Raw genomic sequence first — 57840 nt, 5'->3', positions numbered from 1 at the left:
AAAACAAAGTGATAACGTAGTAGTATGCATTTTGCATACTAATCGCCAAAGCATTACAATTAGCCTAAATGTATTGTTCTGCACAGTTTCTCACCAGCTAAAAAAGTAATCTGGATTAAGGTTAAGTTAAGTTTTCACTTTTTAAAGAAAAGTATGCAGGTTGTTTAACTAATATACGTTAGGTTACGTTTTAATTTACAGATCTAAATTGCCTTCTGTAGCCTATACATAAATAATCTTTCACATACTATGTTATCTTGAAAAACCATTATTAAATTTTTTATCAGCACATCAATAAGGTGATCTTCGTATTTTTTTTGTCCATGATAGTTACAACTAGCCAACAACATATTGATAGTTTAATTAACCGCAACAGTGTCAGCGCTTTTATGTTGTTTACTGCCAGTTTAACAAAGAACTGCCGTCTAGTGGATATGACAAGTACTGCAGGGCTATTGTATTGTAAAATGTTTTGCTGTCAAATAAATAATCTGTAATTTTATTTAAATGTATATATTGTCATTATTTTTATTAACAACATTTATTTATTTTATTGTTGGAAGCAAACAATCACATAAATAAAGTACTTTGAAACTGGAAAATAAAACTAATATCTATATAAACAACACGGTCTAAATAGCCTAGATCTAATTCATGATCTATTAACGGGTGACGTACATTGTTACAAAACCAAACCACTACACAACATACAGCATCATCTAGCACTAAGCAAATAGGTGAAATCAGTCCACTGCTGCCCTCACGCAAACACACACCTCTGAAACTATGTTCTCAGACACTCATCACCGGCACCCGATGTGGCCAATGGCCCGTAACGCGCATTACTAATGTCTGCATTAGTGATGTCTGCATTAAGTCACGGAGCCATGGCTCTTTGAGATGTGGGTGTGATGAGGCGCCGGTCATTATTCAGGTAATGTGGGCTGTTTGATCCATCACGCACTCATGCGATGACGCTCGCACCTCTGTTACGGGACGCGCGCGCTCAGTGAACGCGGAACTCGTTAAAGACTCATTTCAACTTGCGTCTCATCTCATTTTTTATCTCATGAGAGAAAGAACTGCATCCGTCAATCGAGAGAGGACATTTTAGTGCATTTGTGCCGAAGTAAAACACTGACATTTCAAACGCCTGCAGTACTTCAAAACACTCTTAAATCCATTATTGTCATGAATTCTGTCCCAAAACGCAAAACTCTAATACAATCACAATTGTTTTAATAATAAACTGTTGGATAACATGACTAAACTGCTGTCCAACTGTTTTGCATTTCATCAGTTAAAAATGCCATAAAATGTTTTCGGTCTATAAGCAAACGTGAGAAAATGCACGAGTCATAATGCAAAACAAGAGCGCTTATTAATCTTATTATGCAAAGACCTAAAACACCGATATTACAAATTTCGTTTCAATGCACGGAGACCAAATCTAGGTGAGTGATCTCGAACCAGCCTCCTCCTGTCCTAAAATAACTCACCCAGACCCAAACACATAAAGAAGGCGGAGAGTCGCCTGTCTGTATCGAATAAATGAGTGTTGTAATAGCTTTGAGCTTTGCTGAAGTGGAGCTGCTATCATACACACACTCTCTCGCTTGCTCTACCTGTGCGAATCCAGCCACCATGTCATCAGGGGATCGGATTACCACGAATTGCCAAACCGCAAAAATCATTTCCATGCGCAAAAACAGAGACAGGATCAAGTTACCAGGGTGATGATACTGACCGCCATAAACTCAAACTGCAAGTCTATGTGTATGTCTGACTTTCGATAGGCCGCTGTCTGACCCTCATAACACACACAAACATATAAGTTATATATCGCCACCTTTTTCTTTAACGCTGAAATAAGCCTATAATGGGTGAGACTTCCGGATCATTATCCGCTATAGGGAAAAAAGAGAAGAATAACAACGTGCAGTAAACAGTAAAACTGTTTGCATTACAAACTAGTGTGCTCATAATTAAGATAATACATTAAAATAATATGGTAAGACACATCAATTTGCAATATCAAGCAGCAAAACAAGCTATTTTGTACAGCTAAAAATAGCTGAGACCAGAAGCCAGACCCATAAAATTTACAAATGGCCGTGCCCACTTACACAGGAAGAAAAAAGTGAATAGCAAAGACTTATAAAGTAAACACTGACGCTATCAAAAAATGTCTGTCTGGGCATTCTGACTAATAACAGTGGCTGAACGAATGGCGCGAGTTTAGGGCGAGGCTATCGGTTTGTGACCATTGGCAGACAGAGGAAGAGCTTGGGGAAACCTGCTTGGAAACGGTACTTATTTTTACGCTCCTGTTCAAAGTCCGTGGTTTTCCAGCAGAATTGGGCTACACAGTTACCACCACAGGCTATAGGTTTGACATATTTCGATAATTATATTTGATATATGTGACCCTGGACCACAAAACCAGTCATAAAGGTCAGTTTTTTGAAATTGAGATTTATACATAATCTTAAAGCAGAATAAATAAGGTAGGATAGGACAATATTTGGCTGAGATACAACTATTTGAAAATATGGAATCTAAGGTTGCAAAAAATCGAAATATTGAGAAAATTAAATTCTTAGCAATGCATATTACTAATCAAAAATAAAGTTCTGATATATTTACCAAATATCTTTATGGAATATGATCTTTACTTAATATCCTGATGATTTTTGGCATAAAAGAAAAAACAATAATTTTAACCCAAAACCTGTATTTTTTTGCTATTGCTACATGCTCCCATGCTCACATTCCCATGCTACTTAAAACTGGTTTTGTGGTCCAGGGCCACATATATCCAAATAGATGTCAATATAGGGTAAGATGATTTCATTTACGAAAACAGACAGTTTATAAATCATCACTACACAGTTAAGTTCAAATGTTCGTGTAATGCATAACATCGGCTGTAAAATATGTATAATATTTTAGGTATGGGAGTGATTTATTTTGTGTTTTGGTACTGGACTAGTTTTTGGCTTGTTTATCATGCAGATTTGGCAGCCCTGCTGGTAAAGTGCAAACTTCACCTTTTTTTATTTATTTATTTTTTAAAACATTTGAGGATTCTGAGAAGTGTCTGCCAGTTCAACAAAAGCACAGCAGTGTTGCCAAGTCTGCTTAAGTTTGGGCTTGTTTGTGATTTTTTTTCCCAGAAGTTGCTTAAAGATTTGGGCAGTCATGGGTTGCGTTTTTTGGGCATATTTGCATAATACAATTGTTTATTTGGGCCTATTAGTGGTTGCCTCTCATAGAACAAAACATATGACAAGTTAATCATTATTTTGTGTGTAGCAAAATATGTGTTTTTTCTGTTTGTTCCCACAAACTGACTGGAACTTTTTGTACCAGTCTGTTTTGACATCTTAAAGGTCCACTGACGTGCTTTGACGTAATTTCAATGGAAACAGAAAGACAGGGCGGCATATCCAGCAGTCCCGCCCCTTTCTTAAATAGCCAATAGCGTTTTGTTTGTATCGCAGCTTTGTTTGTTCGCATCTGTGAAAACTAACCGAGCGTCTTTTTTATATTGTGAAGAAGCGGGACACATCAGATTCTAGAGAGCATTTAATTGGACAGAAAGTTTAACGAGAAGCTGAAGTACAAGGTGATGTCATCAAAATCATTGATCCGTATTGGCGGAATGCTTATAGCTTGTAAATGCGATTTTTTTCATTGTTTTGGAAGACACTAGCTTGTAGATAACCTTTAGGCTAACACATTCATACTAAAAGCTAAAAAACATTTGATTTCAGCATCTTTATGCTATTACTAGCTGCTTTTAGCGCAATATTAAGACTTTTTCTAAATAATAGATACAATAATTATTTTAAAAACCAGGCGTCGTCAGTTTTGGGCTTAGTTTCCCAGACTGGGTCGCTTATTTTGGGCTTGTTTTTCAGGCCAGGTCACTGAAAGACGTGTACAAACTGAGCCAGCACTGATCAACTAACGAAAATGGCCAGAAAATTTAATAACACATTGATTTCCTCCAGTCTGTAAAGTGTTAGCTATGACTGATTAAATGAAGCAAACTTCCATACAACTCATTAAACTGTGATACAAACAACCTCAATGATTGAGATCAAAAGACCTCCCATGACCTTTCGTACTGTTTTTCTACACTTAGTTTGATATTTGGATCTGTGATAAGTAATTCAGATCACAGTGACACTAATAAGAAAGTCTGAACAAACTCTGATCAGAGCAAGACAGCTCAAGAGTTTGCCTCTGACAGGAGGTGTTGTGTCAAGTCCTTTCTGACTTCGTAGGTTTTCACAGGGACTTTTCTCAGGTCCGCTTGAGGCCAAAATGAATTTTTCATGTATGACCAGAGGGCTGTCCCGCTCCTACGGAGCAAACTTAGTGTAATATCCTGCCTACATATCTGAGGCCAGAGAGAGACATGGAAGGAACTTCGAGGTACTGATGTTCCTGCATGCAACTGTCCTTCAAGTGATTCAAGTGTGTGTGTGTTTGTGTGTGTGTGGCCCGGCAGCTGTCGGCGGTGACCGTCACTCCCCTACGCCCCACTTCACACCCTAGTCGTCCCCCCCGTGGTCACCCGGGAAACCGCAGGCTGCCCAGGCTGGCGCCAGTCCTCTCGCTGAGCTGATCAATACTGCAGCATTTCCTGCCCATTCACTCAGGTCACACACTCACCTCATTAATAATTACTGCCAACACTGCTGCTGGAGCACCCCGGGCACCCACAACACACACACACACAAACACACTCACACACTGTCATCGGTTTTTGGACAAACATTTAAGTTAATGCCACCCACTATAATACCAGTATGTTTCTCTGTGCTCACGAATCAACTTACAACGATATCAATAATGTTTGCTTGTCTTCTTTCAAGTGGTGTATAGAAATACTGACCTCCGTTAGGGATTCACATACATTTTACAATAAAGAGAAACAGATTTTGTTTTGTTTTTTTCAAAAAGGCATTTAATTTTAAAAGATAAAGCTGATTTGGTGACTAAATGCATAGTGTGTATAAGTCCAGTAAACTCAACCGTGTGCGACAATCATCCAAACCACAAGCACTCCAAAGTAAGTCCTCTTAAAACAGCACCCCGAAAAAAAAAAAAAATCACGAAACTCCAGGAAGGCTCAGTTTCAGCATTAATCAAACTGAATTTGATTCATATATACATCTGGATTGAACCCATCTTCAGAACTTGGTGACCGCACAGGCCATGTTTTCCAAAGCCGACCGAGCTTCGGAGGGTGGGAAGCACTTCATGGCCTCTAAGGCCTTGTTGCCGTGGTAACTGCACAGGTCAAGCGCCTGGCTCACGCCTCTTTCCGTCTTTATCAGTCCCCGGAGCTGCAGAACATACAAGAATGAGGAGAAATTTGAATATCACTCTATCAAACTGATGAAACTGAAAGGGGAAAGGTAATATTCTTTTAACCAAATTTAGAGGCAATGAACCATTTGAAACAGTCAATTTCTACACATTAGAAGAATTTGCTTGCAAAACAAATTATAACAACATTAGCTAATGTGTTTGGAATCATGAAAAAATATAAAAATTTAAATGAGTTGAAGGATTAGCTCACTTTCAGAATAAACATTTCCTGATAATTTACTCACCCCATGTCATTCAAGGTGTTTATGTCTTTCTTAACCTTAAGAAATTAAGGTTTTGAGGAAAACATTCACTTTTCTCAATATAATCAACTTAAATGGGGGCCAACAGGTTGAAGGTCGAAATTGCAGTTTCAATGCAGCTTCAAAGTGCTCTACACAATCCCAGCTGAGGAATAAGTGCCTTATCTAGCAAAGCAATTGATAATTTTCTAAAAAAAAAAAACATTTATATACTTTTTAACAACAAATGCTCATCTTGCACTAGCTCTGTGACGTTCGTCCGCGCCTTTACGCATTACAGAATCATGCGCGGTTGGTTCTTTGTGTACTTCGGTTCAAAAAGTTAGGCTAGGGTGAAAAATCTAATTTTCTCTTCCAACTTCTAAATCGTCCCACATCATTGTTTTACCTTTTACTTTTTTGTAACGGGTGTTTGACTTTCTTTGCACATTCGCTTTTGTAAACACTGGGTCAGTACTTCTGCCTACGTCACGCATGACCTTTCCAACGTGACTATGTAGTGCAAGATGAGCATTTGAAGTTAAATATAATTTCTTATTTTTAGAAAATGACAGATCATTTTGCTGGATAAAACCCTTATTCCTCTTCTGGGATTGTGTAGAGCCCTTTGAAGCTGCACTGAAACTGCAGTTTGGACATTGAACCTGTTGGCCACCATTGAAGTCCACTATATGGAGAAAAAAATCTGAAATCCTTTCCTCAAAAACCTTAATTTCTTTTCGACTGAAGAAAGAAAGACATGAAGACATAATGGTCACAATGGCAATTTTCACCTGTGATTCAGAGCCAAATTATAGGGGGGTAAAAATAACATCAGAAAACTGGCAGCATCATAATGTTATTTTTACACTGAGATTGGCAGGTCTGTTAGTAAAATCTGTTGACTTTAGCAATCTTTGTTGCATTATGTGCCAATGGTGACCATTCAAAAATGGAGAAAAAAAAAGCACTTTTCAAGTTTTTTTTCTGCAATTTTTGTTTGTCTGTAACTCAAGAAATATTAAATATATCTTAATGCCCTTTAGATACTGGGTCTTAACAAACTTTCCCTTTGGCATCTTCATTTGTAAGGCCCTACATGATTTGGTTCCAGAGATATTGAAATTTCAATATGGCTCCAGGAGTAAATCTTTAAATTGTACACATTTTCAGTGGTCAAAAACCAAATGCGGGTCACCTCGCAAAAATATGATATTTCTTTTCTTTTAAAGAGGAATGTCTGAAGAAATAATGTTGAAACTAGAGATATATCTTGTTTCCTACTGTCAAGACAACTGCATTGAACATACCTGCCTAAGTGCTTTTTCCAAAGTTTGTGAGCCTATAACTCAAGTAGTATTAAAGAGATATCAATATGATTGTAGATTCTAGCTCTTAATAAACTTTTCTTTCAGAATCTTCGTTTTCAAGACCCATCTCTAGTTTCAACATTATTTGTTCTTCACAGGCATGGAAACTTTGGAGTAAAACTTGGAACGTGCCGTTTCCCCATTTTTGAATGTACCAAAGATTGCTAAAGTCAACAGATTTTACTAATAGAACTAACAATCTCTGTGTAAAAGTAACATTATGATGCTGCCGTCTTTCTCAAGTCATTTTTACCCCCTTGAAATTCGGTTTTGAAACTCGATTGAGTGGATTACTCCGTAAATATTCATCCATGACTTTAATAATTTGGCTTTCATCACTTTACATGTTTTTCTTTCTTCAGAGGGAAAAAACAAAAAGAGCAAAATCACAAATTTGAGCCGGGGAAGTTTCTGAAATGTGGTTGATTTGACATGGAATGACCCATAAGTTATATCTTAAAGTCACGTTTGATCATTTTAATGCATGCTTATTGAATAAAAGTGTTAATTTCTTCCGATAAAATTGTATGGCTGTAAACTTTTGTACAGTAGTCTATATTTTTTATATATTATTAAAAATATATGATGAATATGTCATAAATAACATACTAAAATATCACAACAAAAATATACATCATATAATATTAAACATATAAATTACTATTAAATGAAAACCCAGAATATTCTACACTCTCCCTCACTCAAATGGTCTTCTAGTCTAGTCCTCCACTGTCACGTACAAACATGTTTTGCTGGAGGCCATTTTGCCAAATGAATTCTGGGAAGTGTTGTGCTAAGAAGGCCTTGGGGGCCTCGAGTTAAAAACAGCAGAAGAGACCTGCTTTCACTAATGTGAGTGAGAGTAAGCTGAAAAGAGAGGGAGACGAAGCGAGGCATGAATGTGGAAAGGTAGATGAAGACATTAAATGTTTTCTCACTGTTGTTTGTATAGCCAGTTTTCTTTGATTACAACATACTAAAGAGCTAAACTGAATATTTGACCTCCTGATCCTCCCGAGACATATTTACACCAAAAAACAAACCAGACAGTGAATACTGAAGAGATTAATGTCGCATTTATGTGCTGATAACAGAGATATGTGATGTGTGTGTGTGTGTGTGTGGGGGGGGGGGGGGGTGATGTGTCTGTCTGTGCCCTGTTGAAGGAGAATCTTATGTGATGTTGCTGTCAAACCGTCTCTCTGTCTCCTCTACAAATAAACCTGCCACTCTATCCCCTAATATCCTGTTTCTACGGCGACCCGAGCTGCTTGTGCCCTCCTCCTCCTCCTCTTCCTGCCCCCTCCCCACCACCTCTAACTGTCTCCCCTTCTTTCTTTCTGTCTTTCTTCTCCTTCTGACTTTGGAAATCAAATTTCTGAACTTGCTATCAGTTACAGAGAACAAACACCTCCTATCGGCTCACTCAGGGCTGTAACCACCAATATTCACAGCACCGGTCGATCAGTGTGGGTTTTTCAATAACTTTTACTTTAAAATGCCTCAGATTCAAATACTTGATTCAATTGTTGAACTTACTCACAGAAATGTAGTTTTTTGATATATACTGGTGCAGATCTTACATTTCATCTATTGCTTTTTATACTGAGCAGGATTGTAGTTAACTAAAACTAACTGAAAGTGAAACTAAAATAAAAAACTAATATAAAAATGACAAAAACACAGCAAAATGACAAAAACTGTAAATAAATTTAAAATGAAAATAGAAAAATAAGTATTGAATCAAAATAAATAACACTGATACTAAGCTATATATGTATAGCTGAAGTCAAAAGTTTACATACACCTTGCAGAATCTGCAAAATGTTAATTATTTTAACAAAATAAGAGGGATCATACAACAACATGCATGTTATTTTTTTATCTAGTACTGACCTGGATAAGATATTTCACATAAAAGATGTTTACATGTAGTCCACAGGAGAAAATAATACTTGAATAGCTGAAAATGACCACATTCAAAAGTTTTCATACACTTGATTCTTAATACTGTGTTGTTACCTAAATGATTCACAGCTTTTTTTCTTTTTTTTTTTTTTGTGATAGTTGAGTCCCTTGTTTATCATGAACAGTTAAACTGCCCGCTGTCCTTCAGAAAAATCCTTCAGGTCCCACAAATTATTTGGTTTTTCAGTATTTGATTTTGAACCCTTCCCAACAATGACTGTATGATTTTGAGATCCATCTTTTCACACTGAGTGAGGACAACTATTACAGAAGGTTCAAACGCTCACTGATGCTTCAGAAAGAAACACGATGCAAGAGCCGGGGGTGAAAACTTTTGAACAGAATGAATATGTGTACATTTGTCTTATTTTGCCTAAATATCTTTTTTTTTTATTTAGTACTGCCCTTCAAAAGCTACAAAAAATACTTAAATGTTTCCCAGAAGACAAAAGAAGTTAAATTTACCCTGATCTTCAAATTCAAAAACTTTCCCCCCCCCCAGCTCTTAAAGCATCGTGTTTTCTTCTGAAGAATCACCTGAAGATTTTTTCTAAAGAACAGAAGGCAGTTTAACTGTTCAGTAATTTTTTTATTATTTTCTCTTGTAAATGTCCTTTATGTGAAATATCTTATGCAGGTCAGTACTATAAAAAAACATGCATTTTGTAGGATCCCTCTTATTTTGGTAAAATAATGAAAGTTTTGCAGATTCTGCAAGGTGTAAGTAAACTTTTGACTGATTTTTTACTTTTTTATGAATCGTATATTAATTAACCTTTCTTTCTGTTTGTAAACATTCACACACACGCTGGGACCCTGGGAATGATTTCATGAGTGACTCCTGGGGAATCAATGTGTATCATAACTATATGAATGTTTCATCAGAAGGATTGTGGCTGAAATCATTGATTAGTGGTTTGACCAGAAGGATTGATTTCTTTTGAATTCGATAGACAATCTCACTTATTCATTGGCTGAGTGAAAATAATCAATTGATTTAGCCGCTTTCACAGTGAAACACATGAACACAAGTTCTCTGCATAAGAAGACACTAAAATGAGGCGCTTGTTACTTTGTTTTCCTTCTCCTTTAATAAAAAAAAAAAAAAGAGGTCGCTTACCTTTGTGTAATCAATCTGTCTAGCCATATTCTGGACCTGAAATGAAGAGAGAAAAATGTGAATCCAAAGAACGTCATGCTGACACAATGAAATCTGAACCGTAATGGTGTTTGGCCACCAGTCTAGAAGCTAAAATCTTATTGAATTACATCAATTAATGATAAATACTGTCTGCTCAGTTAGAATATTAAACATTATGCAGTAAAACTTGTCTGCTAGCTGCCTTGAGACAACGCATATATATATAGCTCACTTTTTTATCACTGCAATGTGAATAAATAATTTAAAACTGGCAAAATATTTATGCATCATGGTAGTACACTACTGTTCAAAAGTTTAGGTTGGTAAAGTTTTATAATGTATTTGAAAAAAAAAAATCTCATGTTTACCAAGGCTGAAAAATGCAGTAAAATCAGTAATTTTGTGAAATATTGTTCCAATTTAAACTCTTTTCTATTCAACAAATTCTATTCTAATATATTTGATCATGTAATGTATTCTTGTGATGGCAAAGCTGTATTTTCTGCATCAGTTTAATTTGTCCTTTTTAAATAAAATGATTAATTTATTTAAAAACACTTACTGACCATAAACTTTTGACAGGTAGCGTATGTTGTATTGCTTATTAGTGTATGCTGATTTTTTTTTTTTACAATATGTGAGATTTACCAGGTTATTTTACAGAGAGGTTATGACAGTCAGCTGCAAGTGTTCTTATAAGGTTGTCTGGTACCTGTTTTAGCTGGTGCCGCCATCTCTCAGGTCCTAAGATCTGTCTGTGGAAGACTACAGGAGCCGAGTCCAAACTAAACACAGCCGGTTCTGACCCGCTCTTCACGAATGGCTGTAGATCAGAGTTTAGCTACAAAGACACACACATATATCCACAAATGTTATGAAATGAGCTTTCCATACAAAGCAAAAATAGGAGAATGTAACTTGAGCAGACAGCAGACAAACAGTTTGTACCCACAATGCACGTGTGTGACTGTGTGTACACACCTTGTGTCCTAGAGCGAGGTGTTTTCCATACTGAAAAGCCAAATTCTGAGCCTCAGTACCATGTCTGGCCAGTTTCATCGCTGCTTGACAACTTTTGGCAAGCAAAGAACCATGAGAGAGGAATGTTTGGTCTTCCCAGGATGCAACTGTTAGACTGCCCTCCTTGAGAATACAGAAAAACTCAATTAAACAGGCATTAATGTATTATTAATACTGGGATGTACACTACCAGTCAAAAGTTTTTGAACAGTAAGATTTTTAATGTTTTTCATGCTCACCAAGCCTGCATTTTTATACTATTTAAAATAACTGTTTTCTATTTGAATAGATTTTAAAATGTAATTTATTCCTGTGATTTCAAAGCTGAATTTTTAGCATCATTACTCCAGTCACATGATCCTTCAGAAATCATTCTGATATTCTGATTTACTGCTTAAAAAACATTTATTATTATGGTTATGTTCGAAAAAACATCCGAGTAGAATTTTTTCAGGTTCGTTTGATGAATAGAAAGTTTAGAAGAACAGCATTTATCTGAAATACAAAACTTTTGTAACATTAAAAATGTCAATTTAAAGCATCCTTGCTAAATTAAAGTATTCATTTCTATCATTTCTTTCCACAAAATTATACTGACTCCAAGCTTTTGAATATAATGTTCCGAATACTTTTTATTTCAGATAAATGCTGATCTTTGGATCTTTCTATTCATCAAAGAATCCTGAAAAAAAGTACTCAACAGTTTTAAATATTAATAATAATAATAATAATAATAATAATAATAATAATAAATGTTTCTTGCACAGCAATGATTTCTTCAATGAATTTAGCTTTGATTACAGGAATAAAATAAATTTTAAAATATATTCAAATAGAAAGCATCATAAACCTTTGACCGGTAGTGTACACAACTCTTCAAAAACTTTTTTTTTTTTTTTGAAAGAAATAATACTTTAACAGAAAAAGATGTATTCAGTTGATCAAAGGTGACAGTAAAGATGTTTGCAAAAGATTTTTATTCCAAATACATAATTTGGTTTCCACAAAAATAATAAGCAGTACAACTGTTTTTAACATTGATATTAATAAGAGATGTTTTCTGAGTAATGAAAATTCAGCTTTGGCATCAAAGGAATAAATTACATATTAAAATATCTGTTTTAATACATCTTATAATTTAATAATATTACTGTTTTTATCATATTTTTATCAAATAATTGTGGTCTTGGTTAGCGTTGCCAAATTGGGCTACTTTGACACTATTGCCGTAGGTTGTTTTTTGTGTTTTATGTAATAATGTGATATTTAGCCCCTAAAAGCAAAATTTACCAGAGGAACCCACCAACAAAACGTGTATCTTACCCCTCGAACTATGATTAGGCTAGATTTGAGTAGCAATTGGCCAGGTTTTGTTGTCAAAACCTGGCAACCCTGGTCTTGGTGAGCATAAGATACTACTCTTAAAAAAACACACAAAAAAAACAGTCTAACAAACCTCTCTTTTTTACATGGTATTGTTTATCAAGATGATTTGGTGAGCTAAAATAGATTGCAAAACATACCTCAAAAGCAAAAACTTCAAATGGAAAACATTGAATTCAATTCCCAAACAAGCAGAATGTTGCTGGAAACTTTAAAGATGCCACTTTAAACAAACCGAGCAAATAAAAATAAAAAAAATGTTGGTATGGCGGTGGCGGGTTGGTGTAACTCGAGGAGGGAAGGTGATGCAAACTTCTGCTCGGAAACGTCTCCTCTAAAAAGGGTAAAAGAAACTTGAATCGTTCTCTCTCTCCCTCCCTTGTTGCATTTCTCTCACATAAACATGGCCTTCTCCATCACTTTTCCTCCTCCTCGCCTCACACAGGAAACTTTGTCATTCATTATTTACTGCGAGCGGTTTGCAGATGTTTCAAGTCAGTCTGTGTTTCGCTCTGTTTGGAGATGTTTTGCTTGTCCAGTCTTAGCTCTGTTTTGAAAGCTCTGAATATGAAACATTAAACACTAAAAAGATTCCTCTGGTTCTCGATTTTAATTAATTTATGAGGAAAATAAAGCTTAATCTTAGAAATGACACATATTATATCTCACAGACGGCACGTGTTTATTAAAGCAATAAAGCAGAGAAGTCATGCCTAACAGTAATTTACATATGGCTTTGAGTTGTTGCTTTTATAACACTGGGAAAATAAAAAAAGACAAATGTTTTATAAACAAACACAATACTGTCCTCTAATGTTTCTAAAGGAAGTCTGCATTTATTTGAATGAATATATAGTAAATACAGTAATATTGTAAAATATAATTGCAACTTTTGTCGATTTTAATATATTTTAAAATATTAATATTAACTGTTTTTAACATTGATATTAATAAGAGATATTTGCTGAGTAATGAAAATTCAGCTTCGGCATCAAAGAAATAAATTACATATTAAAATATCTGTTTTTAATATGTTGTACAGTTTCATAATATTACTGTTTTTATCATATTTTTATCAAATAATTGTGGTCTTAGTTAGTGTTGCCAAATTGGGCTACTTTGACACTATTGCCGTGGGTTGTTTTTTATGTCCGCGGGTTGAAGTGACCCCAATAATGTGATATTTACCCCCTAAAAGCAAATTTTACCAGAGGAACCCGCAAACAAAACATGTATCTTACCCCCTGGACTATGATTGGGCTAGATTTGAGTAGCAATCGGGCAGGTTTTGTTGTCAAAATCTGGCAACCCTGGTCTCGGTGAGCGTTTAGACTACTCTTTAAAAAAACAAAAACAGTCTTACAAACCTCTATTTTTTATATGGTATTGTTTATCGACATGATTTGGGGAGCTAAAATAGATAGCTTTATTCATTCTTGCTGAATGAAAGTCTTAAATTAGACAATAATAAAAAAATAAAAAAAATGATGTCCCAACTTTTGAACACTGCATATCACTATATGCTTCCTGGTGAAGTGAAATTGACCAAAAAAATGTGTAAAGTGATGTATCATCACTCAAAGACATGTAGGTACAACTTGACTGCCGAAATAGCATTTTGCTGAGCTGTCATTGCAGATTTCAACTATTTTTTATTGTCAATATATGTGATAAGCGCAGTGGGCTGAATGTCGTACCTCTGCAGAACTGGAGCCCTCGTGATAGATTCCTTGCACCACATCTCCGATTGCACTGGAGATCAGCTCCACCACCTAGAACAAACATAACATTATAACACTTCGGCTAGCAAAATATTTTCCACATAAATGAAGACTCCCAGAATAAGAGTGTTGATAACGGATCAGCCCCATCTGTTCTGAAATGAGTATTTATTAGGACATGAGCTATTTGGGAATATGGGAAGACTTTTTTCCAGTCCACTCAGTCTAAAAGAGCATCTGAGGGACAGATAGAATAACCAGGGCTTCAGTTATTAAACAGATGGCCAGTCAAAACAGCGCAATGTCCAGAGGATACAGACCTTAATGAGGACTCTGACATCTGCACACGCTTATTGATTCAGTTCTCTATTTAATACACACAACCACAGAACTCTACTCCCAGCACAAAAAAATAACACCTACAGTAAAGAAACAGCACATACACTGAACACCATCATGCAATAAAGAAATCTAAAGAATAAGAAAACCAATCTTAAATGATCTCAACATAATTAGAGCTGGGCGATATACGGTACGCTGGTTTGAATTACACAAACAGTATGAATTCAAATGGCATATCGGTACAAGAGCCTAAGCAACGTACCCAGCGTCATAGATTGAGAGAAGATCCCTGTTAACTGCATACACTTCTGACTAATGGTTGGAAAACTTTTAGAACTATTAATAACACACAATTCTTTAACTGGGCAAATAAACCAACTGTAATCGGCCATTAACTGAAGACGGACGCAAAGAGGTAAATTCTAAATACTGAACTGGAAATGAGGGGTTTTTATGAATGTATCATTGAGGGGAACTGACTGTCTTCAGAAAAGTTTAGATGGTATTTTCTTTTCATCTTTACTCCGTAAAATGCATATTAATCTATATTTTAAAGTGCAGCGCTGCTTTGTTTACAGCGGTAATCAAGGAAACCGCTGTATTGCTGCTGTTCCATAAGTGCCACCTGCTGTCAGAGAGTGAATATACAAAGATGCTGAAAATATAGCTTTGATCACTGAAATAAATTACATTTTAAAATATATTAAAATAGAAAACAGTTATTTTAAATAGTAAAAAATAGTTTTTGCTGTATTTTCGAAAGATTTGCATCTCACTCAGCCTGTTTGTTGTTTTTGTTCCGTTCAGATGTTTTATGTAGCATAATATCACAAAGCTCGGACCGTTCTCTTTTTGCTATGCATTTTGAAATTATACAATCAATAACTTAAAAAATAAAATGCATTTACCTATTTATACACGACCAGTCAAAAGTTTTTGAACAGTAAGATTTTTAATGTTTTTTGAAGAAGTGGTCTCTTTTGCTCACCAAGCCTGCATTTATTTAATCCAAAGTACAGCTAAAAATATTTAAATATTTTTACTATTTAAAATAACTGTTTTCTATTGGAATACATTTTAAAATGTCATTTATCCCTGTGATTTCAAAGCTGAATTTTTAGCATCTTACTCCAGTCAGATGATCCTTCAGAAATCATTCTAATATTCTGATTTGCTGCTCAAAAACATTACTACTATTATTATTATTATTATTATTATTATTATTATTATGTTAAAAACAGCTGAATAGAATTTGTTTTTAGGTTTCTTTGATAAATAGAAAGTTCCGATATCTTAATCATCACTTTTGATCAATTTAAAGCATCCTTGCAAAACAAAAGTATTAATTTCTATAATTTAATAAAAGAAAAAACGCTTTTGAAAAGTGTAGTCTATTATGTTACAAAAGCCTTTGTATCTCTGGATCTTTCTATTCATCAAAGAATCTTAAAAAAAAATAATGTAATAAAAAAAATATTCTTGAACAGAAAATCAGCATATTAGAATGATTTCTGAAGGATCATGTGACACTGAAGATGGGAGTAATGATGCTTAAAATTTAGCTTTGATCACAGGAATAAATTACATTTTAAAATATGTTCAAATAGAAAACAGTTCAAAGAATAAAACCTGATAAAATCATGCCATTTTATTTTTTTTTTTCATTTTGTAAAAACATGCACTTAGTTTACCATAATGCATTCACTGAAGTTTTATGAGAGAAAGTAGCATTTGAAAATTAATCATTCTTTTGATTCATATCTTTTTAAAATGAATCAGTTAGGATGGTTTAAGAATCACTTTTTTGGTAGTGTTTTTACATCTTTTAAAGCGTATCATTCGTAAGGCGTATCATTCCTCATCAAATATAATTAAAAAGAGACAGTACAAAACTACTTATTTTGTATTCTTTTGTATTTATGAATACATAATTTGTAAATATTCATTTTTGGCTCAATTATTGCTGTGAAGTATTTTCGATCATGTAGTAACTACAGCACACCTGAGGGGGTGTGCTGTACCCCGATACATCTACTCCACAACAGTCAGCTGGACAAAATCACTGACAGCTTCTTCTTTCATTCAATCACATGCTTTCCTATCCCTTCCATCCATCGCCCTAGGCTACATTCTCCACCTCTTTTTCACCCTTCGCCGTTCTTTTTCCTCTTTTCCCGAAAGGCCTGCCTGTTGAATCACAAGACCACAGGCTGAATCTCCAGGGAACTAGAATAGCAGAGGCCTTCCATCCAGACACTCAGCTATTCCTCATATTTAATATTATGTTACTCCTCTCCGTTTCCCAAACTTTCTCTCTCGAACTTTGTTTTTCTCACTCTTTCCTTCTCTCTCTTTTTCTCTCTGCCCTCTGAGTAACCAGATCTTTGAGGAAACAGTGAGGAACTTGACTCCTCTACCCAGAGCCCAGAGAAGACAGAGAGCCCCTATAGCGCAGCCAGATGTGCGGCTTCACACACTCCACACGGAGAAATTAAAGCGTGCACGTGTGAGTGTGTGTGAGAGAGAATGCATGCGTGTTTGAACTGTGTGTTTGTATACGTCTGTGACTTTGCGTGTGTGTGTGTGTGTGTGTGTGTGTGAAGTGGGGGGGCTTTTTTTGGAAAGTATCAGATAAGCTGCCCTCCCTCCGTCTCGTCTCATTCCCAAATCCAGCCGGAGTCGTGTTTCGCCGACAGGTCTGTGAGGAGAAGAAAGAGGAGACAGCCGCTCGCGGATCCCTTTACCGTTTATACTAGTGTTGAGCCAGAATCCCACTCTCTCTCACTCACGCACACACACACACACACACACACACACACACACACAGTCTACTAAGTCAGGATCCCACTCAAGGCCGCGATACATAATACAGATCAATCAGGGGGGAAAAGAGCTTTGCTGCGGAGAGGGAACGTCTGATTTCCACCGCTAATGCTCTCACGCTAACTGACCCGCTAATGCAAGGAGGCCTCGCCCTCATTTACATAGACAGCAGCGTTAAGAGGAAGATGCGTTCGGGTGGTTCCGGCTGGGTGAATGTCAGTTACATCAAGGGACTATTAGAAAACACATTTTTATTTTTTGAATCACTTTTGCTAATTGTAAATACATCTTTTGCTAAAGAGTCTGATCTCTGATTGGATGGACATCCTGTCAGTCAGTCACTACTTCAGTGGGTCAGAACAGACCGTGTGTGGCTTTAATGACGGTTCGCTGCACAACAGGTTCAGTTTCACACAAAAAGGATTTTCCTCACACTCTCTTCAGCATATGTGTGTGTGTTCACTAAAAACGAGGGCTCAAAACGACCTTCTGTCCACAGCTGCTAATGGTGACTGAACTGAGAGAATTCATTAAGCATATACACTACCGGTCAAAAGTTTTTGAACAGTAAGATTTTTAATGTTTTTAATGTTGACTCTTCTGCTTACCAAGCCTGCATTTATTTGATCTAAAGTATAGCAAAAACGGTAATATTTTGAAATAATTTTACTATTTAAAATAACTGTTTTCTATTTGAATAAATATTAAAATGTAATTTATTCCTGTGATTTCAAAGCTGAATTTTTAGCATAATTACTCCGATTCACATCATCCTTCAGAAATAATTATAGTATTCTGATTTGCTGCTCAAAAAAAAAAAAACATTTATTATTGTTATTATTATGTTAAAACAGCTGGGTATAATTTTTTTTTCAAGTTTCTTTGATGAATATAAAAGTTCAGAAGAACAGCATGCATCTATTTATTTCTATCATTTCTTATATAAATACTGACTTCTCTGAAGCTTTTGAATGGTATAGTCTATAATGTTACAAAAGCTTTTTATTTCAGATAGATGCTGATCTTTGGATCTTTCTATTCATCAAAGAATCCTGAAAAAAGTCAACTTATTAAATATAATATAACAGTAATAATAACAAAAATGTTTTTTGAACAGCAAATCAGCATATTAGAATGATTTCTGACGGATCATGTGACACAAGACTGGAGTAATGATGCTGAAAATGTAGCTTTGATCACAGAAATGAATAAGGTTTTAAAATATATTTTAATAGAAAGCAGTTATTTTAAATAGTGAAAATATTTCACAATATTACAGCTTTTGATGTATTTTGGAACAAATAAATGCTGGTTTGGTGAGCAGAAGAGACTTTGAAAACTGTTAAAAATCCTACTGTTCAAAAACTTTTGACTGGTAGTGTATATTTCTAAATGACCATAAAACTACATGTTGCTTTTTGTTGCTTTTTAATTAAAAGTTCAAAAGAACAGCATTTTTTTTTAAATAGAAATATTTTGCTACATAATAAATCCTTTTAATGTCATTATTTTAATCAATTGAATAGATCCTTGTAGAATGAAAGTATTAATTTTGTTTAAAAAAAAAGAACAAACCTTTGAACCGTAGTGTACCTGTCTGTAAAAGACATTTACATTACCAAGGTTCAAACCATCGCTGCAGTGTCCATTTGTGTCAAAAAGGTACAGTTTTAATAAATAAATAAATAAACCTTTCCTTAAATCCTTAAACTAGAGTTGAGGTGGACATCCAGGCCTTAAAAAACACTAAACAGGTGTGAGATTTCCATTTTCTTCCAGCAGGAGGTGCTATAGAACATGCCAATGCACACTTCTAAACCCACTGTATTCCACCACACCGTCTAGCTAAAGAGTCTTTATTAAACACACAGCCAAAAATCAGGTGTGTGTCCCAACAGTAAGATGTCTGGATGTCTGGCTGCTGAGCTTCTCTTGAGAAAAAACAGAATCTGTTTTTTATATTAGTCGCCACAATCTGTTGATCATCTAAATCCCCTGCAGTCATTTCCATGTCCGCTCATGCAGGCATTAAAGTGAGCTCGAGTGTGCGTGCGTGTGTCTGAGGCTACGCAGAAGGGAAAAGAGTTTGTTTTCCTCCACGGGGAGAGCTGCATTCTAGAGCCGCACTTGGTGACAGATCCTGTCAGCGAACTCCCGCTTAGTGCATCTGAGTGTGTCTGTGTGTGTTACACAGACACAGAGAGATGAAATGTTAGGTTTCTAGTGCAAATCCCTTTTTATTTAGTCTGTTAAGATTATGATATGACAAGCAATTTCCTCTAAAACCATGAATCCCAGCTAGTGGCTTACAATGGTGTTCTGAAACGAGAAGGCAAAGTCCTCACATTTTTTTATTTATTATTTTTTAAATTAAATTCATGTCCCAGTCACATTTACACTCACACTGCCAGAATCAAAATCTATATTGTATTTTTACTTTTACAATGTAACGTTAATTAATAGGCTACTCTATGTGTGACCCTGGACCACAAAACCAGTCTTAAAGAAGTAGTTCACTTTCAGAACAAAAATTTACAGATAATGTACTCACTCCCTTGTCATCCAAGATGTTCATGTCTTTCTTTCTTCAGTAAAACATTCCAGGATTTCTCTTCATACAATGGACTTCTATGGTGCCCCCGAGTTTGAACTTCCAAAATGCAGCTTCAAAGGACTCTAAACGATCCCAGCCAAGGAAAGAAGGGTCTTATGTAGCAAAACAATGGGTTATTTAAAAAAAAAAAAAAAAAATTACAATTTATATACTTTTTAACCTCAAATGCTTGTCTTGTCTAGCTCAGCAAGAAAAGTGTTTGAGATTAAAAACTATATAAGTTGTAAATGTTTTTAGAAAATAACCGATAGTTTTGCTAGATAAGACCCTTCTTTCTCGGCTGGGATCATTTAGAGCCCTTAGAAGCTGCATTTAAACTGCTTTTTGGAAGCTCAAACCCGGGGGCACCATAGAAGTCCATGATATGGAGAGAAATCCTGGAATGTTTTCCTCGAAAAACACCATTTCTTTACGACTGAAGAAAGAAAGACATGAACATCTTGGATGACAAGGGGGTGAGTACATTATCTGTAAATTTTTGTTCTGAAAGCGAACTACTCCTTTAAGCAGCATGGGCATATTTGTAGCAATAGCCAAAAATACATCGTATGGGTCAAAATTATCAATTTTTCTTTTATGCCAAAAATCATTAGGATATTAAGATCATGTTAGATGAAGATCATCAATTAAAATAAAACTGACCCTTATGACTGGTTTTGTAGTCCAGGGTCACATTTATTAAAACCAAGAGTAGTCTAAATCTCACAGGTTTAGCGTTTTTAAGCATTTTACATTTATTCCAAAATAACTCAAAAGCAGTAAAGCTCAATGCACAACTGAGTCCGAAATTTCGTATGGGTTTTTTTGTATTTGTCATCCTTTCCCATCAAAATGTATGCTATGGATGCGAAAAAGCAGAAAATTGAACCTTGAAAGTTTCGGAGGCAGTGTGTGTCGTTTTTATTTGTTAACGTGCAATGACCTTAACAATTTAAACAGTATATTTTATTTGTGAACTTATGTTCAGCTATTCTTTTTAATAGTTAACTTTGAACTATATTTGAACATGTCAGATCATTAGTCATCAAAACTTGGCAAGTACTGGTCACTTTAGAGATTTACTTTAAATGTCACCAAGCTGATTACTCACTAAAACTCCCAGCAGATCATCTTTTAAAGTAGTCTTCCTATTAACAAAATTAGATTGTTCATTTAGACTGAACTGCGAAAGCAGAATGCGCTCGAACACGAGGCGGGATTTATCATATGAACCAATCACAGCCAGTCATAACTAGTCATATTGCGATGGAGGCATTACCTCCTCTCACATGACTTCCTCAATTCATTCTCAATTACTTCCCCACCAAACTCACCGTGCGCTTTAGGAAGTCTGTTAAAACTCAACGGGCTCAGGGGAGGCAAGAAAGATGCGGACTCCCGCTGTAACTTTACCTGTTGGTGTCACTGTTGGACAGTTTTACTTGAGAAAACGTGATTTATGCATTTTTTGTCATATTTTGTAATATTTTTAGTTTGGAAAACAGCACATTTCAGTACAGTAACCTATAATAGTCTGTTTCATTTCAAGCCTAAATAGCAAACAACTTGAACAAAACCTTTCAAGTTAAAAGTAAACCTTCATAGCTATTTGACCAAAATCAATAGGAATCTAGCAGCGCATAGCACAAAATAGGTTGGGAAACACTGTTCTAAAATATCCGAATGTATTCCTCCACCACTTTATATCTGTACTGGCCATTCATAACGCTGTAAGATATTCAAAAAGATCCTCTAGTGAGATGCTGTATCCCTGAGCGGAGTGAGGCAGTGGGGCTGCTGGCCGCATGCAGTTAGACGGTGCTTTGACTGCGACTCTAATTAGAGCTGGAGGAGAACACTGACACTTAATGAGGGGTGTAGGAGACATATGCTCACACACTCGCGTGCGCACACACACATATAAAGAGCGCAGGAGAATGAGGGAGAATGCAAGTGTATGGAAATTAGCAAGAGAGGACACACACGGCGTACAGCGCGGAGAACGCGCAGAGAAAAGTCTTTGAAAAGGAAGTCAGAAGCCGTATGATTTTCTTCATGTTTTGCATAAAAATCACAAATGTGATGGAAAAAAAGTGGCTCACACCTACAGCATGAAGAGATGCATTTGTTTATTTAGCTATGGTTTTGGTGCAAAAATACTAGAAGTAAGCTAAATCTGACAAAACCTCTATTTGGGGATTACTGGGATGTTTTTAGTTGCATAAATTATTCATAGTACTGTATTTCTTAATCCTTAAAAATGCAAAAAAAATAATAATAATAATAATTTCTTAAGATTAATGGATACTAGTCCATATTTATAATTGTTTTTATATTGTTAAAAACAACTGAAATATATGTTCTCATTTTCACTACAGTCTGGGATGGTCTGATTTCTAAATGTTTTGTTAAAAAAGAAAAATACTCATGCTTAGCAAGGTTGTATTTACAAAAGTTTTTGAACTGTGAGATTTTTTATGTTTTTAAAAGAATTCTTTTCTGCTCACCAAGCCTGTATTTATTTGATCCAAAATACAGCAAAAAGAGTAATATTGTGAAATATTTTTACTATTTAAAATAACAGCTTTCTATTTGAATATATTTTAAAACACATTTTATTCCTTTGATCAAAGCTAAATTTTCAGCATCATTTCTCCAGTCTTCAGTGTCACCTGCTGATTTGCTGTTCTAAAAACATTATTATCAATATTTAAAACAGCGGAGTACTTTTTTTTTCAGGATTCTTTGATGAATAGAAAGATCCAAAAATCAGCATTTATCTGAAATAAAAAGCTTTTGTAACATTATACATTGTACCATTCTTTTCGGGGTCCGAAATTTTAGAAATTAATTATTGTATTTAGTAAGGATGCTTTACATTGATCAAAAGTAACTTTTTATTTATTTCTTTAATGGCAAAGCTGAATTTTCCTGTCACATGATCCTTCAGAAATCATTCTAAAATGCTTAGATGATAAAAAATGTTTCTTGAGCACCACCTATGTAGAAAACCGATGTGCTGCTTTTTTTCAGAAACCTTGACATTTTTTTTTCTTTCAGGATTCTTTGATGAATTGAAAGTTCAACAGCCCAGCATTTATTTGAAACACAGGTATTTCGTAACATTATAAATGCCTTCAAATGTCACCTTTGATCAATTTAATGCAATCCTACTGAATAAAAAGTGTTAATTTCCTTAAAAAAAAAAAAAAAAAATACTGTTCCCAAACCTTTGAATGGTAGTGTGGATAGCTAGGAAAATGTGTATTTATTATTATTTGTGCAAAATTTTACAACAGCTAACTCAGAGCAGGGTTTCTCTAATTACTGAGCATGGAACAAGTAAAGATCAGGAAATGGAAAAACCTGGAGACTTTTTTACAGAGCTCATTTCATACCTTGGTGTCATTGAGCTGGGCCAGTCCCGTGCAGGCGTTCGCCAACAGGAAATCGCCACTCAGAACAGCCATCTTGTTCCCAAACTGCATGTCTTTGAGGGGGCCGTCTGAATTTGTCAACTCCTTCAGATTAACAATCCCACGATGCACCAGAAAGGCCGTGTGAATCAGCTCTGTGATCTCAGCCAAGTTCCTCTGACTGACAAAGAGAAAGAAAGAGAGAAATATTGTGATTCTGAGAGGGTATTAGATCTATAAACAGTCCCAGATGCTATAGCACACTTTTACGGAAAGGGAGTGATTTTAGCCCAAACGTTCGTCTGCAGAGCAAATAAACCAGAGAGAGTGTCAAGTGTCCTGGTGACCATAATGCACTTCACAAAATACCAACTGCCACTGATTATCAGACGAGCCCGATTATCACAACGCCATCACACAGACGTTATAATCAAATGTTGATTTGCCGGGTTCAGGACCATAATCAGCTTGGACCATTGAGGTCTCAGCGATAACCACCTTCCAGACACAAGAGAGAGACGTTAGCGCTGATGACCACTTACCCCTCCTTCAGAGGGAGAGACATGCAAAGAAAAGAGGATGAGAGAATGAAGAAAAAGCATCTCTGATGAAGGGATTCTCTTCAGTTTGGCGATGTGAGAGAATCGCTGTCGCCGTTTCTGCTCACACACACTCACACACGTGCTAGTCAATGCTTGGGTAATTACAAAGCACTGCAATAATTCTTGTTGTTATTAAATGCTGTTTTTTAATGGACCATCTCCTGGGCTCAATCATCCCTATTGTGCAGGGCTCTCTTGTCCACGCAGCCACCGATCCCGGTCAGTTTCACTTCAGCTGACACGGGCACGCTGGCTGAGGAAATACAGATCTGAGATGTTGATGTGGCTTACAATGGATAAGGATTACTGGGGAAACTCAAACATACTTTAAAGAAGTGTTGTTGTATCTATCTATCATCTCAGGTCAAGAGTTGTTTTTATCTTGGTAAATATGAAATGTCCACTTTTTCTCACCTAACATTTTTCTCAATGAATATCCTGTTTTACTCAGAAATGCATCTGATTGCAGAAGTAAAATGTGTAGTGAATTAAAAAAAATACAACGTGAACTGCCCTAAAATGCTTTAAATGTGACATTTTTTTTTAATTTAAAAATAAACCAAACTTTCACATAAAAAAAAAAATGATACAGGAAAAAATAAGTATTTAAAATACAACATGAACAGTGCAAAATGCAATGAATGTGAAATTTTTTATTCAGTTTTGTAAAATACTGTAAAAAAATAAAATAAATAAAATTACAAATGCAAAAATGAAATTAATATTTTAAAAAATACAGTCTGATATAATGTACGTGCTATCATTCATTCATTTTTTTTTCAAAATTCCATTTTAAATTTTCTAGACTCTACTTGAATGGTTATATTAAATTTTAATAATCAAAAAGCATGTCTAATTATTAGAAATCATGAAACTGACACAATTAACAGCAGTTTATTAAACGTTTAAGAATTACATTTTCAAGGTCCTATGAAATTTGTTATATTTTTTCCCAAATTACATTTTTTTAATCAAATTCAGTTTTTTCATTTGAATTACTTAATTTTTCCCCCATGAATTTAGTTTTATTTTTACCAATTTTCTGTAAATTTTCTGCATTCCATTTTAATGGTTTCCTCCCATTTTACTGATCAAAAGCATCTCTAAATAATTAATTTTATAAAAAATGAATTTATTAATATTTTATTATTATTATTATTTTTTTTTTTTTTTAGAAATACTGGCTGTGTATTCACATTTTCAGTTAAATCAATTCTGGTAAACTATTTTTCTAGTAGATATTCCTTAAAAAATAATGTTTTAATAATACTTTAAGTAGTAGTAGTAGTAGTAGTAGTGGCACTATCATTACATTAAATAAAATATTTCTGTCACAGTTTCTTCAAGTTAAACCAAACTTTTATTTTGACGATTATTTTGCTGTGAAGACCTTTAAGTTTTTGTTTGCAAATGATCGGAAGTTAGTTTTGGTTTTTCTCACAAGAAACTGTAAAATGCTCATAAAGTGACTCTCAGAGCAGTTTTAGACATTTGTTTGTGTGTTCACGTTCTCATATATTTAGGCGGCAGAGACTGAAAACATAACAAGAGTCACGCACATTTTTGTACGTGTGTAACGTGAACAAACGAAACCGTGAGTCTGCGGCATTCATTCACACAGAGACGCGCAGAACATGCAGGATTTATATTTAAATAGTATTTTTGCGGCTTAATATTCACAGACACTAGTTCATATCACGTTTTGATTTAAGTGTACTGACCTACGTTTGATTTACTCATCCAAAATTTTGCAAATTCCATGACATTCTGCATTATACAGTAAATTACATTTTTATGACCGGATTCCGTGAATTCAGAAATCATAGGGCCCTAATTCATAATCATTTACCATCATTGGCATGCTTCAATTCCATTAGTGTGGAAGACAATGAGTCCACAGAATGCCAATAATACAATTTCGTCCCTTTTCCGCCTCCTTGCGCTTGTTCTTAATTGATGTGTAATTTCACAGCAGCCTCCACAGAACATCGAGTTCATAATGATTGCCTCCATTTATTTAATTCAGATTAACATGCTAAGTTTGACTATTTAAAAAAAAAAAAAGAAAAAAGATTGGGCCACATTCAGCTGCAAAAGTGTGCGCGTGTCCTTCTCAACACCTTGTGGCTGCCAGTACTGAGTTGCTGATGTGACCACTTACTAGTAATAGTGATGATATTTGTGACTAGCATTCTTGAATGAATAGTTTTCTATCCTGAAATGATTTTTTTTTTAAGGCTTTGTCTTCTTCATCCTTGAAGTGGCTGCAGTGTTTTGGCTGTGTGCAGACAGACAGAGTTGAATCGAAATCTAATTTTCCCCCAAATCTGCAGCTATGCCGTCTACGGTTTTTTTGAAGTCAGTGGGAGGGGCAGCACAGGGAGTATAAATAGCCTCAGAACTCAGTTGCATAGCAACCGATGCCATGGCGCAGAGGGGTTCCGCCCCCTGACACGCCCCCTTTCTCTGTCTGCTCCATTTTCTCTGCCAATTTATCCCTGAAGTGCAGTGGAGCGTGTGCCTGCAAGCTCACAGCAGATCACCTTAGAGGTCAAGATGTCAGTTGACCAAAAGCATCACTAAAGCTGTCACACAGCTTCTCAGCCACATGATGTTTTAATGAAAGTTCAGAGATGGCTATGCTTCTAAACTCGTTTTGATGGGAGTTCAAATCTTAACACAAGAGACACACACACACACAACACCACAGAAACAACCTATATACATGCCAGCACTAAATAAGACTGTTTCTTCGGTTAGGTTTACTCCATTCAGCATATGGTATGTCATATATATTAAAAATAAATATATGGCAAAATAAAAATAAAAATATGATATTCAAAAAAATAAATAAATATATGGCATTCCATATGTTAGGGTTGGTAAGTCTTTTTTTTTTTAAATGTTAATTAATGAATTCTCTTACACTCACCAATATATGTGACCCTGGACCACAAAACCAGTCTTAAGTCGCTGGGGTATATTTGTAGCAATAGCCAAAAATACATTGTATGGGTCAAAATTATTGATTTTTATTTTATGCCAAAAATCATTAGGAAATTAAGTAAAGATCATGTTCCATGAAGATTTTTTGTAAAATTCATACTATAAATATATCAAAATGTAATTTTTGATTAGTAATATGCATTGTTAAGAAATTAATTTGGAGAACTTTAAAGGTGATTTTCTCAGTATTTTGATTTTTTTGCACCCTTAGATTCCAGATTTTCAAATAGATGTATCTCGACTAAATATTGTCCTATCTTAACAAACAATACAAACAATCAATAGAAAGCTTATTTATTGAGCTTTCATGTGATGTATACATCTCAGTTTTGTAAAATTTAACCTTATGACTGGTTTTTTGGTCCAGGGTCACATATGATATATGATTATAATTTAAAATAACTGTATATTTTAAAATAAAATGTATTCCTGTGAAGCCAAAGCTGAATTTTGTGTCATATGATCCTTCAGAAATCATTTTAATATGCTGATTTGGTGCTCAAGAAACATACCATTTTCAACATTGAAAACTTTTCAGTTTTTTTTCCTTTCTTTTTTTTTGAAACGGTGATACATTTTTATTTAGGATTCTTTGATGAATAGAAAGTTCAAAAGAACAGGATTTATTTGAAATGTAATTTTTGTAACTCTATAAATGTCTTTACTGGCACGTTTGATCAATTTAATGCATCCTTCCTGAATTAAAAAATTAATATCCTGCGGGGAAAAAAAAAAAACCTGACCCCAAACTTTTGAACAGTAGTAAAAAAATTCATTTTCAGTAAAACTTCTGCACTCCTTAAATTTGTCAATCAATTCAATTCTGTAATGTTCATAACAAAAAATAAAAAAATAAAAAATAAATAAACCTTAAACATCAGGTCGCAAAAATCTAAACATTGCAAAAACTATTTGTGAATAACGCAGCAATTGAGGTGTGCGATATTGACATAAAAATAATATCTCGATATTCTCTGGGATTTTATGGATAACGATAATTAGACAATTTTTTTGCTATGTGTGTTTTAGTGCTTAAGGACTACCATGCTGACTCCTAAAGTTTTTGATATTCTTTGTGGTCAGTTCATAGCAGTGATAGAAAATATTCTTTTCAATAAGGATAAAATTTTTTTACCTTTTTGGACTTTTATAAAGCCATTTTTTCTAAAATTGTGCATCATCTTTTGAGTCAAATACTTTTTAATCAGTCATTTATTTAAGCTGTTACCAAACAAATTAAGTCAGTATCAACAAAATTAATCTTTGCAGAAGTTGCATATAAAGTGGCATTTAGATGCATTTACACATGTTAATGCAGATATATTTGAAATTATTTTAAAAGTGGAAAGATACTTTGAATGTGAAATCAAAATCACCAGTAGGTGGCAGCAAGTCGCTGTTAATAAGGGAGTCATTGCGTTTGAACCGAATCATTTAAGCGGTGGATTCATTCAGGAATGAAACACCGTCATGTTGCTCAGAGAACCAAAACAGTGCTGTGGCTGTGTTTGGAATGATTTTTGTTGGCGAAATTGAGCAAAAACAGGAAATATGCTGTCTAAAACTTAAGTCTTTTAATATTAACTTCTTGTTTGTTGAACGGTTGTATAAAATCACATAACATTTGTAGTCATGCTGATTTTTGAAGGAAAATCAGGAAAAAAGTCACTCTTCGTGTGATATTAACTATATGAAATTATATAAATATATACATTTTCTGACCATATCTTGAATTATGGGATCATTCTAAATGCGTACTTTCTAGACTTAATGCAATGTTATGCGTGCACTCTGTCGGTGTGTTTTGTTTTTTGCAATATACTCCATAATGTCAAATCGCACATCGTTAAAACAACAATTGTGCAAAAAAGGGAAATTGGTGCAAAAAAAAATGCAATTATTCAGTGACACAGGGTTCCTATAGATGCTGTAAAATGAAATTCCAGAACTTTTAAGGAGTTTCAAACCCCGAACCGAATCAAATGATTCGCAAACACACACCAAAGTACCAATCTAAATCAAATGATTCACACTCCACGCTCCAAAGTTCGATCTTAAATCAAATCCACACCGAAGTACCAATCTAAATCAAACGATTCGGGATCCATGCTCAGAAGTCCTGATCTGAATTATGATTTGATTTAAATCATTCAATTCGTGAAATGATTGATGAACCCGTTCCAATCCAAATCAAATTATTTTTGATGTACACTCCGAAGTCCCAATCTGAAAATCATTTCAATCATTACATGTTGAAATTCAAAAATGAATGGCTCTTTTAATTTGATCTGGCATTTGCTAAATCGCTTGAAATGAATGATCGAAGTCACGAGTTTGAATCAAAGCAGTTCCAGCGTAAATGACACAACTGATCTGGTTCATCTGTTCCTATTTTCAAGTCTTCAGCATAAGCGTTTTACCTTGGTAAAAACGCGTAAATTATATGATATGTGCTTATTGAAAAAAAATTAAACACTTAGACACATTCAAGTACCTCTTCAGGAATATTGCTAAGGGTAATACCCTTGCTTTTACCCTTGCTAAGGGCTTTACAGGCCTTAAAGTTTCAGTCACATTCAAGTACTTCAAGCACTTTAAACACCTTGTATGAACCCCGGTCACCTGACTTCAGGCACTTCTCTGAAGCAAATCTTCTTAAACAATGTAACCATCTTAAGTGAATGTACACATTTTTCATGCACTTTTGAGAAATTTCATTCACATGCTGGTCTTTCCATTTACCGAAATCCTAAAATTTGCATTAAAACATATGGATGGAAACCCTAGTGACTAAACGGGTAGTATTTGGTATATGGTGGTACAAACCTTAAAAACTAGACAGGCTTTGATGATGCCATAATGCCTAATGATCTAAAACAAATTCAAGAGGACTTTAGGAGATAACCAAGCTAACATTTAGTGACTACAATGCTGATTTTCAGCTTTCGGACACGGCCAAAGTCTGCTGAATGTCACACTCGTGCTCCACACGTCTCTTAAAAGAACTGTCGAGCAATCATTCAAACAGACGTCTCTCTCAGCAAGATGCATGTATGCGATCATACACCCCCCCCAAACCATGAGCATTTCTGTCAGAAGTGAACACACACACGTACCATCCACCTCACATGCACACACAAGCACACAACACTGTGTGTGTGTGAGGCAGAAAGTGACTCGAAGGGACATTTTACAAATGCTGCATGTCAAGGAGGAGGAGAGCAGCACAGCAATTCATCCATCACCACCATCAAACACACCTCTAACCAGGAACGAGAGAGCGAAAGGTGTCATCGGAGGACGGAGGGAGAGGGGGGGAGCTGAAAGGAAAGAAAGACGACCGACAAAGAAAGAGAAAAATACAGACAGGGAGGAAGAAAAAAGCTCTATATGTTAGAAAGAGACACGTTTATTCTTTACTCACCCTCATGTTGTTTCAAACCATATGACTTTCTTTTTTCTTCTGAACACAAATTTACTTTACTTTATGTTTTTACTCAAATACACAAAAATAGTATCATAAAAGGGTTCCAGATAATGTATGCATCATATTTACATTTCTCTCCAGTAAACTTATATTGGGATCATTGAGTTCAGTCCAATAATATTAATTGTGAACCAGATTCAGAAGAAAGTCTGGTTCATGAATGAATCTTCACTACCTTTTACTTTTCACTAAAGTTTCATTTATTTATCATTAATATACAATTAAACAGTTCAATCCGAATGTAAATGAATCATTCAGAATCATTTACTGTAAACCAAATCAACCGATTCGCTGAAAAGATCAGATTCAAATGATATATGATCAAATAGTTGCTATGTTTTGTCTATTCATCATTAAATTAAACAGTTCAATCCACTAAATGAATCATTCAGAATTATTCACTGTGAACCAGATCAACTGATTCGTTGAAAAGATTTGATTCAGAGGAATGATTCAAGAACAAATCCTTGCTACATCTTTCTTAAATGTTGATCTATTCATCAGTGTCTGATTCCTGATTGTCTGATTCCTGATTCATATTTGATTCATGAACAAATCCTTGCTACTTCTCTCTTAAATTTTGATCTATGCCAGTGTGCGGAACAGTTTAGTTAGAATGAAAATGAATCATTCCGAATCGTTCATTTATAAACCAGATCAAGGGATTCATTGAAAAGATCAGATTCAGAAAAATGTCTGATTCATGAATAAATCTTCATTACTTCTCTCTTCTCTACTAAGTTGTCTATTTATCATTAAATTAAACAGTTCAATCAAAATGTGAATGAATCATTCAGAATCATTCACTGTGAACCAGATTAACTGTTTCATTGAAAAGCTTTGATTCAGAAGAATGTCTGATCCAGTTGCTACTTCTGTCCTTAATGTTTGCCTATTCATCAGTGAGCTACACAGAGTTCAATCAGATTGTAAATTAATCATTTAGAATTATTCATTCATAAACCAGATCAAGTGATTCATTAAAAAGATCAGATTCAGAAAAATGTCTGATTTATGAACAAATCCTTGATACTTCTTTCTAAATTTTGACCAATTCATCAGTGAGCTAAATAGTTCAATCACATTGTAAATGAATCATTCAGAATTATTCACTGTGAACCAGATCAACTAATTCATTGAAAAGATTTGATTCAGAAAAATGTCTGATTCCTGATTCATATTTGATTCATGAACAAATCCTTGCTACTTCTTTCTTAAATTTTGATCCATTTGTCAGTGCGCTGTACAGTTTAGTTAGAATGTAAATGAATCATTCAGAATCATTAATTTATAAACCAGATCAAGGGATTCATTAAAAAGCTTTGATTCAGAAGAATGTCTGATTCATGAATAAATAGTTGCTACTTCTCTCCTTAATTTTTGCCTATTCATCAGTGAGCGAAACAGAGTTCAGTCAGATTGAAAATCAATCATTTAGAATTATTCATTTATAAACCAGATCAAGTGATTCGTTGAAAAGATCAGATTCAGAAGAATGTCTGATTCATGACTGAATCATTATTACTTGTCTCTCTTCTCCTAAATTTTTGTCTATTTATAATTAAAATAAACAGTTCAATCCAAATCATTCACTGTGAACCAGATCAACTGATTCATTGAAAATATTTGATTCAGAGGAACGATTCAAGAACAAATCCTTGCTACATCTTTCTTAAATGTTGATCTATTCATCAGTGAGCTGAACAGTTTAGTAAGGTTTTAAATGAATCATTCAGAATCATTCACTGTAAACCAAATCAACAGATTCATTGAAAAGATCTGATTCAAAAGAACGTCTGAATCATGAACAAACAGTTGCTACTTCTCTCTTAAATTCGTATCTATTGTGAGCTGAACAGTTCAGTCAGATTGTAAATTAACCATTCAAAATTATTCAAGCGTTTCAAAGAAAATATCAGATTCAGAAGAATGTCATGATGATCATTCTCTCTTTTGAAATATAGCACACAAGTCATATGGCCCACCTGTTATGGGGGGCTTCTATAGCTTCAAAGCTTCAGTCCTAATTGATTTTAATTATATTTAAACCTACAGCCACAATTTTTGTGTTACACAGAAGAGTAAAGTCATACAGGACAAGAGTAAATAATGACATTTTGTGTAAACTATCCCTTTAAATGTGAGTAATTGTATGTGTGCAAGTGTGTGTGTGTGTGTGTGTGTGTGTGTGTGTGTGTGTGTGTGTGTGTGTGTGTGTGTGTGTGTGTGTGTGTGTGTGTGTGTGTGTGTGTGTGTGTGTGTGTGTGTGTGTGTGTGTGCCTGGTATTCATCACGTTGTGGGGACCAAATGTCCCCACAAGGATAGGAATACCAGTAGATTTTGACCTGGTGGGGACATTTCTTAGGTCCCCATGAGGAAACAGGCTTATAAATCATGCACAATGAGTTTTTTTGGAGGAAGTAAAAGTATGCACAATCTCCTGTGAGGGCTAGGTTTAGGTGTAGGGTAGGTGTAGGGCGATAGAAAGTACGGTTTGTACAGTATAAAAACCATTACACCTATGGAATGTCCCCATAAAACATGTAAACCCAACGTGTGTGTGTGTGTGTGTGTGTGTGTGTGTGTGTGTGTGTGTGTGTGTGTGTGTGCCACCATCACTCACACCTCACCCTTTTTTAACACACACACATACCCACAATGGGTCAGCCTTGAGTCTTACAATTCTCAGGGCAACTACATCACCTAGTTTCCATGACACCCACTTCCCAGCTGTGGAACTATGAGGTCACTTCCTGTTTAGAGGGAAACGTGGGGTTGTAGAAGCAAGAAACCGAAGGAAAAAACAGAGGAGTGTAGCGATGAGTGCCGGTCCCTCCTCACTTGCTTTGACACTCTCTTTCCCCGCTCAGCAAGAGAGAAAGAGTTCATTCAGACGGCTTGTGTGCTCGCACACACACATACACACACTCTGCCAAGTACAACAGCCGCTTCTGGTAACTCCCTGGCACTGCAGCCAAAGGACTCACACACACACACACACCAGCCTGTTTAGAGCAAGAGTCCTTCTGAGGCGCACCAGTGGAAGTGGATGCACAAGTGTGTGTGTGTGTGTGTGTGTGCAGTGTGTGTCGGTTTCTTGTCCTTAACTGGACATAATTTACCCTACACACTTTCATATCCTGTTTCCGATGATCTGTCTATTACACACACGCATGCAACACGGTTACCATAGATCTTGTTTTCCAATAAACCTTGTTCTCTCCGAATTCAATGCTACGTTTTGAAAACAAATGTCATGCTCTTTTTTTCACTTTCGAGTATGGAAAGAGAAACTGGCTACATTTCTAATTGGCCTCAGGTGAAATGTAAACCTCATCGGCTCCGAAATAAAATCCTCAGCAGCCTGTAGCTTTCAAGGTGTCCAAATGAAAAATTTCTCTAAACCTAATGCCCGGGTACCGGCCAAGATTTTTTTTTAAGTTTATATTAATCTCTCTCCACCTTTCCCACCTCTGAACACACATAGGCAAGCACTTATATGCTGACATTGAATACTTTTAGGAAGTTGACATGTCCTGCGGTGTGACATGCTATACTCTTAAAACTGACATGCTATACTATATCTAAAACTACTGACAGCAATCCATAAAACACAATAATTGAGGTATGATATTAAAACGGCTACATCCAGCTACAACTTTAAAAACCACAACTAACGCACTGCGGCTTGAAGATCCTTCATCAGGGTGTGGATTTCAGCAGGCAAACTTTATTTAAAGAGTCGAAGACAACTTTAACAAACAGTGTCCGCTGTAATATAATACCTCGCAAGAGTATTAGATTTGTTTCAACTGCAAAGGCTTCTCCACAGAGCAGCAGAGAAGGTAACAGTATATTTTTTGATTGCTTGAACAATATTTTGCCAGTTCTTTTGTAATTACTAAGACTTTCCATGACCTTGACAGACAGCATGGAATATCTGTACTTCTAAAAATGCATTTGTTACCAGAAAAGATCATTTAACATTATCTACTAAGGGCAAAATTTGTCTAACCCTGTAAAGCCTGAAAGAGTTTACCGAAACTTTAAACAAAATATATTTATTTTTTATATCATATTTAATACATCTGGATTTTATAGTCCATATATTATGATTAGTGCCGTCAATCAATCAAAATGCCTAATTAATCGCAAATTTCTGAAATAATAATGATTAATACCACCTAACATTAAAGTTTTTAATTATACTTTTATAGTGCAATAATTTCACATCCAGTTTTCAAATTAATTTAGAAACAGCATAAGAACAGTGTATCACTAAAACCAATAATACTGATGTCTCTCTGTAATCTTCTGAAGCCTCTGAAGGGCAGTAGTAAATGAAACAAATATGATATTTAGGCAAAATAAGAAAAAGTTACACATCTCCATTCTGTTCAAAAGTTTTCACCCCCGCCTCTTAATGCATTTTTTTTTTCCTTCTGGAGCATCAGTGAGCGTTTGAACCTTCTGTAATAGTTGCATATGAGTCCTTCAGTTGTCCTCAGTGTAAAAAGATGGATCTCAAAATTTACAGTCATTTTTGGAAAGTGTTCAAATACATAAAAATGCTGGAAAACCAAATAGTTTATGGATCTGAAGGATTTTTTCTGAAGAACAGCAGGCAGTTTAACTGTTCAGAGCAAACAAGGGACTCATGAACAACTATCACTAAACAAAAAAACACAGCTGTTGATCATTCAGGTAACAACACAGTATTAAAAATCAAAGGCAAGTAAATCATTTTTATAAATTCAACTATAATTACTATGTAAACATCTTTTATGTAAAATATCTTATTCAGGTCAGTACTAAATAAAAAAATAACATGCCTTTTTGTATGATCCCTCTTACGGCAAAATAATTAACATTTTGAAGATTCTGAAAGGGGGATGTAAACTTTTGACCTAAACTGTATGTGTAAACTAGTGATGTTCATGCATAACACAGTCCTTCCCCTCTCTATATTCTTTCCTCTTGCTGTCTTTCAAACGTCTTTCTGTCTGGTCTTTCTCCCTCTCTCACTTTCTCTAAGCCTCTAAGAGTGTGGTTGCAATCATTTCTCACTAATGGCCAAAGCTAAGCTGTTAGAGCCCCATGACCCTGAGAAAGAGGGAAAAAGCTGTAAAAATAGGAAAGAAAGGTATCTTTACCTGGGGTAGATGCCGCTGACCATACTGTCATGAATCGGGTCACTGGTACCGTGACATGGACCGGCTGCTTTTGACATCAGTAGCACGATGAGACCTCGCATCTGTAGATTATTTCGGCTGTCGTACACGAAACCTCTATTTAAAAAAAATAAATAAAAAAAAAAGATTATCATCACATAACATGTCTTTCTTAAAGGGATAGCTCACCCAAAATTAAAATCCTGTCCTTATTTACTCACCCTCATGTTGTTCCAAACCTGCAAGACCTTTGTTCATCTTTGAAACACAAATTAAGATATTTTTGATGAAATCTGAAAGTTTTCAGACCCTGTATAGACAGCAATGTAACTGAAATGTTCCCAGGTCCAGAAACCGTTGTAAATAATCTATGTGACAAGAGTGGTTCAACCGTAATTTTACGAAGCTACAAGGAAGGTCTTATGGATTTGAAATGACACGAGGGTGAGTAATTAATGACAGAATTTTCATTTAGGGTGAACCATCCCTTTAACTAGCGTTATAGTGTGATTTATTTATTTTTTTATTAAATCTGTGTCACACAACCATTTAGAAATATTTCTAATATGGTAATTTGGTTCTCAGGAACATTTCTTTTTTTCAATGTTGAAAACAGCGATCCAAGATTTTTTTTTTTTTATTCATCCTTGCTGAATAAGAAAGATTTTTTTTAAAAACTTTACTGACCCCCAATTTTTGAACAGTAATGTGTATACAGAAGATATAAAAACTTCCTGTAGTTTTCCCAAAATACACACAAGTGTTCCAAGGCAACAGCATCAACTGAACATTTTCACTGAGTCATATGTGAGATCCATTAATGAGTCAGTCCAACTATTGGTCAGTACTCTGTGCTGATGGCCATGACTCCCCATCAAACCCTTCGGAATGAGAAATAATGGTGCTATGAAGAGCAGAAATGTGATTCATCAGCTAATTAAAAAGCCATAATGATCAAAAGCAGCTAGAGATTGTTGAGTTTCTCCAGGATCCGCTTTAAAAACAGTGCTTTGCTCACTACTAATGGAACACACTAAATTACTGAAATGATACTTGCACTTAAGGCATATAAGAACAGCCACTAGAAAAACAACTATGTAATTCTATAAATCAAGGCCACATATCTCCACTGAACCTCTTGAAAGGAAAAAAAAACAACAACTTAAAAATACTTAAAATACAGTTGAAGTCAAAAGTTTACATACACCTTGCAGAATCTGCAAAATGTTAATTATTTTACCAAACTAAGAGTGATCATGCAAAATGCATGTTATTTAGTACTGATCTGAATAAGATATTTCACACAAAAGACATTTACATATATAGGTGCATCTTAATAAATTAGAATGTCGTGGAAAAGTTCATTTATTTCAGTAATTCAACTGAAATTGTGAAACTCGTGTATTAAATAAATTCAATCCACACAGACTGAAGTAGTTCAAGTCTTTGGTTCTTTTAATTGTGATGATTTGGCTCACATTTAACAAAAAAACACCAATTTATATCTCAACAAATTAGAATATGGTGACATGCCAATCAGCTAATCAACTCAAAACACCTCCAAAGGTTTCCTGAGCCTTTAAAAAATGGTCGCTCAGTTTGGTTCACTAGGCTACACAATCATGGGGAAGACTGCTGATCTGACAGTTGTCCAGTAGACAATCATTGTTACCCTTCACAAGGAGGGTAAGCCACAAACATTCACTGCCAAAGAAGCTGGTTGTTCACAGAGTGCTGCATCCAAGCATGTTAACAGAAAGTTGAGTGGAAGGAAAAAGAGTGGAAGAAAAAGATGCACAACCAACCGAGAGAACCGCAGCCTTGAGAGGCTTGTCAAGCAAAACTGATTCAAGAATTTGGGTGAACTTAACAAGGAATGGACTGAGGCTGGGGTCCAGGCATCAAAAGCCACCACATACAGACGTGTCAAGGAATTTGGCTACAATTGTATTTCTCTTGTTAAGCCACTCCTGAACCACAGACAACGTCAGAGGCGACTTACCTGGGCTAAGGAGAAGAAGAAACGGACTGTTGTTCAGTGGTCCAAATTCATCTTTTCAGATGAGAGCAAGTTTTGTATTTCATTTGGAAACCAAGGTCCTAGAGTCTGGAGGAAGGGTGGAGAAGCTCATAGCCCAAGTTGCTTGAAGTCCAGTGTTAAGTTTCCACAGTCTGATGATTTGGGGTGCAATGTCATCTGCTGGTGTTGGTCCACTGTGTTTTTTGAAAACCCACAAGTCACTGCACTCGTTTACCAAAGAAATTTTAGAGTACTTCATGCTTCCTTCTGCTGACCAGCTTTTTAAAGATGCTGATTTCATTTTCCAGCAGGATCTGCCACCTGCCCACACTACCAAAAGCACCAAACGTTGGTTAAATGAACATGGTGTTGGTGTGCTTGACTGGCCAGCAAACTCATTAGTCCTGAACCCCATAGAGAATCTATGGGGTATTGTCAAGAGGAAAACGAGAAACAAGAGACCAAAAATTGCAGATGAGCTGAAGCCCATTGTCAAAGAAATATGGGCATCCATACCACCTCAACAGTGCCACAGACTGATCTCCATATACAACTGTAAATAGACTTAGCATTAAAGGAGGGACCCAAGATGTATCTAAGAACCAGGGTATATTCACACAGTGTTTGGAATTGACAACAGTATTTACTAGCAGGTGTGGCTCTCAAAATATCCTGTTCCTATAACAGCAGCCAGGAACAGCTTGAATACGGTCTGTGTGAATGAGTCAATAAAGTGCATCCCCATTTCTATTCTCATCGTAGCCATTAATAACACCTGTAACCATAGTGACAGTGATTAAATACATTTTCATAGCCAAATCTTGATGGAATTTGGTTATATGTTAGGTCACTCCAGTTAGCACATAAAGTGTGATTGGATTGACAACTGTATTATGCTGTTACCTGAATGCAGCTACAGAGGATTACATGGACTGCTAAGCAACTACCCAGAAAACCCTAGCAAACACCCTAAAAACACATGGATGGAACTAATATGAGATTGTAAACAGAAACACACAAACAAAAACCCTAAGAACACATTAGCAATCACATGGCAACACCCTAGCAAGCATGTAAAAATTCTAGTTCAATAAGAGGCCATTCACAAAGAACACATTTTTGCAGGTAGTGAAATGTTTTGAAGTTGAACTTTTAACTTGAATGTTGTGTTTTTAAAATGTCATGTTATGCGCAAGCCAAGATTGCAACAAAGACATCCATCTAGCGCATGTTTACATAGAAAAACAACAAAGCAGTGCAGTGGAACGCAAAAACACATTGTGTTTGTACAGCCTCTAAAACTAAAATTTGCCTAATACTGTCATCTGGCAACTTCATGAAAATAAAAGTTTCTAGTATGTGTGTGTGATCGAGTGTGTGACCGTCAGGCCTCGCCATATCCTAATTGTGTTTAAATGAAATGCACAGTGTCATATTAATGAGCCAGCATGTCGTTCCAATACAGTCTCGCCCTCTTTTCACCTCCCATCTCTCCATCTTTCACTGTCTCTTTCTCTCTACGGAGGAGGATACACACACACACACACACACACACACACACACACACACACACACACACACAAAGACACTCGCGGGCTTGTTAATCACAGTTCCACGAGGGGGTCTCGGAGGCAGAGGTCATCGCTGTTATGAGCTAGCCTGCCTTTCAACATCATGATTAATTTGCATCTGTATGACAGTTGGTGGTTGGTTCTGTGCAAAGGCGTCCAACTCCACCGACCTTTTACTGGGCTCTATTATCTGTTTAAAATACACATATAATACAAATAACTTTCTTATAATTGCCTCCAAAGGACACAGTAGCAAAAATGGCCAAAGGCCTCTTTCCTCTGAAACAAATACTTTGCATTTTGATCATTTTAGAGACACTTCAACTGAAAATTTCCTTGCATAAATAACTTGTTTTTTTAAATCCCACTTTAAAAAAAAAAAAAAAAACAGCTGACTATCTTTAATATAAAACATATTTCTTTTTCTTCTAAATGAGTGCCCTGCAATACTATTATATTTCAAACTAAATTAAATTAAAGTAACATTTATGGCAAAAATACAAAACTCTGTTGTCGATATTATGGGCCATTCTACAGAATTGGGGCAAACTGCTGTCCCAAAACCAAAAAACACATTTAAAAAGCATTTAAGCATTCAAATCTTAGATGTTTTATATTAAAATAAAAAACGTGCCCCACATTTTAATGTCACTACCAAAACAGTGCATTGTCTGAGACTGATTTTAACTACACCCCTACATTTATGATTAGGATTCCTGTGTCTCTCGCTCTCTTATAGCTACATGGTGAGTAGATAGGCCCATCATTTTAAGGTAAATGTGTCTGAAGTCAGAAAAATCTGTGTGCAATTCTACAGAATGTCACTACCGAGCACTATTCTATAATTAAACACTTTTTTGATTTATTCTATAACATTTAGTTTTTATATGTGCCGTTCAGAACTGTGCTAGCTAACTATGTGCTGATTAGCATCTTTGAGCTACGTTCAAACATGCCTAAATTGTCACTACCGAAACAGTCACTACCGTAATAGTCACGACTGTAACGTCATCATTGTTCCTATAGTGACAAAAGGGAACACACAATCCTTTATTTGGGGAAAATAAACGAAATTTTAGTACAGTTATGACAATTTTCAGTATTTTAGTATGCTTTAGTGTTTTAGTATGTGGGTTAAAATTCTGTAATGTTATGTGGTCGCTACCAAAACATTACTGTCATTACTGAAACATGGAATGTTTTGTCAGAAATAAAGTATATTGAATTTTCAACTAAGATGTTATGATAATGTATAATCCTTAAGTTTGATATCAGCATGATCATCTTTTTGCCTTTTACAAAGAAAAAATGGATTCAAAATACAACAAATCTCATAAAAATCACACTTGAAATATTGTTCAAATTGTAATTGTTATTGATTTACCACTGAAACGTTTTAATAAAACAGAAAAAAATATATTTACAAGGAAGATGTAAGCAAAATCTTAAATCAATATAACCCTTCTTCCTATTAAGTTTTACATTACTGTGTTTCCGTAGTGACAAAATTGGGGAGAGGACAAATATTACTTACTCAAAATACAATAAGAAAATTAACTGTACAATAACTAGAAACGTGTACCTTGGATATTACACAATTTGCATACATACAAAATTTGTGGAAATTTTTTTTTAAGACGTTTCCAACTTTGAGCCAATTCTGTAGAATGGCCCATATTCATTTTCCAACATGGCGTAATATTAAAACGTACTTTCGTAAACGTAGGTCAATGACTAACATGGAAGAGAAGAAATTGTTGAAAAAAATCATTATTTTTTGTTTACTTTGCGCACAAAAAGTACTCTCGTAGTGTCATAAAATGACGGTTGAATCACTGATGTCACATGGACTATTTTAACAATGTCCTTACTACCTTTCTGGGCCTTAAATGTGGTAGTACTGTTGCTGTCTATGCAGGGTCAAAAAGGTCTCAGATTTCACGAAAATCTCTTAATTTGTGTTTCGAAGATAAACGAAGGTCTTACGGGTTTGGAACGACATTAGGGTGAGTAATTAATGATAGAATTTTCTTTTTTGGGTGAACTATCCTTTTAAAAATGCAAGACGTCTCAGTGAAAAGAAAAAAAACACAAAATTCTTTTAACTTTTTGTACGACACTGAGACGCTGGAAGCATAATCACATCCATCTTGCGCAAATTTACATAGAAAAACAATGGAAAAGCAACACATTTGAACAGCCCCCTAAGGTACCATTCACATAAAACACAGAAAACTCTGGGCAGTGGAATAAAAAAAGAAGTTGCATTTTTCTGACTTGAGTGCCACATTTTTAGAACGTGTGATAAAAACGATGCAACATACACAAGCACAACAGTCAAACACATTCGTCTACTGAATGGAAAAGCACTGCAGTGGAACGCGAAAACGTGTTCTTTGTGAATGACAACCTACTGTTCAGTGATCAAACTAGTCATCTGAGCCGTATCAGTGAGGAAGTGAATTGTCTGAGCGCTCCAGTTGAGAGTTTCACTGGCAAATTGAGCCTAACCTTGTGCTGTATGTTTGTTTTTGTGTGCACTTAGTAAGGGTGAAGCAACAGAAAGTTTCAATTCTGACTGATATGAATCTAAGGTAGTGTGCAGGTCGTGCAGGATGTACATATCACTAGCGTTCCAGGGCTACAATCGTCTCTGGTTGCTGGGCATTGGGCAATGAGGCACAATGCAGTTCCCGTGACGACAAGGCTGTAATCCCGTCTCTAGGCAGAGAGTCACTTGTCATGAATCACAACTGTGGTAATCGAGATGAGATGACACCCAGACACGCCCACTTCCAAACAGCCCAGCACAAGAGAGAGAGGAGAGAGAGCGAGAGCGAGAGAGGTGGGCAGGACATATCATGACAGAATGAAAGAATAAAGGAGAGACTGGAGACATTTAAGATACAAACGAGAAATATATCCAAGAGAGAGATGGAAATACATGGAAATACATAAAAGTGGCTGATAACAGGACAATCAATGAATGCGGTTACACAGATCCTCTTACATACATAGATTATGCTTAATAATAACCCAATACTGTGCAGGTCATGTAAACGCCTTAAACTGTATACTTATCAGGTAAAGGTCATAAATAGTTTAAGCGAAACCTGGTCAGCACACACCCATTACTCTGATTTCAGTGTTTTGCTATTGGCTTGTATTAGTATTTTATATATATATTCAGAGCTGAGTAGATTGATTACAATTTGTAATCCATTACTGATTTCAAATTACATGGCTCTTAGTGTATTGTGTTTCCTTTTGAAGCATCTGTGAGCATTTGAACCTTCTGTAGTTGCATATGAGTCCCTCAGTGTGAAAAGATGGATCTCAAAATCATACAGTCATTGTTGGAAAGGGTTCAAATATGCAAAAATGCTGGAAAACCAAAGAATTTGTGGGACCTGAAGGTTTTTCTGAAGAACAGCGGGCTGTTTAACTGTTCAGGACAAACAAGGGACAACTATCACTAAAAAAAAAACATCTGTGGATCATTCGAGGAACAACACAGTATTAAGAATCAAGGGAATGTAAACTTTTGAACAGAGTCATTTTTATAAATTCAACTATTATTTTCTCTTGTGGACTATATGTAAACATCTTTTATGTGAAATATCTTATTCAGCTCAGTACTAAATAAACAATAAAATGTTGTCAAGCAGTGCTCATATACAGTACACCAAGTCACATCCCAAAATATAAAAGACCATCCCATTGAACAATCAGGATTTTAACATCCTCCTGTCCACCAGCCCAGATGGCTTCAGCCAGCATTTTAAAAACATACTGATGCAAAGGTCAGACTAGAGTGGTCTGAAATAATCTGGTCACATCCACCACCCAGAAACACACACATCATCACTCAATCCGACAGAAACTGCATCTCAAAACATGCACACAAACACACACATCATTAAATCACAAACTCACTCTACTGCAAAGGGAGGAGCAGGGAGTCATTAAAACAAGACGAGTGGTGATAAGAAATGATTGGAAAGCGGGAATGAAAGAGTGATGGAACGTTACAGACCAGCTGGAAAGTGTTTATGACCCTCACGAACAAGGAGCGCGCAGTGAAGTACACTTAATATGTGTGAAACATTCAAAGGGCCTGTTCACACACAACACTGCTTTTTGGTTAGCCAATGAAAACATGCACTAGATGGACGTTTTTGTTCCCTGTAGTGCATCTTTCTTTCTTTTTTTCACATCCTACAGCGTGAGCAGTGCATTTCTAAGACGCTATGTAAGGTTAAAACCATTTTTTGATGATACAGTGGATAAAAGTCAGTGAACCAATCAGATAAATCTGGGGGTGGGATGAGCATATTTGCATATTTACAATGAGGAAAAAAAAATTATTTGTTGCTCTGCTGATTTTTTAAGTTTGCCCACTGTCTAAAGAAATTATCAGTCTATAATTTTAATAGTAGGTTTATTTTAACAGTGAGAGACAGAATAACTAAACAAATCCAGGAAGAAAAATTCTATAAAGTTATAAATTGATTTGCATTTTAATGAGTGAAATAAGTATTTGACCACTTAGCAAAACCCTTGTTGGGAATCAGAGGTTAGATGATTTTTGTAGTTGGCCACCAGGTTTGCACACATCCCAGGAGGGATTATGTCCCACTTGCAGATCCTCTCCAAGTCATTAAGGTTTTGCTTCAGCTCCCTCCACATATTTTCTATGGGATTAAGGTCTGGAGACTGGCAAGGCCACTCCAGGACCTCAATGTGCTTCTTCTTGAGCCACTCCTTTGTTGCCTTGGCTGTGTGTTTTGGGTCATAGCCATGCAGGACCCATTTTAAGAGCTCAATTTTGGTCTCATCTGACCACAACACTTTCACCCAGTTCTCTTCTGAATCATTCAGATGTTCATTGGCAAATTTCAGACAGGCCTGTATATGTGCTTTCTTAAGCAGGGGGACCTTGCAGGTGCTGCAGGATATCAGTCCTTCACGGCGTAGTGTGTTACCAATTGTTTTCTTGGTGACTATGGTCCCAGCTGCCTTGAGATCATTGACAAGATCCTTGTAGTCCTGATTCCTCACCGTTCTCATGATCATTGAAACTCCACAAGGTGAGATCTTGCATGCAGCCACAGACCGAGGGAAACTGACAGTTGTTTTGTGTTTCTTCCATTTGCGAATAATCGCACAAACTGTTGTCACCTTCTCACCAATCTGCTTGGCGATGGTCTTGTAGCCCATTCCAGCCTTGTGTAGGTCTACAATCTACATCAGTTTTATGGTCTTGGGCATGGTGTAGAGTTTGGAATCTGATTGACTGATTGCTTCTGTGGACAGATGTCTTTTATACAGGTAACAAACTGAGATTAGGAGCACTCCCTTTAAAAGAGTGTTCCTAATCCCAGCTCGTGACCTGTATAAAAGACACCTGGGAAAAAAGCCAGAAATCTTGCTGATTGATAGGGGTTCAAATACTTAATTCACGCATTAATATGAAAATCAATTTCTAACTTTTTTGAAATGCTTTTTTCTGGATTTTTATTTTTTATTTTTTTGTTATTCTGTTTCTCACTGTGAAAATAAAGCTGCCAATAAAATTATAGATTTCTTTGTCAGTAGGCAAACGTACAAAAATTAGCAGTGGATCAAATATTTTTTTTCCTCATCGTATAATAAGTTTACAGACAAACATACTGAGGATTTATATTCACAGTAGTGTGTAGAAGATATTTTTTAAATACATTGAACTCTACATCTAGCTGCTTTTACTGCATTAACTACTAAGAGAAAAATGCTGTAAAAATCAATCAAAACGCCACAGCGAATGATGTCAGGGAAAATGTGACATTACATCACTGCACTCTGTTCGTCTGGAATATTATGCGTGTATGCAGCTGGGCTGTCCCTTTATATGTGGACTGGGACAAAATTTTATGGGTGGCCCCAATGAGTACCAAAGAACAGGAGTTTTCAAACTGAGGGTCCATAGAAACATGTTGGTGGAAAAAGTGTAAATAAATAAATAATACTAAAATAAATTAAAATAGATCCAAATAAGTAAATAAATAAATAAATGATAGGGTGTTTTCATGAAGCGTCATCAATCAGCCATATTGGCGGCACTGAACGTAGAGTACTATCAACTGCCAAAAGTAAAAAAATAAATAAAGGAGAAGAGTGCAAAAAACTGAGGAACAAAAAGCGTGGTTGGCCAAACTGAACCAGCATTTCCAGGGTAAGAATCTTGACAACATTTGTTTGTTCTTATCATTTCCAGTCAGGTACGTGAAATAATAGGCTAAAATCGTAATTAATACTGCTTGCACATATTTTTACCACCTATTTACCTTATTTTGTCAAAATCTTGCTCCCTTTTCTGCTTACTAAGTCCTTCTCTATATGATTTAGCAGCTTCCACACGTTTTTTCTATGGTTTAGACAGCATAAAAAAAAAAAAAAAACTACAGAACAACTTATTCTGTAGTACATTAACTTTGGAAACAATGCTGTTGTTTACATCCGAATATTTGTCACAGTATAAGTAAAAAGTGCCTTTTAAATTTAGAATGTTAAATTAAGATGCTAATATTTGGGTTCTGTGTCATATAAAAGATTTAAAACCTCTGCTATAAAGAACCTACGTGAGAGCATCACAGGGCCTTTGTATGTGTGTGGAGCTGTGAAGGTCTTCCCCTGACGTGTCACGGACATCTCCGCAAGCTCTTACCGCAACCGCAAACTGCTCTGAACTTCGCTGAGGTCTGTGTTTTTTTTAAGAATGAACAGAAAGGCGAAGCGGAACGTGAGCTGGCACTGCCCGACTCGCCAGCCTGCAATTGTGCGTATAAATATCTTTGGCGCGTCTTAGGAGACGGCTGAATCTGCACTGACGCTGAGGGGAGAAGACAGGGTCCCCTCCCAAATGGATTGTCATATCAGATTTAGGTGTATAGGTTATTACACCCTTGGGCTACTGTTTCCAGCACTGTCGTCTGGATGGGCCGGATTGGGTTCCCGAACTCTCTCCCTCTCCCTCTAAAACCAAACACACACACACAAACACTCAGTCTTTATTTCCTCGTAAAACTTTCTGCATGTCATTCGGTTGGACAGCACTCAGGTGAATAAAAGTTCAAGGGTTAGTTCACCCGGAAATAAAATTCTGTCATCATTTTCTCACCCTCATGTCAAGCCAGCGGTCACCAAAATATCTTCTTTGTGAGTTTGTGTTCCACAGAAGAAAGAAAGTCATATGGGTTTGGAACGACATAAGCATGACAGAATTTTCATTTTTAGTGAATTATAGGCAGCAGGGGATTTTTTTTTTTTTTTTTTTTTGCTTTTATCTTGTTAATCCTATTTTGTGGTTGTGGTAAATTCTGGTTTAGAATAAAATTCCATTTACACCCCTTGAGTTCTGACTGTTAAAAACTGTAATATCACTGACTGATCAGAATATGATTTGACTTTGAGCCAAGTTACTACACAAAATCACCTAAAGCTAATACCACACACATTATAGGATAAATAAAATAAAGCTCACAGCAGTGTAAAAAAGCAGACAGAGTACTATACTAAAGAAAAGTCCAGGAACAAATCTGATCCACAGTATCACAGAGGGAGCTGTCTGTCTCAAAGTTGCACAAAATCAGACTAGAACTGCAAATGGTAGCCACTGGGGGGAGACAGCTTTAATTTGGCCACTTGAAAGTGACTTTTAAGTACTTTACCTCCAGGGTCAATCTCCTTGAAGTACCCTAGGGGTTAAGTGCCATACTCAAGTGAATTTAATAAATCTCCCATTTCCCAATCACCCCTAACCCAAACTGAACTAGTGACTTCTGGAGTCAAGATGCAAAATCATTAGGTTACACACACCTGTAGACATAGGAGAGGACAAAAGTGTCATTTGTTTAAGGATTAGTTCACTTCCAGAATAAAAAAATCCTGATGATTTACTCACCTGCATGTCATCAAATCTTTTCATATCTTTCTTTTTGTCGAAAAGAAATTAAGTTTTTGAGGAAAACATTCCAGGATTTTTCTCCATATAGTGGACTTCAATGGGAATCAACGGGTTGAAGGTCCAAACTGCAGGTTCAACGCAGCTTCAAAGGGCTCTACACGATCCCAGCCAAAGAACAAGGGTGTTATTTAGCGAAACGTTCGGTCATATTTCATCATTGTTTTACCTTTTTTTGTAAAGGGTACTTCTGCCAACACCACGCGTGACCTTTCCAACATGACTATGTAATGTGTGAAGTCAAGCTGGTGCTAGACAAGAATTTGTGGTTAAAAGTATATACATTTTTATTTGTTTTTGTTTTTTTTTAGAAAATGACTGTTCGTTTTGTTAGATAAGACCCTTACTCTCAGCTAAGATCCTACAGAGCCTTTTGAAGCTGCATTGAAACTGCAATTTGGACCTTCAACCCACTGGCTTCCATTAAAGTCCACTATATGGAGAAAAATCCTGGAATGTTTTTTTTAAAAACCTTAATTTCTTTTCAACTGAAGAAAGAAAGACATGAACATCTTGGATAACATGGAGGTGATTCAATTATCTGGAAATTTTTATTCTGGAAGTGAACTAAGCTTTCCAAGCTCAATGAATGTGCTTTAACTATGCAAGCCTGAAAAATACAATCTGTACAAGAATTGTCATCTTAATTTCATTCTTTTACTATTCATTAACCTACTTAAAAAAGGTGCATGTCACCAAGAAGTGCTGACTTGCAGTAATGATACTTAACAGCTTTACATGTAGGACTACAATGAGGGATTCCAAGTAAACATCAACCATCTTATTGATTTATTGAAATTACTTGACTTGTACTGCTTTGTCAATTAACAAAGGGAACAGGTTGGTACTGGAGATTACCCAGAAATTCATGCAGGATGTAAACTCATATGATGCCTATAAAGCTGTGTGGTCTTAGTTTGTCCTCTGAGGGCCACTTATGTTAAGGACTTACATCATTAACCACTACATGCAGGTAATACTCAGTGTGTGAGTAATGAATATGAATCATGAATATTAATCAGGTTGTATTAGAACTGATTGGCTGAAGTGCAGATGATAGTATAGAGTTTTTTCACAACGCGTCATCAGTCATACTGAACAACAGAATGCAAAAAACTGTCTGAGGAACAAAAGACATTTGTGGTTGGCCAAACTGAACCGGGATTTCCAGGGCAAGAATCTTGACAAAATTTGTGTTTGTTCTGATCATTTCCAGTCAGGTAGGTGAAATATTAGGCTAATATCTTAATTAATACTGCTCAAACGTATCTTTACCACCTATTAACTTTAGTTTGTCAAACTATTGCACTTTTTCCTGCCTACTAAGTCATTCTCTATATGATTTAGCAGCCTCCACATGGTTGTTCCGTGGTTTAGACAGCATAAATTAGCAGAACAAAGTATTCAGTAATACAATAACAGTGCAAACATGATGTTGTTTACATCCGAGTATCTCTAATATGGCTGCTCATTCGAGTACCTGACCAAACCGTGACGTAAACAAACCCTCTATATTGGGAATAGTCAAGAAGTCAGTTAAGCAGTGCTACTATGCTAAAGGCTTGGTTTCATTAACAATAATTTAGTCACATGTCAGACCATTCTAAGGAGGTTACAAAGCAATGTCAGTCTGACCTAATCAATATTCACAAACTAACTCTTGTCCATATAAGTGGGGTTCATAAATTGGCCTCATGAACGCTAGACGTACATAAATGTTGGTTATAAGAAGTCCAATTTATTTCCTTGAAATGGTTCATTCAAACAATACATACCGTTAAGTAAATCATAATTTGTGTGGGTGTGTGTATTTATATTTATGCATTTATTTGAATGCATAAAGTACAGCAGCAACAGTAGAATTTTGAATTATTTTTACTATTTAAAATAACTGATTTCTATTTGAATACATTTTAAAATGTAATTTATTCCTGTGATTTCACTCCAGTGTTACATGATCCTTTAGAAATCATTCTAATATTCTGATTTGCTGTTCAAAAAACATTTATTATAATGCTGAAAACAGCTTTTTCAGGTTACTTTAATGTTCAGAAAAACAGCATTTATCTAAAATAGAAATATTTTGTAAGATTATAAATGTCTTTTATCATAACTTTTGATCAATGTAAAGCATCCTTGCAAAATAAAAGTATTAATTTCTATAACCCCCCCCCCCCACACACACACAAAAAAAATAAAAAATATACTGACTCCAAGCTTTAGAATGGTATAGTGCATAATGTTCCAAAAACTTTTTATTTCAGATAAATGCTGCTCTTTGAATCTTTCTATTCATCAAAGAACCCTGCAAAAAATGTGCTCAACTGTTTTATTGTATATATTTACAACAATAATAATAATAATACATGTTTCTTTAACAGTAAATCAGTATATTAGAATAATTTCTGAATGATCATGTGACACTGAAGACTGGAGTAATGACGCAGAAAATTTTGCTTTGATCACAGAAATAAATTACATTTTAAAATATATTCAAATAGAAAAAAAATTTGTTTATTTGATTTTTTTTTTTTTTTTTTTTGCTCACCAAAGATGCATTTACTTGGTTAAAAATGCTATAAAATATTGTGAAATATCATTTAAATAGTGAATAATATAATGAATAATATTTTGAAATGCAATTTATTCCTGTGATGGTAAAGGTGAATTTTCACCACCCATTACTCCAATCTTCAGTGTCACATGATCCTTCAAAAATCATTCTTTAAAAAAAATCATAATATATGCTGATTTTGTGCTCATTATATATAAATAATCGTACACAACTCTGTTTAATATGTATGTTAATAAAAACTGTCGCAACCATATTTCCAGTATGTTTTTTTTTTTTTTTTTTTTTACATTTATTTGAAATAGTCAGCTATTAAAGTAACTAACGTTTCACACAACCGTCCAAACCCTCGTTCAGTCCAAATTACATTTAGCTCCATTCGGTTGAGTCAAACAACTCAAGAACCACTTGGACTGATTCGTGATCGAATCGTTCAGGGCTGCGTTTCCCAAAAGCATCGTAAGCTTAAGTACATCGTAGACCCATTGAAACCAATGGAGCTACGCTCAATTTAAGCTTACGATGCTTTTGGGAAACGCAGCCCAGACTAGTTTTGTGAACCGGTTCGACAGATTAATGAAAAAATCCAACTAAAACGAGATTCATACTAGAAGCTAGAAGGACGTGAATGCAACACAGTAACTTACCTGGCGGTGTTCAGCAGAGGGTGTTTCGTTCCCACCAGTTTCCTGACATGCATAGCCACATTGCTGAGCTCGTCGCTGAGTAAACAGCGTAAACTCATGAATGAAGTTGGATATCCTACGATCTTCTCAGCATCAGACACCACTTTAGTCCAGTTAGAGGGAGAGGGGTTGGAAAAAATACTCAGATGCCTCCATCCGATATAAGAGAGCCTTGACCTCCAAGCCATTTTAAAAGCAAATAAAACTAATAGACCAGTTATTTCAATGTATAAATGTTCACTGGTACTTCAGAGAAGTTCACATCAGAGATCTTACACGCACTTTCACTTATTTACTGTCAAATCCAGCAGCCTCTGTCCTCTCCAATGTCACCTCCTTAGGGAAGAAAACATCCTTTTCTTCTACACAGAAGTCACCTCCGCTGGTCGAAAGTTGTTTTCTTAATTAATGCAAGTAGATTATTCCAAATAGATAGTCCGTGCTGGTTTCTAAGTATGCATTCCCACAACATTAAACTCTCACGTTTTGACAGCTGCACCGGGTCGCCATCTTTTACGAATCACTTTACGGCCTGTCGTAAAGACTGCGCGGTTAACCCTTTCGTCACCAAAACCCTCTGAAAACTTTTTTATTCCTTAGTCGATTAGAACAACATATGTTTCAGAGTTTATTTTTTCCTGACACAGTGAAAGTTAACCTTTCCATGTTGGTAGGCTACCTGCCAAGGGTTGTTTTGACAGATAAATTTGCACCAAAATACTGCAAAATACTTGGATTAGGTCTACACTCACATCCCTTGAAAACAACAATAAAATCTATGAGGTTTCTTCTCCCTTTTAAAGGTCGATAAGCCATCCTAAACGTGCGATTATATGGTTAGTTGCATGTAATTGTTTGCATTTGCCATTGTTTCTAGTCTGCTGTGCATGACCCTGTTAGAACAGACCTGTGACCCATTTTTTGGGTTGTGACCCACCGGTTGAGAAACACAGCTCTGTATTGCATGTCGTGGTGTGATTATTCCGGATTTGTGATAATCCCCATATTGAGATCACGCCAGTCAAATGAATCCTGTGGGATAACAATGTTAACTTCAGCTGTATCAACTGTTAAAAGCCAGGAGGGAATTTCACTTAAGCGCAAGAACCTTAATGATGTCAAAAGGTTTTTTTTTTTTTTACACAACGTGAGTTGTGTAACTGACATATAATGTTTTTATTTTGACACTGCAGCCTTTGTGACACTCTTGAATGGCCACAATGTTACTACTCAGACAGAAGTTACTTTTCAGGGTTACTGTGTTTGAAGCATAAAAGAGTTGACATTGTTATTCTATTACACATGCTTTTTATTCTATTACACATGTTTTTATTCTTTTAAGATTATCTAGTTTACTTCAGCTGAATTTAACTATGGGCTTGTATATTTCATGCAGTGAGGTTAACAGATTAAGAACATTAGCCCAGTTCTGTCTGTTAAACTGATGCCTTGGGTCAAACTAGTAAATTTGTGCTATCCTATTTCACTCTATTGCAGTGCATCTATTATTTCAATCATCATTTCATCTCTTTAAGCTGATCAAGATTCTGGGTCAAAAAATTACATACACAATACAGAATCTGCTAAATGTTACCAAAGTAAGAGGCATTTAAATGCATGTTATATTTTATTTAGTGCTTACCTGAATAAGATATTTCACATAAAAGATGTTTACATATAGTCCACAGGAGAAAATAATAGTTGAAAATGTTACATGCACTTGATTCTTAATACTGTGTTGTTACCTGAATGATCCACAGATTTTTTAGTGATAGTTGTCCCTTGTTTGTCCTGAACAGTTAAACTGCGTGCTGTTCTTCAGGAAAATCCTTCAGGTTCCACAAATTCTTTGGTGTTTCAGCATTTTTGTGTATTTGAACCCTTTCCAACAATAACTGTATGATTTTGAGATCCATCTTTTCACTCTGAGGACAACTGAGTGACTCATATGCAACTATTACGGAAGGTTGAACGCTCACTAATGCTTCTGAAGGAAAAACGATGCATTAAGAGCCAGGGGTGTAAACTTTTGAACAGCAATGAAGATGTGAACATTTTTCTTATTTTGCCTAAATATCATATTTTTTTCATTTAGTACTGCCCTTCAGACGCAACAGAAGATACTTACATATTTCCCAGAAGACAAAATAAGTTAAATTTACTTCAATCTTCAAATTCAATAAGTTTTTACCCCCTGGCTCTTAATGCGTTGTGTTTCCGTCTGAAGCATCAGTGAGCGTTCAACCTCTGAGTCTCTCAGTTGTCCTCAGTGTGAAAAGTTGGATCTCAAAATCATACAGTCATTGCTGGAAAGGGTTGGAAAGAATTTGTGGGACCTGAAGGATATTTCTGAAGAACAGCAGGCAGTTTAACTGTTCAGGACAAACAAGGGACTCATGAACAACTATCACTAAACAAAAAAACACAGCTGTGGATTATTCAGGTAACAACACAGTATTAAGAGTCAAGTGTGTGTAAACTTCTGAACTATTATTTTCTCTTGTGGACTATGTAAACGTCTTTAATGTAAAATATCTTATTCAAGTCCGTACCAAATAAAAAATAACATGCATTTTGTATATGATCTCTTTTATTTTGGTAAAATAATTAACATTTTGCAGATTCTGCAAGGTGTATGTAAACTTTTGACCTCAACTGTACGCTGTAAAAAAACTGTAATAAATTGAACAGGACATTTTGTTTAATTTTACAATTTTTTGGAAGTGAAAAGAAACAAAACACCTTTTTTTAACAGTGAAAAACCATAAATTGACATACCCAGAAATCCTTGTTAAATGAATGTTTATTGCATTATTTTAATGTCATGAATGTTACCATAATATTGTTTTGTAATTGTCCAAATAAAATATGAAAAATCTAAAATGTTACTTCCATATACATTTTATAGTTAGGTTCTGTTTCCATTAGTTCAGTTAATTTTTTTTTACCATTCATGGTACCATTCATATATATATGAATATAAAACAGAGCTTCTGAGGGGTTAAAGAGATTTTTGGTCTTTTTTAAGGTCTTATTTATGTGTGTATGTATCTGTATTCACAATGTACTGTATATGTTTAACTGTATTTACAATGTATTTTGGTCATTTTTGTATTTTTAACATATCTTTTAAATGAAAAATAATATGGGATTATGAGTATAATTGTAAGATCATGGCTTGCTCATTACATTTAACTGGCAATTTTCCAGCACTGTTAATCATAATGCCACACCACCCCATTCTGTAGACATTAAATGAACCTATAGGTTTGAGAATAATGAGAGAGAAACAAACTGTTGATCACACATTCACACATGCTGCTGTGGGCATAAAGAGCGACTGACAGAAAGGGAAAAAATCAAGGGCCTCTTTGCTCTCCTCTCCCTTTGAAATTCAATAAATTCGACCTTCTATTTAAGACTGGGTTGCATTACTTTAATCAACAACACATGGCACATGAATCTCAGATTCCCCACTCACCTATTTTACAGTCAACTGTCTCAGAAGTTATTTACCAAAAGTCTACATGGTAACTCTGACAGACGCCCTCATCATCACAGATATAATGGCACTGCGAACAACTTTTAATTTCTGAATAGGATCCATGAATCTCTTCCTTCTGTTAAGAGAGTTTCTGGATCATTCCACACCACACCCACTTCATGCTGTCTCTGGGTTTTTGTTATCTCACTAAGCTGAAGCTACTAAACTAGGAACCAAACTAGAAATTGTTCCATCTCTGCCTCTGCCTTATTCTGTTCAAAACCTTCACGTTTAGCATAAAGTTCTGCTCATTTGTCAACAAACACCTCCACAGGTTAAAAAATGGCTGTTTACTGCATCTACAAATCCTCCACTCAGTCTTTCTAATGGCACTCAATGAAATTATACCAACGCCTAAATAATCAACCATCTGCTACATGATTCCTGCAGCAGAGCTCTGCATTTTGGGTATCCACATTCAATTCACCTGTCGTTCTTTATTTGCTGCAGTACAGTGTTTGCTCGCTGCTTCATTTGTCTTTTCGATCCAATCTTTGTCATTCTTTCAATTGTTGTCACTTATGATTAATTAACAAATTAAAGCTGTAATCATCACGTAATTAAGAGGTCTGTTGTGCTCCATGAAGTCATTTAATCAAACCAAAATTTCACAAGCAACATTTGTCTTTCTATAGAGTTGTCTTCGATAAGCCTGGAGGTAACCAAGACAGCAAGCTATTTTGGTACATTTGAAAGTTGCTGTTCAACCATAGTATCTAGTTTGTTGTATAATGGTAAACCTCAGTGCATAAAGAGGAATTCATGGGGAAAAACTGAAATTGAATTGAGTTCGTGTTTGATATGGACAACAGAATTTCTGTCATTGCACCATTTAATTAAAGAGCAGGCATAAAAATCATCCAAGGTAAAATGAAAATTGTCTGGTTACTAAATGACTGAAAGCAATCAGCACTGGAAACCTACTTTTCAAACGGTCATTCTGTACTTTTTGAATTCCTGAAAAGATTGTGCGGAGGCAAGGCTGACCCTCATTTGGCGGCTTCAATGGAGAGCTGTATTTTGCATAGACTCTGTGGGTGATCCAAGTCCCATCTAAAGAGAATACAAGGTGAGTTTCTGCATTAAGTTGTGGTGCATACATGAAACAACCGCATTTCAGAGAGAATATTGCATTTTAAAGCTTCATCTGTCGCTGTGATTGTAAAACGAATGTTTATTTTTCCCGAAGCAGTGACGGATTCGGCATCCAGCTGTTTTACATCTACTTTTAATTCCTTTTGTAATACTTCCCTCTTGTAGAAATCCCATAAGTATCTTTTTGAAATGGAGACACACTAACACACGCATTTTCTCACACACACACACTCCGACGGACACAATACACACACAGTATAAACAAGCAGGGATTACAATGAGAACAGAAAAGGCTGATGTTGTCTCATGACCACACTTTTTCCACCAGGCATTTCCCAAGAGATGTAAATTCCATCCTCTAATCTTATTTGTCATTGCATATTAGAGCCTTACTTGTGTTTACAAACCATATTCCTCTGCACTTGATACACAAGGCTAAGAGCTATGGAATCGAATCGGAGTGAAAGCCAATCCACGCTGGAGAAAACACAGTTTGGCCTGTTAGAGAAACGGACTGAAGCACCTCCTCTAGTATCAAGAGGGGTAACAGTATCCCTGCTAGAATGTAACTGTTTATCATGGGCTAATGTTCGGCAGGGGCTGCCAGAGCTGTGTGTGCTAAACAATGCACTCATTCAGGCCGTCGCGCATCTGCTAGTGATCTGGGACGGGACGTCGATACGCTTTCAAGGACGACGGCCTCTGGTCCGATCCAGAAGAGAGAGGAGGTCTTGTGCCATCCTAACCAACGTGTGCCATGCTTCAGAGCCAATCCACCAGTGGATTGGCGATGGAGAAAACGAGAAGGAGGGAACCGGGAAACGTGATGTTTTTACGGTTAAACCCATTTTTAAAATTTTCGTCTCCATCTTTACACTCCATTAACTCTTTCTGTCCAGACTTTTAGGCTCCATCTTCCTCACAGAAGCTTAAGTTTGATTCACAGAGAGAAAGCCTAACCTTACTACTTAAGTCAAAGTGATGAAGAAACTGATTTGTTTGTTGCAGGTGGACCTCTGTGTGCAATCCAAGATGTGACCAGTAGGTTGTGACCCCAAAAGGGGTTACAGTTGTGTTCTGACAGGGATGAAGCATAGCAGGTGAAAAAAATGTTACTCACGCAATCAAGTATATAGCCAGAAAAGCAAAAGCAAAATAAAAAGAAAATGTTTTCCATATCTGTTGCTGTTGGTGTCAAAAGTCAGACTCTAAAAATTGCTGGGTTAAAAACAGCCAAGCATTTGGTGAAATATGGACAAAGTCAGCGACTGAGTTAAATGTTTAATCCTTCTGGGACGTTTTATTAATTAAACAATTGCTTAAAAGTTACTGTTTTTGCTTAAAACTAAATCAAAATAGTTTGAATATAATTTATTAATAATTTATTAATATGTTGAATAAATTAACATTTATCAAGTTGAATAAATAATAATTAAATAATAAACATTTTTAAATTCCTTATTAATAAATGTTCACCTTTTGATTATTGCTGATGACTCTATGTGAATTTTTAATTTACAATCTATTTTGGGTTCATTTTAAGCCAGCCTAGTAATTTTTAATTTTTTAACAGTTGAGTTAAATAAAACTTCCCAAAAAGGTGGGTTAAACATTTAACCCAACCACTGGGTCAAAACAACACAATCACTGGGTTTGTTTTTAACCCAGCATTTTTAGAGCGCATGTGTCAGTTAAAAAATAAATATATAAATAAATAAAATAATTATACTTTTATATTTTGCTGCAGATTCACCTGTGTTTGTTCTTTTTACTTCATACACTAAAAAATATTGGGTATTTTTTTTAACCCATTTGCTGGGTTCATCCTGTTGGGCCAGGTGCTGGGTAGTTTTTCTGTAACTAAGCTGCTGGGTCATTTTAACGCTATGTTTTTTAAAACCCAAATGCTGGGTTCAGCTTGTTGGGTCATTTTAAAGGGTTGTTTTTAATATTTTTACTCTGGTGCTGGGTAGTTTTCCTGTAACTAAGCTGCTGGGTAATTTTTAATGCTGAGTTAACCCTGCTGGGTTGAGCCTGTCTCTGACAAAATAACCCAGCTGTTGAGTTACAGTCAGAGCGCTGGCTTTTTGCATCCTCTACAGGAGCAAGCGGTTCTCAGCCGCTGTAAAGCGCCGCTGTGCACTTATTCAGTTTGTATACATTTTATTTCATTTATAAAGACTTTACTGTAAATTATATTATTTTATGCAATGCAACAAATAAGGACAAGATATCAATCATCTGCGTCAGCTGTAGTCCTTCGCATGATGGAAACGCCTATCACCCAAATTAATTCAATTTGTCTTATATTTTTGTCCATATGCGTGTTCTTGCTTAATAATCAATGTTAATCTTTTGATTATTGCTGTTGCCTTTATAATTCTGTGTCATTTTAAGCCAGCAATATAATAATTTTTAAACAATGGTTGAATAAATGGCTTAAATAAAACAATCCAGCATGTTGAGTAAAAGTATTTAACCCAACCAGCTGGGTCAAAATAACCCAGCATGTGTTCTGTCCAATGTTTACCCAGCGCTGGGTTGACAAATTGCCCAAGTTGGGTTGTTTTTAACCCAGAATTTTTTAGAGTGTACAAATTCAACCACGCTGTAAACGTTCACTCAATTTTCACCTACAAAGACAGGACAAGTAACAAAAAAATTAAGCAGAAAGACTTA

At 35.7% G+C, this 57840-nt stretch overlaps 1 protein-coding gene across 1 annotated transcript; it reads right to left on the bottom strand.

The window, feature by feature from the left end:
• Window positions 1-5030: 5030 nt before the first annotated feature.
• Window positions 5031-51007, bottom strand: LOC141326215 (all trans-polyprenyl-diphosphate synthase PDSS2-like). Its single transcript, XM_073834936.1, has 8 exons — window positions 50484-51007; window positions 35654-35788; window positions 23387-23585; window positions 14207-14281; window positions 11088-11249; window positions 10819-10947; window positions 10086-10121; window positions 5031-5360 (listed from the first exon to the last, which is right to left on the bottom strand). The coding sequence occupies exons 1-8, from the start codon at window positions 50708-50710 to the stop codon at window positions 5205-5207; spliced, it is 1119 nt and encodes a 372-aa protein (XP_073691037.1). The 5' UTR covers window positions 50711-51007; the 3' UTR covers window positions 5031-5204.
• Between the last annotated feature and the right edge of the window lie 6833 nt (window positions 51008-57840).

This window comes from Garra rufa, chromosome 2, assembly GCF_049309525.1.
Source record: "Garra rufa chromosome 2, GarRuf1.0, whole genome shotgun sequence".
NCBI classification, from domain to species: Eukaryota; Metazoa; Chordata; class Actinopteri; order Cypriniformes; family Cyprinidae; genus Garra; species Garra rufa.
This window is presented reverse-complemented; position numbering and strand designations above follow the sequence as displayed.

Bases quoted from the DNA above. Each gene is read 5' to 3' on its own strand.
- LOC141326215 (XM_073834936.1), bottom strand. From the start codon at position 50,710: ATGGCTTGGAGGTCAAGGCTCTCTTATATCGGATGGAGGCATCTGAGT. The intron at 23,586-35,653 runs GTAAAGATACCT...TCTCTTTGTCAG, and splicing joins GTCAGCGGCATCTACCCCAG to TCAGAGGAACTTGGCTGAGA. The intron at 11,250-14,206 runs GTACGACATTCA...TGTATTCTCAAG, and splicing joins AGGGCTCCAGTTCTGCAGAG to GAGGGCAGTCTAACAGTTGC.